The sequence below is a fragment of the Mercenaria mercenaria genome, unplaced genomic scaffold (assembly GCF_021730395.1).
Source record: "Mercenaria mercenaria strain notata unplaced genomic scaffold, MADL_Memer_1 contig_3701, whole genome shotgun sequence".
NCBI lineage: Eukaryota > Metazoa > Mollusca > Bivalvia > Venerida > Veneridae > Mercenaria > Mercenaria mercenaria.
Window position 1 is genome coordinate 55 of NW_026461866.1, and position 72,089 is coordinate 72,143.

The following is a 72,089-nucleotide window of genomic DNA, read 5'->3' on the forward strand; positions in this document are numbered from 1 at the left end:
AGAAATTACAATGTAATAGGGGTCAGGTTAGAACGTTTTATCAGTATGTATACATGTTATTAATGGCGTTTGTAGTTTTTTTTAAATCAAATATTTATAAACTGGAAAAAGAGCAGGATTTGGTGCACCCTTTACCGATTTAAATTTTCTAGTGGGGCTGACCACCCCAAGGCGGCACCTGTCTGTTTTGTTTATGTTTGCTGTGTCTATATGCTTTTGTGGAAACGTTCATGATGTTCATGTGTATACACTCTTTAAACGACATTTGTAGCTCTTCCGTTAATACATTCTGTTTTTAAGGCGACCTGTTGATAGCAATCATGTGTGGAATCTTAGCGATATTTGGAAGCGTAGGGAATATTGCATTGCAATCCAACAATATGCACAAAATTACTCACAGAGGCCCTGACGCGTTTAGAATCGACCATATCAACCATTTTCCAAACAGCTGTTTGGCCTTCCATAGACTTGCTATTGTAGATTATCTCTGTGGTATGCAACCTATTAGGACTTTTCAGCACCCAGACATTTACCTCATCTACAACGGAGATATCTGTAACTTCAAAGAGGTGAAGCTTTTTCTGTTTTTTTGTTTTTGTTTTGGTAGTTTCAAGTCAGTCTAATAGCAAATGTCTATGTCTTTAATGCTGGATTAAGTAGTATCTGTCTGGACACATGCAAGCACATATATAGCACCACCAACCCCTTCGCAAGTCAGCTAGTAGAATTCCTAACATAAATAATTTTGAGTCCTATCAATTTTCAAGCTCTCACTCCAACTACGTGCTAGTTGTTAAATGCGAAAACCCTTAAAGAAACATAATGACTAAAGTGCAAAATACAAACAAGAAATACATATATATTTTTGTCCATAAGAATACAGTTAGATTTATTTATATATGTGTACTATATGGATACAGTATACACTTACTGACTGTATCCATTCTAAATCACATTTCAACTTTCTTGAAATAGAGAGATTATTGCACTTATGCATTTGATGTCCAGATGAATTGTTTTGTACTTGTAGAGACTTGGGATTTTCCTTACCTGTCCCCGTCTTGATTTCGTATAAAATAGATTAGACTTTTTGATTTACTTCCCTTTATTCTTAAACTTTTCATATTTTTTTAAAGCTTTTGTAATGCTAGGTTCATGTTATTTATTTCCTATATTTAATATTATCTTTTAATAATTTTTGACGATTGATGTAAAAGTGAGCCAAACTATTTGTTAAGTTCATCTATTTTATTTTGTAAATATAGTTGTAGTATATATGCGTGATATGCAGTTTTTCGATGTAACCCTACACTCATGTGTCCCGCAGTGACTTGCAGCTATATAAGTACAATATATATCTTCCGGGGGGAAAAACAGAGAAGGGAACATGTTCCTTAATTGTCAAAAAACATTATATATTTACCTCTACAGAAACAAGATTTTCATGTGCACAGTTCTTTTTTATCTGAAAACTGTGTGGAAGTCGAAACAGCAGGATTTTGGGGAAGATAGATCTAGATTCTAGTTTGGTGAACACCATTGACTTCTACTGTTGTTTTAGCAGGGTCGGTCGTTTGTAGAAACTGTTTTAACAAGGTAGCGGAATTTAAAGGCAACAGCCCATGAATTAATGAAGTGGGGTTGCAGCCCCAATGTAAGTCGTTTCGCAGAAATGTGTAGAATTATACAACCCGTGCTCCAAGAATTTTGAAAGTTGGTGTATATGTGATATCGTGTTGAATTTTGAAAATCAATTAGATTTTTTTTTCTATTTATACGATACTTTCAAGCCAGCTAGATAGAAATAATTTTAAAATTTTATCTTCTAGCTTCTAGTTAAGAATAAGAGAAGGGACCCATGATCTTTATTTGTCAAAACATTATTCTTTTATCTGAAAATTGTGTTTTTGTTTTGTGGAAATCGACACACAAGGGCTAAAGGGCTATTCTTGATAAGTAGCCTTTATCATTTAATACATAACGATTTGTCAAGAAAACATTCACTCAAATATATACAAGTGACTGGTGAGCATGTAAAGTATTAAATAATTGGTAGTATTGATTACGTCAAGAATGAATATTTCCCACTTACATGCCGTTTAATTTACCGATTAAGCCACATAATTTAGCAATTGTACAAAAAACTTGAAACCTGGCAAACATTGATAGACTTGGGAGTTGAGCAAGAACTTTTTGAGACCTGATTACTTGGAGAATGAACTTGGAGTTAAACTTTTGAGGTGTTGAATTCTTGGAGTTGTTGCTGCAGTAAGTGCATTCTGGTACTGTACGTTGTGCATTGTCTGTAGTTGTCTGATTCTACGATATTATTTTCAAATCCTTCTAATTTACACTTGATAATCCTTTTGATTTGCGAATTTATCACCACAATTAAGCAATTCTTGGAAATTGCTTCAATTACAATTGTAGAAAAAAAAACTTGCCACATAGCAAACATAAATACACCGTGCCGGGAGCGCTTTTATGTACACTATGATTTTGTAGTTACTGTTGAAAAAATTTATGAAATAAACATGGCTTGGAACACATCGTCTGCTACTGATTAAGTCATACCTAAGCGAGTCCATCATCTGTGCCATTTTCTAGGGTGCGTTGACATAACCTCCATTGGTCTCATTGTTCGGGATGCACAGACCTTGACCTACTCTCTATTGTTCTCGTTGAAATATAATCTTCATGTCGTCTGCTCAGATTTCAGACCGATTTCGGGGAGATATTTTACTACTTTATTACATGTTAAAGACCCACCACAACCTAGTGACCTACTTTTTCCTCCCGCATGAACTTCGTGCAAATCATTCCGATATTACTAGTATAATACAGCTATTCTACAAGGTGACAGGTGGACAATTTAGGCCCTCCTTGAATAAATGTGTGCAAACATATTCTGACAGTTATTTTATTTTCAATATGGTTTTAAAAACATAGAATAATAACTTTCTTATACTTTAGAAACAAAGAATGGCCTAAACTCACTTTAATCTTTCAAGAAATGTTCATACTTTTTCATTACTTTCACAAGAGTGCCAGACTGTCACAAAATACGCCCGTCGGATGAAAACTGTTCGGCTTAGAGAGCGGACCAGGCTAAATTCGCAGATTTTTAGTAATTCAAGGGCCATAATCAAAGAGTGCCTGGGGCGATTTGGCTGGTTATCGAACTAGGCCGAGATATTATGCCCACAAACATTGTTAAGATTGGAGGAGATCGGATGAAAACTGTTCGACTTAGAGGGCGGACATGCTTTGGACGCCGACCGCCCGCCCGCCACGGGTGTTCACATAATACGCCCCGCTCTTTCAGATAATAACATATTTAGACATTAAACACACTGTCTTGGCCTTATATATGTCACTGTCAATTTGTAACGAGATACTTGTTATTTCTCTTTTTTTTCATGGAAAGCATGCATAATTACCATCATGGAAATACAAAAGAAACAGTTATTTTGTGGCGTGCCTTTAAACCTGGCTCTTTGTTTAGAAAAAAGATCTGAAGAGATGCACATGACTACTTATGGGGTTGACATAATGCAGTGAAACCATGGTCACGTGATTGATACACGTGATGAAACGCTAATATTGCATAGGTAGACATCAGGAAATATCTACTTTCACTTTCATTTTACCAAACAGCTTCGACTCACTTTTTGAAGCATATAATGTAGCTTAAAATCATCAGCAGACATTCCTCTTTACAATCAAGTGTCAATAAATTATATTTGGCATAAAAATGGCCTTTACTAGCCTGGAAAATTGCAAATATTGATAATGATTACATTCGAGTATATCATTGAGGCATATTCGGCAAATAATTACCTTCATGCCTTTAATACCAGCTCCTGTGACATTGTAGGCTACATATACACTTCTTACCAGAACAACATGTCTTTCTTTAGATTATAATTTGTGAACAGCATATTGAAAGGTTTCAACCTTTCTGTGATTTCAGCGCTTTGATTGTCTTATCGTTTAATTACGTTAATTCCCGGATTAACGGTAATCAGTTTGCGCATGCGCATATAATTCGTAAAATGGACTATTGAGCAATATCCCAAGATTGGGTACAACAACGTCACTACATTGCACGCGCATTGGTTATCGCAAAATTAACAAAGGCAAAGAAAATCTCTTATATAAGTGAACCCCTAAATGCCAGACATTTTAAACCTTAATCCCCAATAAACAGGATCCTGTTTGGTCCGGTCTGATAAGGGTCCATATAACCCCTGTAGACTCGACATGTAGTCATAAATTTTATTGATATATTCAGATTATTAGTTATTTCCTGTGTTTTGCATTTTATGGATGTCCTGACCAATTAATAAAAACTCTTACATCAATTCAATTCTCACTCTTTTAGAAAGCTCTCACCTTAATATAATAAAAAATAAAATAATTATATAAAACTGAATAAGAGAAATGACAAGTATTTTTTTTATTCAATTATTATGATATTTTTATAAGTAACAAAATAAAACCAGGAAAAATTAAAGCAATTTGAACGATGGCAATTGAAAATTCAGCAATAATGAGATATTACTGTACAAAAAACTGTGAAAAAAGCTTGATTTATTAAAAAAAGCGCTGTTGTATCTTATCACATTGTTAAGCTCTAATTTAGTCAGGCTTTATAAACTCGTTATAAAGGTGAGAATTGGTTTGCTATAAAGGTCTGAAATATCATCTGCAATTTATGTACTACACAGTAGCTATACAGTAGCTTATTATGATAAACAGAAGCTAGTCTATCAATGGTCCAGTCTTATTTATTGGCCCTTACAGTCTTCATCGTAACATTAAAAATAAATCAAGTTCAGTGTAGTTTATGGTATTTTATATGTTTTAGTTTAATAAAGTTCCAATATTTTAGCACAACTGAAATTTATCTGGTTCACCAGAGTATGTTGGAACACCAAGCACAAATTCAAACGATAAAGTCCATGTGCAACACCACAAATAAAAACAGTAAAGTTAATCTTTATGGTGGAACACCTTCTACTTTGTTATCCAAGAGTAAAGTGCAAATACATGCTATTTGAAATCTGGGACAACTGAAACGTATTAGACCTTATTGGTTATGTGAAATGACATGTGACATTTTTACACATATTGCTAAGTAATTATTTAGTTATTGTAACACAATATTTGGCAGGTACTTAATGATTAAACAGAAGAACAGGAAAACAACACAAAGCATTTTTTACAAGTTGACGGCTTGGCTTCCTGGCTTAACAATCTTTATGAGACTTTGAGAGAGCTTAATATAATCTGACGCTTTTTTTTAGTGAAAGATGGCAATAAATTTTTTCCATTTATTGAAATATACCCAAGAATTTACTAAACTAATTATTAAATAACTTTAACTTTAAAAGACAAACATTTTGATACTAAACCTGTCAGTATGCTGTAAATATAAATATTATTTGAAATTTTATAACAAATGCACAGTGTATAAAAATTTTACAAACATTTGCTGCATAATACAAAACTTGTTAGGCATTGGTATTTTGAAATATAACAAAACCCAGCTAGATTTATTTCCATTGGATTAAGTGTAATTTGAAAAACGACACTAAAGGCCCTGGCTAAACAAAATAAGTACTTTCTGTTTCTAGAGAAGGGTAATGCAAACTTTTGTTGTTTTGTTTCTTTAAAAATGCACCATATAAACAGACTGATTTCGGGCAAGTAAAAATGTTTCCGGGCAAGCTGTTTTCTTAAGTAACTTGCCCAAAAGGGCAAGTGCTGAGAAAAAATTAAGGCGAAGACTGCCCTTACCGCCAATACGCAGACCTTATCATTCCCATAGGCCACATCCCTGGATAGCTGGCATACCAGAATCAGTGTCTTTAAAGGGCTGGAATTTGGGAATTTTGAAGGTACATTTTTTTAAACAAGGGGAGATTGATGCAAAAAAAAAAATAAAAAAAAAATAAAGATCATTTGTTTAGATTAATATGTCTTAACTCTCAAGTTCAAGTGAGTTATCACTTTTCGAACACAATAAAGGGATATATAAAATTATGTCAAAATTGTCTAAAAACACAAACGTTCCTTGTTTTCAGCTGCTTTCTTGACACATCTCGCTCGAAACCATGTATTATAGTTTGTACTGCAAAGGTTACGCCTATATATCAGGTATGGGGCCGTACCCTTATGTTAAACTATTTTTGATTGTTTTTTACTGGCCCGAGAAAGGTTGACAAAACTCCAGGTTTCAACAGGCAAAAGCAGTCTTTTCCAAGTGTTTGCCTTGTTCAGATACTTAATTAAATAAAAATAAAGTAGTTTATACTGAAACTTGGAGTATTTTATAAACACTGTGCATTAACTGATGCAGCGGATAAAATAAAAAGTGGATAGGTTGCATCTGCTTTAAAGTGAGTGGAAAGCAACAACAATGAACTATCTAAAGCATATATGGACATTAAAGCCAATATTTGTACCAGTGCTGGCTTTTCTTTTACCTATAAGTTTGGTTATTAATTATTCTCCGGATTTCGAAAGTGTAAGTACACGCATTTCTTAATCTTTATGACAGTCATAATATTGCGCAGATATTGTCACGATTGCATGATAACATCCAATACCAAAAGGCGGTTAACTGTGCACTGTACCATCGAGACGATTCGGAAGTGACTCCCAAGTATCGGCCTAACTTTCGTAGCGACAAATGCGTATGTAATTTTTATCATTTTCATCATACTATCAACATCACCATCATCATTTATGATCTCCTTGATCAAGTGATTATGGCCGCTGGCTTCAAATCACTTGTGCATTACCGATCATGATCCGTTCGGGCCTCACTCGGGGCATTGAATTCTTCATGTGAGGAAGCCATCCACGTCGGTGTTTCTACCAAGGTGTCCGTCCGCGTTGAAATAATTTTCCTTCAGTGCTGTACGCACTGTATTTGTCTGTCATCCGTTTTACTGTAAAATTAAGATAACGTTTTCTCATGAACCCTTGTATGGTTCCTCAACAACTTATACTGAAAGATTTCTTGCACAGGAGTATCTATCAGGTTGTCCTGCTTTTTCACAGTTTAAAGCCACCATATTTTCCATGACAAGCGAATGAATTGTTACTATCTTGCCTCGAACATTTTAAAGCCATAAACATCATATATCTTTATTAACAAAAGGTAACTTAAAAAAAGATACACGGCCGCATTAATCAATGCGCATTAAGATTTTGAAAACTATGAAAATAAATATCTGATGTCATATAATAAAATGCTTATTGAATTGCTTGTCAGTCTATAGTCAAAACTATTGTTCCTTGGGCCTTCCAACGTCAGGCAATATTTTGACTATTGAATGGCAATCCATTCAGTAGGTGTGTATACTAGTATATCGTAAAAACTAAGGTACAGCTTTTACATGTGTACTATATAGAAAATTACAGTTAAAAATCTCAGTAAAAACAACGTTTAAAATTTGAAAAAAGGTGGTTTTTTTTTTTATTATAAATCAAGTCATTTACCATGTTATTTTTGTAAACTACATTTTCTTTTTAATCTGCCTTTTTTCTGTTAAAAAGGATGTCGTAGATACATTTTTTTTCAGTACTTCGATTTCTTCTTGCCTGGTATACATAGGTTTCGAAAAATTATTTGGACGGCCTTATGTTATTTTTTCAAGCCGACGGATAAACTATTGCTTTATTATTTTAATAATAATAATAAGAAGAAGAATAGTTTATTTCACAAATTAAGGACTATAAATTAATCAACTTGATGAAAACCTGGTGAAAACAACCCATGCATTTAAATAACAAACCATCTGATAACTCGCATAACTATTGCATTCTTGAATTCTAATCAGTCATATGTCTACAGATTATGTCTACAGATTAAATTTAGATAGGTGTGATACACAACGTCGTTGATTCGTCGGCGGTCAATAGTTTTTGCTGTATGACCGGGCTACAGTTTGGTTACTGGTCGATAGTCCTCAAATTTCATTGTGGGCAGGCCAAGAAACAATTCTTTCGGATATTATGCAGACGATTTGAAACAATTTAGCCGTGACGGAAACTTTATAGAAATTTTGAGCTAAAAAGACAGACAAATTGAACCTCACCGAAATAGTTTTGGCTACAGGCCGTTGAGCCATTCAATAAGTGCAATGACCTTGACTTCGTTTAACGACGGTCAGTCCTATCATTAGGCCGCAGTATTTATCGAGTGCAGACCGCTAGAGTATCTACTAATAATTCATGATAACATGTTCACTCAAACAAAATAACAAGACAGAGTGCTTTTAAGTGATAACTGATTTTGTTTTCGCACCATTTCCTTACTTGGTGTTTCTATATCTTACAAACTGTTCATCTATATCAGTGTGTTATCGTTAGCTGTTTAAATTCTAAATTGCATTTTTTTCTTTTACAAGGAATCAAAATGTGCCTACGTAATTACTGTCATGGCAATACTCTGGCTCACAGAGGCTATTCCAATCCCAGTAACAGCCCTGATCCCCATCTTCCTGTTTCCGCTGTTGGGAGTGGTGGCCGCCGCAGATGTTAGTAACTCATATATAAAGGTAAAATGTCGATTTAAACTTCTACAATGCTATATATAAGATATTTGTAAATAAGAAAAAACAAAACACGTGCAACTCTAAAAATACAATTCTTCGAAATATGAACAATTTTTAATCATATCATGTTAAGTTATACGAGAGTGTAGCTCATTAAGAAATATCAGATACCTTAGTATGGAACACCGCCGCTGTCTTTTGTCGGGACATTTTATCATATTAACAGTGTCTTATTTTATTAAGAGACTAAGCTATCGTGTCAAGGTGTGGTAATGACTTGCCAAAACTGTCTTATTACGTTAAATAGAAAGGCTATCTTCTAATGGTGTGGTCTTTAAAAGTTAACATCACGCTCTGACATGATGACAAGGAATGTCCAAATATAAGACAGCTGTGGTGTTCCATACCTAAATCTTTACATTACTCGGTATGTGTTATATCAAAGCAAGTAAATAAAGACTGAAGACATGGTCTAAGATTAATTCTAACATGGCTCGATTCGATTTCCAGTTGAAAAGAAGAAAATCAAGCTCTGTATCCTGTGATAAACAACGGTTGACGCGCGGACCGGTAAGAGAGCATAATGACGTCAATTATGACGTCATATTGCCGCCTGACATCCGATATATTACTCATCGCGTAAATGAAGTCCAGCATAATATTTATTAAACTATATCAATGAGCATGTCAAAATGAAAACAGTCAATGCCTTCTTGTGATTTATCGTCTAATTAACCACGATTCATCGTTCAGATGCTTCAGTATTTAACCACTCGGGCTAATGCCCTCGTGGTTCAATTCCTACGCATCTGAACTCTGAATCGTGGTAAATCAGACGATAAACCACTCGAAGGCTTTAGAGAAAAAGTGCGGTATTGAAATACACACGCTGTTGGGCACACAACACCAAGCCCCTTTGTTTACTTCTAGTTAATAGAAACACTATTCATATACACAATTCATTCACGATACCAGTTCAAAATACGAAACAAACATGATATTTCTTTTGATGTAAATGTCTCTAGCAAATAATTATGGTAATATTGGCATTGACTGCAGGATACAACTATGTTGTTCCTAGGGGGACTCATTGTTGCCGTGGCACTGAAAGAAAGTTGTCTGCATATAAGAATATCTCTGTGTGTAATGGTGATAGTTGGTGCCCAACCAATATTGCATGTATATACACTTGTACAATGTCAAATATCATATCAATAGATAACTGTATCTCAACAGGACCAAGATGTACACTTTGTAATTCGTTCGCTGGTCTGTTAGATATTTCATTGAACTTAGACTCTGTTTGGAACCACAACTAATATTTATTTCTGTTCCGTTGGTTCTCATTTCTTTAACCTTTAATTTTACAGTCTTTGGAATTTCATGAAAACAACATATGAAAACACAATACTTTTTAGTATGTTTCTTTGAATAATTGAACTAAATAAGGAACAGAATTAAACAATCAAGTATTCAAAATGACAATTCTGTAGAGATTATTGTTCAATTATGATTTCAGTTTAATGGCGGGACTTATGGCAACCACGTGGTTCCTGTCCATGTGGATAAGTAACACAGCAGCGACATCTATGATGATTCCAATTATTGAAGCTGTCTTGCAAAACATGGAAGATGTTCGGAAAAGTGCTGTAGGTACTGTGAATGTACTAATTATTTTTACTTCAAGGTACATACTAAGGTATCTAATCAACAAATAGCGCAATTCACTTCAGACTTCTCATTCAGGAACTTACTTACCTTTATTTCATATCTTACTTTTATTGTACACCAAAAATAAGAATGCTTAAAGATGTAACAGTATGTATGAGGTCATATCTCTAAACAACTGACGTAAAAGCTTATATACTTCACACAAGTCTTTGACATCATCAATTGCATGCCTAAAATCCTTTAAATGTTGAGAGAGTAATGAAGCTAAATTCATATTTTGAAGTAAAGATATGAAATTATGTATTTCAGGGGAGCTTATTGTAGAAAATGAGAGATACGAGGCCAGTTCGAATGTAGCATCTAACGAAATGCACTCAACATACGGTAGCAGCGAAACTGATTTCGCAAATGATATACAATTAAAGGAGACCCTAGTTACACTCGATCCATGTCCCAAAAGTGATATAAATAAACACAAATATAATGGCATTGTAGAGAGCAGTATAGGTTGCGATTTAATGGATCCGAAGAGGTATGTATACTTTATTTTATGGTTTAACCAGAAAGGTAATTCAAATAACAACATAGTTGGAAAGAATTTATTAAATATTACTAGACTACTTAGCTTTTAGAAATTACCATCACAACTCTGTGAGAACGATTAATTTCGCAATGTTTACTTCATATTTAAAGTGACATATCAAAATATAACATATCATTTTCCGTGAAGATAAAATCCCCTTAAATATATCACAAATCATAGTTGTTGAATTTGTACAGGCTTAATATTTAAAAAAAAAATTCTACATATTAAATAACTGTTTTTAGCCTGTTCATAACAGTGCCTTTGTCCTCAGTAATGCACTGTTTCCAAACAGTTCTGTATGAAAAACTCACTGATTTTAGAAAATTCAACCCAGTGAAAGCATTTTTGTCAAGAAACATCATACATTGCTTTAAGCCGGTAGACTCTAGACAGTGCATGAATTATGTTAAGTCCGTTTTGAACTGTGAATGCATTGTATTAAAACTTGTATTATTTACTTTTCAGCGAGTTCTATACAGTGACGGAAGAAGATAAAGGAACAGATGAAAGCGAACCGGGGCACGCGCCAGTGTCTGAAAGCGCAGAACTCCGTCGTATTGCGAAGGCATTTGCTCTGAGTGTCGCGTACGGAGCAAACATTGGAGGGATTGCAACACTGACCGGCACTCCACCAAACTTGGTACTTAAACAGGAGGCCGATAAGTATGCAACTTTATTAGTAAACTGTCAGGATGAAAGATATGTGCGTGTACATTGTATCTCATTTTACAAGCTATAATGGCCATAGATTTTTTGATGAAGAAGTGCATTTGCTTGAATAATCCAATTTGCACAATATTTCCTATTAAATAGTATCATGTTTAACATATAATAAGACATTTCCTTGGAAACGTTCACACAAACATATTGATTATAATAAACTGTTTTGCAAGCCTGTTGTATTATAGGACAAAAGGGTATGTGTAGATGGCATTTAGCCAGTATTCAGATATGCAACTGAAACTCATTTGTGCTCAAATTTAATTTCTTAATCAAAATACGACATATATAAATAATCCACCGACAATTTTTGACAGTGACGTCATTTTGTCAACAAACTATAAATAACCACGGTATACCACCAAATGGATGTATACATAACAGAACAGAACATATAATAGATAGAAATATGTCCTTATCATATGAGAAACTCTTAGTAAGGTATGGTTAGTTTTTTTTTTAATTATAAGTATTTTTTTTTATTATGAAGTATACAAAATGTTAATGCAACATATGGCTGTCTCACCGTCAGTCCATTCTGTTTTAGAATAGATATTGCTTTCTCGTTATTCTCCAAAGGCTCGTTACAGTTAAAAACGTATTCATAGCCATTTTATCCATTTTATGTGGAGTGAACTTTTTCTACACAATTTATTCTGTACGCTTAATTCGTGAAGCACTAGAAAATCAAGATAACTATATAGTTGAGTAAGAAAATAGCGTGCGCGAAAAAAGTTCCGCCGACCAGATTCAAACTCGGTACCTTTCGGTTACTACGACAGCGCCGTTATCCTCTGGGCTACGTATCCATGCAGGGTATAGGTAAAGAAACATAATGATAATCCAGTACAATATAAAGTAAACACAATATGACGTCACTGTCAGGTATTCCTGGTGGGATACTATAACCAGGTATTACATTAAATCTTTAGTAAAATATGTTCTAGTGTTTTTTGATATACGCCCGGTACATAAAATGTACTTTGCAAAAACGTTAACGCGCCATTTGTTATTTTGCCGATACCTTAAATTAAAAAAAAAAATAAAATCAGAATACCCGTAGAATATTATGTATTTGATGACATCTCAAAATTTCAATTAATTTAAAAGCAAACAATATATAACATCATATACATTTTGCTCATTTTATGACTTTAGCCTGTTTTTTGAAAAGTGACAAAATACAATAAAACATTTATAATTTACATAACGATAGATTTTATGAGGGAAAAATGTCAACATAAACCAAATAAGGTCGCTGGCGTACCCTATCGATGTTTATATGAGATCTAAAAAAAAATCAAAAATCTGTACCTCTATATTTCTATAAATGTTATTTATAAACTGAACTTTTAATGTATGTTGTGGCTTTAAAAAATAGAATGTGGTATAATAATAGTCAAAAATTTTACTTGATATAAACATGTTTGTTTACTTCATTTCAAGAAGTACATTAAACATTTTTTAAAGAAAATAGCAAGTATTGTTCAGTATATACATATTTTATAGGTATTTTATAGGAAATATCTACATAACTAATATTACCTGGGACCTCCCTGGCCGAGTTGTTAAGGTCTGACATCGATACTTGTCCCTTACCGTTGTTAGATCGAAACTTTACCAGGGTGTAGAATTCTTTCATGTGAGGAAGACATTTAGCTGTACGGAAGGTGGATGGGTCTGCCCTGATGCCCGTCCATGCCTCAGATAATGCTCAAAGGGGCACATTGGGTCTTCCTCCGTTCCGAAAAGCTGACTTTGAGCCACAAAAAAAACTACAGAAAAACTATTATTTCCTATGCATTTAATGTCCGTTAATGTTTGCAGGTTATATAAATTCTACGATGGTAAAGAGTCCGAAATATCATTTGCTAAATGGATGGGTTTCGGATTCCCTCTATCATTTTTCACTGCGTTCTTTGGATGGATGTGGCTTGTTGTTGTTTTCATACGTTGTGGGTAAGATTTAGTCTTCTTTTTTGTTTCTTTTTTTATAAATAATGTACGTATTTGTAACGTTTCGGTAAACTCAATAATATATCAACTTAAATAAAACTGGTTTTAAAACTCTAGATTGTATATATAGCCGCTAACTTTTGCGTTTGTTTTATTTAAAGTATGATGTGAAGTTCAGCTGGATACACGCCCCTTATATCGGCAAATTTCTGACTGGCATGCTATATCTTTTTATCACAGGTGTTGTAAGAAAACAGACGTTGAACAGAGGAGGGCTATAAATAGTACAATACGAACACATTTTAAACAGCTTGGCAGGCTAACGTACGTAAATTTACCAGTCAATTTCAAACGTTTAAGGCACTGACCTCCAGATTTTGGCTAATAATGATTTTTCTTTGAAAATGTTTGGTCGTTTTATGGGCCAATGCGTTTCACTCAACCCGGGACATGCCGGTCACGTGAGCGGCAAGATGATAATTTTCGCCGGTTTATTAATAAACGAACGCTTACGTGAGCTGCAAATAAAAAAAGACTTTCCAATTTATTTGATTTTCTATTGAGGCCTTATCAAAAACGTTAGCAAAATATTTCTTGTAGTATGTTTCTACCTTTTCTGTTATAAAACCAATTTTTCAGATGTTTAACCGATTTTATATCACGAATATATATGATTTGCCGCACTGCCTATCTCGCTAGACCGGCGCACATCGGCGTACGTCTGATAGACCCGGGAAGTGCAGGAAAACCAAACGAACGCCTAGCCGGTTGCCCGAGCCAAAACGGCGTACGCCGCAAATGTGAAACAAATTGGCCCTATGAAATCTAGAATGCGCGTTAAATATAAATATTTATAATCGAGGCAATTTATCCCGAGCGGAGCGTTACAAACGCTGTTGGATTTCCATCGTAAAAATTAGTAAAAACAACTAAATCTCATATGTCTCCGCAACATATTCTGTCACTAATTAATTTTCAAAGCATTCTTAAGAAATACAGCATTAATTTTCTGATACCTAATTTTTTGTTTTCGAACGATCTGAAGGCTAGTGCCTTTAGGCAAATATACATTTTTAAAGGTAAATTTCATTCTTGTTATTATCAGGTGTAATATTTTCGCCACCCTATTTAGTTTCAATTTTACCGTGCAATAACGTAACAGTTATAGTGTTATTGTATAGAAGCTGACAAAATGAAGAAACCGAAACAATATTGTATGCTGACAAAGTGAAAAAACTAGTTTTGTCAGCTGACAAAATGAAGAAACCAATACATTAGTATTGTGTTTGTTATATGGGCATGTATGCTCAACAGTGATACAATTTACCTTAAAAGATAGCTTGATAGGAAATGTGTTTCCATAGTTACGGATTTGTTAAAGTTTCTGTAACTAGCATTTTTGTACTATTTCAGGATGCGGGAAATACAGGTTTTAACTGTTTTTATTTGCCTCGTTTGTCTGTGGTTATTTAGAGCACCTCCTAATATTACTGGGTGGGGAAACGCAGGTGCTTTAAAGAAAGGGTGAGTCATTTCTTATAATACCCAGAAAATATCTACTAGAAGTATATACATGTGAATTTATGGATTAAATTATTGAACTGGAATACCGGAATTAACATATAACAATTTTGAATACAGCCGTGAATGCAGGACCAAAACGTCGGGTAACGCCTCCCTCTCCGCCTCTGCCAGTTATTAGCAAATATCTTGTAGCATCTTAAAGCGATCCGGGCTGAGATAGAGAGCAAAGAAAATGTTTTGTTACAATTTTAGCATGTTTTAAAAGTGCACTTTTATCAGCATTGCTCTTTATATTACAAGACTGGAATCTCTTGACCCCAAATGACTGTGAGTTAACGTATATTCTGCATTCTAACAAGATCTGATTTGTTTTCCTAAATAAAGAAAGCTGGAAGTGTTATAATGATATGTGGTAAAATAACAGTTTTTAAGTCAAAGCAAATATGTCATAGCGTCAAAGGGCGAAAAAACAACAACATCCCCCCCCCCCCCCCAAAAAAAAAGCAAAACTTTAGATTGATGTATTAGAATTGAAAAATATATCTAAAACCGTGATCTTTTCGTTGATTAAATCTTTGTATTTCGGATGCATATTGTTATATTCGCACTTGTGACATAATTTCTACGTGTCTAAAGTCCTATATTTTTCTGAAACATCAGTATTAGCTTACGAGGATTACACATGCAGTGTATATAATTTTTACGAAATTAACCACTGACCATTACATCAGTGGAAATGATTGAATAGTTTTACAGTAATACAGAAGAGTCTGTAAAACATGTGGCCGAGAATTCACTTGATGTTTTGCTTTCTTGACTTACCATTAACAAGTAAACGTTTGGCTATGTTTTATCTTGTACATGTAAACTCATGTAAATATTGGTCTGATTTTTTTTTCAGATTTGTCTCAGATTCTACACCATGTATTTTGCTCAGCGTTCTTTTATTTCTACTTCCGGCAGAAAAGCCAAAGGTTTTCTGGCTAGCAAAAGACGGTACATATATATTCTTTATCATAAAATGTACAAAACACAAGGTCAAGATTCCAAATAAGGAAAACCACATTCAAACAAAAACACGGCTGCCCGTGAAGTTTCACGATTTAACATTGAAATTGAAATATCAGTTACTCTATCTTTTCACCATTATCGCTCCATCAGCCGATTTCATTATACAATTATAGACTTACTGTATGGTTTTGTTGACCGATCTGTCTGAAAGTAATGTTGACCGTATTGTGTTCTTTTTTTATGTTATCTATCTTTAAAGTTTAACTTTAAATAAACACTGCCTACCTTCGAAACGAGGGATCGTGAGCGGGAGCCTGCTCCACCAACAAAAATCACTAACAGTTGGATAAGAATCCCGTGAAAGGATGCTTTACACGTGTATCTTGAACTATCATTCTAACTAAAATTGCTAATAGTCTTCTGGAGGAATCGCCGAAATGTGATAAAAATTGGTCTAAATACAAACAAACACACTTATTTTTACAGACAGACCATCGTATGTGCCTCTGATAGACTGGAAATCGGTGAGCCAGAAGCTTCCGTGGGGTGTAATAGTTCTGCTTGGTGGTGGGTTTGCCATTGCAGATGCAAGTAAGGTAAACAAGTTCACAGAGATCATTGTCATATATTTGTTAGTTTAGCATAAGAGATCGCAAGTATACTGATCTAACAAATTAGAAAATGTTTTGTTTTTTTCAAATCACCCGCTACAGTACGGAGAATCTTTTAACCCTGCATAATACTGTGTCAGAGAAATTTTCAACTATACTTTCTGAACTTGTTGATTTCGAAAAAAAACAAACACTTTTTGCACACATTTTAACTAAAACTCAAACGTTTATTTAATAAATAATAAAAGACGGTTCAAAACAATTTATTACTTAATGCATTTATAGAGTTCTGGACTGTCAAGATTGGTCGGAAATAAAGCTGAAAGTTTTTGGGCAGTATGGACAGTTGGGTATGAAACATGTGATATGTTTTATCGTCGCTGGAGCCACTGAAGTTACAAGTAACACTGCCACAGCCACACTGCTCATGCCAGTACTCTCAGAACTGGTAATTGCTATTTTCTAGAAATTTATAAAATCGTATTGACACAGGTTGAGAAGAATCAGCATTCAAACTTGGACTCAAACCCGGGGCCTTGGAATACCGTTTTTATATCCTTCCAGTTGAGCTAAATTCTATAACACGACAAATTACAGCCGTTCTCGAATTCCCAAGGAACTTTGAGAATAAGGTATACGTCATGAGCTTGTAACATATGCAGTCACGTTCTTAGGTTCGGTGACAAATGACATATAAGCAACCCGACATTGACTTAAAGCCGATGCCTCGAAATACCGTACAGATGGCCTACCAGCTTTTCTGCATTCCCACACTTTATGCCGATGTCCTATGATGTGATAAATAATTTTAAAATTATCATAGGTGTTTTCCTTAAAGCATTACACATTCATGTGATACAACGGGATTTTGTATGTACTTCAAAACATGCCCTGATTCTATGTATTACCTTCGTTGTCATTTTTACAGTCTGTGTTATTCCTAACTAAGTTTCACCATCAGACTAAAGAAAATGCAAATAATTGTGTAGGCATATCAGTAGTCATAGAAATTAAACCAGACAGTTACATTATTTAGTCATTATTCTCTTATTAAATCCTACTTACCCTCATAACAATTCGAGCCGAGGTGAATGTCTTTAATGAGACATTACTATGTTTTTATTGTGCTCCATTTTGCTGTTACATGACAAAAAAATCAAGAGGGCAGTCGGGTTTGATCGTTGTGTTTTACTGACACTTAGACTGTCCAAGCATTAATGCTTTCATGTAACATCACGTGTTTATTATTGTTACATTCTTATAGTTTCAAGCATTTTGTAACTAGACTCTGATTTGTATGCTTTATAGTTTGTGTCCGTGTGACGACCCGAGGATATTTATTTGTCATTTCATGCTGGTATATCATTTTAAGCACAGTTGCATTAAACATGTACAATTTATTTCTTCAATATGTGGGAAAGTCTTTCACTTCAGGCAATTCAAACGAGCATTCATCCATTGTACTTGATGATGTCAGCCACCGTTGCGGGTTCCCTTTGCGTTCATTTCCGGTTGCAACACACCTAACGCCATCGTTTTCTCTTCAGGGTACCTCCTATACCCGATTTGGTAAGTTAAAAATCCAGAATATTATTATTGCTGTAAAAAGATAAACCAGTTTCTTTTTGCTTTGTCGGCATATTACTGAGTAATATAGAGACCTGTAATGATACATGTTCTTCGCGATATTATGTCAGACACGGTTGACTATCTAGGTTTAATTAACCAACCACTGTTCAGCACATGTTAGAATTCTGCTTCCAAGGGGCTAGGGGCCGTGAGGGATATTGAAAATTCCATATTCTTTCATCAACAGACTCGGTCAAACCGAGGTTGCTATGATGTTGCTTGGATGCGTTCTAATTCTACCACGGGATCTCTTCATAGATTTTATTAGCTATCATAACAATAGACTTTAAGTGCCATGTGACAGATTCAAGGGAACCAAAGAAACTTGTTATAAAACATTGTTCCTTTACAGTAAATTAAGTTACTGGAATAAATCAGACGCTTACTATTGCTTATTTTAGTCGTTTAGAAAGGTCTTTGTAAGTTTGAACGAGATGTTTAAATGAGCATCATTACGTGCGAAAACAATCTAAATCCACGTGCAGGTAAAGTTAGTGGCGTCGTATGAAATGTATACTATTAGAGAGAAAAAAAGATCTATGGTGAATATTACAAAATATTGCTTCTGGTGTTCAATATTGAAAGCCAATTCAATCTGACACTGAAACGAACACATCTCATATTTGTGCTATCTCTCTTATAGAAATGTACGTATATATATTAGCACATGATTTCTACAGCGTTTATCCCGTCATCTACAATTATCACTTTGTTTCCGTCATTGTTGTTAAATCGACTATTGGTTGTGACCAGATAATGTCAAAAATACCTTTACATAAGTTTTACGTGGATCAGCATCATTTGTGTTACCTTTTATGTTTGTTACTACATATACATGAGGGAAAAGTGGCGGTGTAAAGATGGGCAGGTTCCTAAATATATCCATATGTATATATGTCCATCAATGATAATGTTGCAATAAGACGGCGTTAAAAGTATTTTGACACCAATAGTCACTATATCTACCGCAGACAAATATATATTGTAGATTTATAGTCAGTAATGTCCACCATACAGCGTTTCCTAAAACAGCAAGTCGATCAAGCAATGAAATAAATCTTTATCGCACACATTACAGACAAAATCATTATTCATAGTGTTTTAACAGCTTGACATTTCTTATAATTGTGTCTTTATTGATATCATACAAGTAATCTATCATTTAACACGCACCTTTTGGACACTTATATTAAATGTTCTATTGTTTACTACAGGCACTGGCTGGGCTTCCAATGAACATTATTGCTGTACTGTGTCTCACATTGGGAATTAATACGTGGGGATCCTCAATTTTCCAGCTGGATACCTTTCCAGAGACGTTCAACAAGAATATTACAATGACTAACAGTTAAAGTAGAACATGCTGTCTCCTAGAAAATATGCAAATGCACCGCACTCCATTGAGCAAACAAAATGCGGCACATATATAACAGGGTATCTTATTTATGAATAAGCTACAGTTACAATGTTCAAGTGTTTACGTGGACACCTCCCATTTTAAACACTCATAATATACTCATATCTCATGTAAATACTCAACTACGCCTTCAGAATTCCTGATTTAAAAATACATACTCTAATAGATACGTAAATTCATCCATACATTTCTAACGTCGTCCATAAACAGGCTCATTCAAATCCAAGCCTGCAACTGTTTCGTTTTTGTCATGTTGGGCGGCTTTTTCTATCTTACGCAAAGTTTCTTTTTGTGTAACAGCATTTAGACAAATTTCAGGGAGAAAATTTATGTCGATTGTAATACTGAGATCAAAATGATTATGCCTTTAGATATCGACGCTGTGGCTTTTAAGGACACGTCACGGCTGAGATAGTTTAGCATTATTACAATACACAGTCGGTATTGAAATTGTGTTTCCAATACATGTGCTCATTAGATAAATCCTCAATATCTATGTGAAAATAAGGGATGTGTTTTGTATGATTGCAACACTGTGAGTTGCTCCAATTACTGACAAATGACTGAAACAATAGGAATTTGTACAAGAGACGGATAGACAAAACGACAGTGAGGTAACGATATATTCTTTTATTGTTTTAATGTATGAGTTGTAAGCTACAATAAAGAATACCCATTTTATGAAAATCAAACTGGAAGTTAGAAATAACAGAAAAAAATTAATTAGGTCATGAGTCATCATATACCTGTCAAAATTTGTCATTAGTTTTCACGAGCTGTCGAGATAATTTTTATCTCTCTATTCTGCAAATGCATTGTTTTTGAAAGTATCTTGGACGGATATTGTAGTGTGTAACTTACTTTACATTCCACATTAATATTTGTGCTTGAAATTGCTTTGTTGAGCTCACCGACGTCACATATGAATGTCTATTGTTTTAGTTTATTGTCTGTTATAAAGGTACCAAATCTCAATGTTAAGATATAAGAATTGTTCCTTTCTGGTAGACAAAGGAAACTATTTGGTTGAATCATAATATAACAGTTTTTGGAAAGAACTGAATATTCTTTGGTTTTTTGTTATTCACCGGAAATTCAAAAAGTGACATCACCTTAAAACACATGATTTTGATCAACTAATATGTTTATCTCCAAATGGTAAAAAATCGAGATGTCACTTTATTATCGGTGTTTTGGTAAATAAGTTCACAGAAAGAACTGCTTCAGTGATACAAACAAAATTATTCAGAAGAAGCATAGTTGCTGTATGTCTCGGTTTACACACTTGCGTATCATGTTTATCCATTGTGGTCTCCCTTCGACCAAAACCTTAAAAATAGATGCATTATTTATATCTGACATGTATCACATAAATGCCTACCTGAGGAAAACCTTGTCATTAATTGCCATCCAATTTTTATAAAAATATCGAAATTGAAAAGTATTCTTTTAATTTAAAGGACAAATTGATTTCTCAGCTTTTTGTTTCAATGTTGAAAATTTATTAACATATGTCTATATTATTTGTTTTGACACCAAATGTTGTACATAAAGAGATAGCATTCACTAGATAGGATTAAGCAGAACTTCATAATTATTGGAAAAAGGTATAATAACAAGAGGACCATGAAGGCCCTGTATCGCTCACCTGACCTATTGACCTAAAGATCATAAAGATTAACATTCTGACTAAGTTTCATGAAGATACAGTCATAAATGTGGCCTGTAGAATGTTATCAAGCTTTTCCTTTGATTTGACCTAGTGACGTAGTTTTTCACCCCACCTGACCCAGATTTGAATTTGACCTAAAGATCATAAAGATTAACATTCTGACCAAGTTTCATTAAGATATGGTCATAGATGTGGCCTCTGGGGTGTTAACTAGCTTTTCCTTTGATTTGACCTGGTGACCTAGTTTCTGACCCCACATGACCCAGACTTAAACTTGACCTAAAGATCATCAAGATTAACATTGTGACTAAGTTTCATAAAGATATAGTCATAATTATGGCCTCTAGAGTGTTAACAAGCTTTTCCTTTGATTTGACCTAGTGATCTAGTTTTTACCCCACCTGACCCAGGTTTGAATTTAAAGTATAGATCATCAAGATTAACATTCTGACCAAGTTTCATTAAGATATGATCATAAATATGGCCTCTGGAGTGTTAACAATCTTTTCCTTTGATATAACCTGGTGACCTAGTTTTTGACCCTACATAACTCAGATTTAAACTGGATCTTAAGATCATCAAGATTAACATTCTGACGAACTTTCATGAAGATTCGGCAAAAATTGTGACCTCTAGAGTGTTAACAATCTTTCCCTTTGATTTGACCTGGTGACCTAGTTTTGACCCCAGGTGACCTCATAGTGAACTCGTCCAAGATTTTATTAAAGGTAACATTCTGACCAAGTTTCAAGAAGATTGGGCCAAAATTGTGACCTCTAGAGTGTTAACAAGCTTCTCCTTTGATTTGACCTGGTGACCTAGTTTTTGACCCGAGATGACTTAATATCAAAGATTTTATTGAGGGTAACATTCTGACCAAGTTTCATTAAGATTGGGCCAAAATTGTGACCTCTAGAGTGTTAACAAGCTTTCCCTTTGATTTGACCTGGTGACCTAGTTTTTGAACCGAGATACCCAATATCGAACTCGTCCAAGATTTTATTGAGAGTAACATTCTGACCAAGTTTCATTAAGATTAGGCCAAAATTGTGACCTCTAGAGTGTTAACAAGCTTTTTCTTTGATTTGACCTGGTGACCTAGTTTTGTTCCCAGGTGACCCAATAGTGAACTCCTCCAAAATTTTATCAAAGGTAACATTCTGACCAAGTTTCAAGAAGATTGGGCCAAAATTGTGACCTCTAGAGTGTTAACAAGCTTTTCCTTTGATTTGACCTGGTGACCTAGTTTTTGATCCCAGATGACTTAATATCAAACTCTTGTAAGATTTTATTGAGGGCAACATTCTGACCAAGTTTCATTAAGATTGGGCCAAAATTGTGACCTCTAGAATGTTAACAAGCTTTCCCTTTGATTTGACCTGGTGACCTACTTTTTGAACCGAGATAACCCAATATCGAACTCGTCCAAGATTTTATTGAGAGTAATATTCTGACCAAGTTTCATTAAGATTAGGCCAAAATTGTGACCTCTAGAGTGTTAACAGTCAAATTGTTGACGACGATGACGCCGACGCAGACGCCGACGACGGACGACGGACACAGGGCGATCACAAACGCTCACCTTTGAGCACTTCGTGCTCAGGTGAGCTAAAAGTCATAGTGAAAGGTAACAGTAACATTATGATTACTTCTTGATGTGATTAGAAGTATTACGTACTATTTTTTTTTAGTTTTAATAAAAACACTTTTAAATATGTCGATGTTGTTGAGTTTTGTTTCTGATTTGCGCCTCACCTGTCTTCTAGACCTCTGATCATATATTTCTAACAATGGTATCAGGTTGTTGGGAATTTTATACAATTCACTGATCATACTTTTACTTTTGGCATCATTCATTTATAATGCATGTGCAAAAATAAAAACGAAATATTATTATGAAGAACTAACAAATGGAAAGAAATGTAAATTTGACACCGTTCGTAAATTTACGAACGAGTAACAACTTCGTAAATTTACGAAGTAGCTTAAACTAATTAAAATTTCTATTTTTGCAAACATTTGAGCAACTTAAGAAGCTCGACTTCGTAAATTTACGAACAAGCTGAAAGGGTGAAATAAATTAACAAATTGTAAGAAATGTAAATTTGACACAGTTCGTAAATTTACGAGCAAGTAACAACTTCGTAAATTTACGAAGTAGCTAAAATAAACTGATTAAAATTTCTATATTTCTGCCATGAGATAGCTAGGTAGCTATCGCGATAACTCAAAATATTATCTTGATAAAGCGAAGCATTCTGAAAAGATTATCTCAATAGTGGAAGGTTTCCTGGAAATATTAAAATTGCTATGTAAAGCGCCTTTGAACGTGTTTATCATGAAAGGGCGCTATATAAATCTGGAATTATGATAATAATGATAGTTAATATTATTATTTATCAATTTCAGTTAGTTCATAAATTTACGAAATCTTGAAATCTTTTGTAAATACAATTTATTATAATTATGTTCGAAAATTTACGAAGTAGAGCCTTTCATGGTTTTCATCTGTTTGAAAAAAAATTCAGTTTCTATCATTTTGAGCTACTTCGTAAATTTACGAAGTTGTTACTTGTCCGTAAATTTACGAACTGTCAAATTTTCATTTCTTACAAATTGTTAATTTTTCTCTTTTTCAGATTGTTCGTAAATTTACGAAGTCGAGCTTTTGAACTTTCTCAAATGTTTGCAAGAATAGAATTTTAATCAGTCTAAGCTACTTCGTAAATTTACGCAGTTGTTACTTATTCGTAAATTTAAGAACTGTGTCAAATTTACATTTCCTACAAATTGTTCATATTTCACTTTTCCTGATTGTTCGTAAATTTACAAAGTTGAGCTGTTGAACTTTCTCAGATTTTTGCAAAAATATCATTTTTAATCAGTTTAAGCTACTTCGTAAATTTACGAAGTTGTTACTTGTGCGTAAATTTACGAACAGTGTCAAAGGGGGGGTCCCAGTTAGGTGTCTGAGCAAAATGTTTTTTGATTTTATTTATACTTTGTGGTAATTTACCTACATGTATTAAGTTTCATTAACAAGTGTTACTGTTACCAGTTCTGACTTACTTTTATAGATATTCACATTTAAAGTGGGTGGGGTAATCTGATATGTGACCAGCCAGGAACACAATTTCTGTTATTTTTTAAAAAATGGTTCAAACTTTTTACCTGAAACTTTCATGATAAAATAACTAAGCAATGGCCATTCACACAACATGTTGCATTTTAAATTGTACTGAATATTTTTTTCAGCACAGAGCCACAAAGTGGTCTAATCAAATTTACTGATTTTCAATGGACGAACTTTACCAAAAAGCTAAAACATTTTTCATTAGTTGATATATTAAGGTGTTATTTTCAGCAGATATTGTAAACTAAATAAACATAAAAATGACAGTATATCAGTATACTCTGATTAATATTGGAAGAGTGGTACACTCTCAAACTGGGTAAAAGTGGGTGGGGTAAATAAATATTCGAAGCAACATTACAAAAATTGTGCAGTTGTTACGAAATGGCCTCAGATTGTCTATTACTATCTTAATTGTGCCTCCATGAGTGGTGGGGGCATTTAGATTTGCTCTTGTCAGTGCGTCCGTCCGTCCGTGCGTGCGTGTGTCCGTCGGAAGATCGTGACGCGCCTAACTCAAAAAGTATTTGATATAAATTGATGAAACCTTGCAAGAGTCTTTATCATGATATGGACTTGCGCACCTTCTATTTTTCGTCTGGCTCCGCCCCCTAATTTTAGAGTTACTGCCCCTGAAATTGTAAAAAATGCACATTTTCACCTTGTGACACGCCTAGCTCAAAAAGTATTTGATATAGATTGATGAAATGTTGCATGAGTCTTTATAATGATATGAACTTGCACACCTTCTATTTTGTCGTCTGGCTCCGCCCCCTATTTCTAGAGTTATGGCCCCTGAAATAGTAAAAATTGCACATTTTCACCTTGTGACACGCCTAGCTCAAAAAGTACTTGATATAGATTCATGAAACCTTGCATAAGCCTTAATCATGATATGAACTTGCGCATCTCCTATTTCTTATCTGGGTCCGCGCCCTATTTCTAGATTTATGGCCCCTGAAATAGTCAAAAATGCACATTTTCACCTTGTGACACGCCTAGCTCAGAAAGTATTTGATATAAATTGATGAGTGTTTATCATGATATGAACTTGCACACCTACTATTTTTTATCTGGGTCTGCCCCCTATTTCCAGAGTTATGGCCCCTGAAATAGTAAAAAAAATGCACATTTTTACCTAATTATGTGCCTTAGTCAGAAGTATTCTCGGTGCCTTACTCAGAAGTATTTAAATGTAAATTCATGAAATCTTGCTTGAGTATCATAATGTGACCTTTGCACATATGGCATTCTTCTTGAGAATTTTAGCATTCATTACAGAGTTATGGCCCTTGAAATAGCCAAAATAGTGGATTTTTTGTTTGTGATGCTCATAGCTCAAAAAGTATATGGTATAGAATAATGAATCCTTTTCATATTTTTTAGGGCTATACCCCTTTAAGACTGAAAACATTTGAATTATTTCCCCTTATTTGTGACAAATGTACCAGTTGGGGGTGGGGTGGGGGCGGGGGGCACACCCTGTGTCCTACAGACACATTCTAGTTTTATTAAATACATTGCTTGGTTGATAAATTTTAACACAAATTTTCTCTTTAATAAGACTTTATACATGTGTGCCATGGAAAAAATGAATGCAGAAAATTTAATGTTAATTTGAACAATAGCTTTCCTCAAAATATACTGCCTCAGGCAAAACCTTTTGTTAAATACTTTGAGCTTTCAGGGTCAGTTTGGTTTGTCTACATTTTATGTTCAAGGTCCATGCTTTTTCCATGACACACATGTATAAAGTGGGAATTTTTTTGTTAAAATTTATCAATCAATGCTGTATTTAATAAAATTTAGATAGTAATAGACAATCTGAGGCCATTTCTTAACAACTGCACAATTTTTGTAGTGTTGCTTTGAATATTTATTTACCCCACCCACTTTTTTCCAGTTTGAGAGTGTACCACTCTTCCAATATTAATCAGAGTGTACTGATATACTGTCATTTTTATGTTTATTTAGTTTACAATATCTGCTGAAAATAACGCCTTAATATATCAACTAATGAAAAAAGTTTTAGCTTTTTGGTAAAGTTCGTCCATTGAAAATCAGTAAATTTGATTAGACCACTTTGTGGCTCTGTGATGAAAAAAATATTCAGTACAATTTAAAATGCAACATGTTGTGTGAATGGCCATTGCTTAGTTATTTTATCATGAAAGTTTCAGGTAAAAAGTTTGAACCAGTTTTAAAAAAATAACAGAAATTGTGTTCCTGGCTGGTCACATGTCAGATTACCCCACCCACTTTAAATGTGAATATCTATAAAAGTAAGTCAGAACTGGTAACAGTAACACTTGTTATTGAAACTTAATACATGTAGGTATATTACCACAAAGTATAAATAAAATCAAAAAACATTTTGCGCAGACACCTAACTGGGACCCCCCCCCCCCTTTACATTTCTTTCCATTTGTTAGTTTTTCAGTTTTCGTCTTGTTCGTAAATTTACGAAGTGTATCAGATTTATGTTTCCTATCATTTGTTAATTTTTCAGTTTGTTCGTAAATTTACGAAAATTGTATTAAAAAATCTTAATAAATGCGTAAATTTACGCACTAAATATTATGTCGTTTTATTTCCTGTATTATATTTTTACGCAGTTTTTGAACTGAAAGGATGAACAAAGAGCGTAAAAATGGGGGTTTCAAGTGAAATTAGGGAATCTGAATACAGATTCCCTTTTTTTATAAAACATTAATTTTTTTTCGATACGCCCCTTTACAACATTTTGTGTTTAGTCCGACGGCTTATAGCAGAACTCTAGATAATACTGTGATAGATTCAGAACGTTGCAATCGGAATAAAATTAACACACTAAAAGCGCGAATATAAAAGAAAAAGAAAACGAATTTGATTCATTTATGCCAAATAAACACATTTTTATATATGCTGTCTAGTTTTAGTGTTCTAGTTTTGGTGTTGACTAATTCCAACATCAACTTTTTGGTGTGGAATGAATAGTTGATAAGGAAATGAAAGACAGACAGAAAAGTTATCAAAATATCATGTCAGATTCATGAGATACTGCATCTGGAATTCTGAAGTAACTAACGTATAATACATGTTGTGGCCATTACTGTGTACCATATGCTGTATTGTTTTACTGCATAAATGTTTGCTTTTCATATAAGAAAAGAAAAATATATTTTAAGATTTCTAGCAAGTACTGGTAGGCTACGTAGAGTATATAACTATCTTTGTCAAAAAGCATCGGAGTGTCAAAATTCAGAACATGGTGTCAAAATTAAGAACATTGAATTTCTAACCAAGTTTATACATAAATATATCTTATCAAATGCTGAGTGTATTTGGCAGGACCTTCAGAAACTGTACTAACATCTATGAGGAACGCATTAAGGCAAAATAAATTTGCCAAAGGTAAATTCCACAAAATATAACAGCTATTTCTATCTTTGTTTTTTCCACCATTTTTGAAAGTTTTCAGCTCAAATTTAACTCACTGACATTTTGCTCGTTGAACTTCCTCTGTGAGTCAGTGTCATGTAAATATTTACCCCGAACAGATAAGGAAGGATCAGAAATATTCTTTCATTTCCATTAACTTCGCTACGCATTCTTCCCTAGTTGTAGCTCTGTTAATTAGGCATTTTCAACTTCTTTCTTTTCTTTGATATCATTTTGTATACGTTTACGATCATGACTATGGCGTACATTGGTCTTCTTGACTTCTGATTCGTTCCTGTAACTCAAATATTGTTTTGTTGAATCATATGAAATTGATCTTGTCACGACTGGGTCTGAAGTGGACGGACTGTCTACGCTTGAAATAAAGGAAACAGATTTCTTTCTGCCCTGGGTCTTCTGATTATTCTTCATCAAAACATTACTGACACATGATATTGACATTTTCTTATCTGCTCTGACCATTGGCTTACATACCACATTTTCATTTAAATTGCTGTCTAAGCTCAAACGTTGTTTGTTCATGAAACTCTGGGCGAACCTTCTGCATAGATTCAATTGCCATATCGGGAATAGTTTTAATTGTCACGACTGAAGGTTTCTTTTCTAACATTTCTGTCGGTTCTTCCTCTACAATAGAAGAAGTTCCACCATTCCTTAACTCTGTAAATCATTTGGCAGTTCTTGCAGTTGTGTAAAGCCTATTCCATCGTTTCCATGGACTGTCATTTCCTAAACTTGATGCGTAAGATTTTCTTTCTGTCCTACCAGTGGGGCTTCCATCGAAATCTGAAACATTTGAAGTATCGGAACTAGATTTTCTACTTTTATCGGAAAATTTGGACACTCTTCTTAGATCCCTATACGTATGGTAAATTTCATCGCATGAGGAGTCATCAGCAGCTGTAAATCGTAGACAGTTTGATAATCGATAAATCTCTATATTGTGTAGTTCAATTCTCAACCTTTCTTCTGAAGTCTTTCTTTGATGAAGATAATCAATGTCATTCACATTTCCTTGGAATTCAAGTCCAATCATTTGTCATTTCGGATTAAAACCGACGCCCGTGGATGAAGATAACTTTGTCGTTTAACGCTTAATGTCTTTTTGCTACTTGATTGTAAATCCGTTGCTTGGCCTTTATTTAAATTCTCATTTGACGTTTTTGCTTGGGATTTGCATTCTTCAATTAGGACCGGCAACTTTCCAGTCTCTATGTTAGTGTCTGAGTCCTCGGTCATACTAGCAGAAAAGGCAACTGAACCAATAGCGTAAATCTGTCTTGTAGATCGAGCTTGTGATAACCTACGGATTGTAGATGTAATACACCCTCTCCGGATGTCTGAACTGTAAGCACTACAAGTTTCCAATACAGGTAGAACATTTCGTTCAGTTCCACGTAAAGTGAGACAAACTTGACTATTGTTTATACCGGGTATTCCCCAAATTGTTAGCATGGTGGAAAGAAGAATTGTTGAGGATAACGTTATCAGTTTTGACGGGTCATGTTTTTTTTTGTTTGACATCGAGCCTTTCATCGTTCTTGCAGTCTGTTTGACTATATAACAAATTCCATAATATAACACAGCTCTAATATAAAAATTGGAATGACTATATAAACTGCCAAATGACACATTTCATAAGCTATTTTGGACTCCCCAGTAAGAAGCTCAATGTCATGATATCTATCATAATAGCATCATAACCGTAAACGGATGCATCTGAACTTCTAGTGTTGATCATCAGTGAGAGATTAGCTGCGGCAAACATTCCTTCAGGAACAAAGCATATCATGAGTATATTTATAGCATTCCTGTTTATCAAAATGACATTTGCATGTCCACGATATTCACACGCTTGTACCGCACATACGCTATCACAAGGAAGGCAAGGCATGTAGAAAAGTAGCAAATGTCATCGGATATAGCTGAAACGTTTGAAAACAATCAACAGAGAAATTGCAGTATGGTACGCAGGTTAAGGTTAGTGCAGTTACAGACAAAAAGTAATTCTAATAGGAAAATCAATGTCATATTTTGGTACCTGACGTAAAAAGTACAGAAAGGTTCGTTTATGAAACCGTTTTGTGGCTGCAATAGTACGCTTGTGTAGAAAAATGTTCAAATGAAAATTACTAGATAAATTAGAAATGATTGTAGTATCAAATTTTCAGATGAATTTCAAATAATTTCTTTCGTTGGTCAGATAAACAGTGATGTAAACTAACGCAACCTATGTCTGTGAAATAAAGCTTACTTTTTGCTCCTGTGCAAACTTTTCGAAGAACATTTCACAAATTCTGTACAAACTTACACAAGTAAAGCAAGCAGGCATAATAATGTCTTACATGCATGGAGAATATCGATCGCATTTAACTAAACTGTTCAACAAAATATTGCATAGAAGTAAAGCGATAAAAAAACTAGGATTTATATTAGTCTAGTCCGATTTTGCAGATATAAGCTTATTTAAAAAGGTACAAACATTTTGTTATTATTTGGTCCAACATGCTGAATCCAAAAAAATATGTTGGCCATATGGCAAATGCCTCTGAAATGGTTAAAAATTAGGGCAAAAATGACCACTATTTTTAACAAAAAAATTCATTGATATTACTTTATAATACAAATGTTTATCTTTAGATATGCTTGAACAAATTATTTCATATTATTAGTATAATTGAGTAAATATTTATCAATAAAATATATCACAAGTTAAAAATGTGTACTTTACGGGGTTCAAAAACGGGAATTTGAAGACAATTAAAAATCAAAGCATTGAAATGTCTGATGGTTGCGGGTTTTTGGTAGATTTATTTTCTGTTTAAATGCCAGTCTATGAATATACATAAATGAGAAACAAATACAAATTTAATGTGCCTCATATCTGAGATGAACTCTGCCTGACCCAGCTTGTGATGTAACAATGGGCTGGAATACCTTATCATTGATAGATCTTATATCATCTAAATGGTCAGTGCGAGTGGATACAGGTTAAATAAGAACTGCTTGTTCATTGATAATTCATCCGCATTGTTCATGAATGGGACTATTTTGTGTAGCACATGAACATCCTTTGGATGTGATTCGGAATAAAATAAAGATGCTATGATTGTCAGAAATTCACTTTAACTTTGGTAGCGGGATAAACCCGCAACCAAAAATAATATCAAACGTCATTTATAGAATAGATAAATGAGACGATGTATTAGACTGAATACTAATGTCAAAAAGAAAATGATATTATTGACGAAAAGGTTATGCAGTCTTAAAATAGTCATTTTTAAGGCAAAAACAATGGGGAAAGTAAAAATTGATTAAGATGACACAGAATACCATGTATAACCTTTTTCATCCTGGTAAGATCATTTTATTAAATAATCAACTTTTTAAAGATAATGAAAATATTACTTCATAACCTATGTATGTACATATGTAGAAATAACGCATGTATTTTCGCGTTATAACATCTGCAGAATCCCAAGGGTTCAGTTGGTGCCCGAGCCGGTACACAAAATGGAACTAAATGTGCTAACGCTATTCTGGCATAAAATGCTTAAATTATTATAATAAATGGATACATTGTACCTCATCGTCATTAAATTTCCATGAGAAGCGCGGGAATGTCTGAGTTTGCTTATCGCCATTTGAATTAAGCCACAAGCACGCATATATAAAAAGATGTTTTAACAGCACTTGTGCGCGAGAATCTCTCTGTTAACACACGTTTCCTCTTCTGTTAAAACACCCCCTAAAAGTGACAAGAACAGCAGTTTTATGCTATAACAGTAATTCTATCATGGTTTTTTAAAAGAAATCTCAAAATGTGGTGTGTATGACACAATGAAAACAACAGAGTTACCTTTGCATGATCTTGAGAGGTGATCGTGTATATCTGTTAAACAAGTTTTGATTCCATACTTCGTATTTATTTGAAAGTAGATATGATGTGAAACCAAAAATATTTAGCCGTACAAAAAACGAAACAATTAAGGAAATGATATAAAAAGTATGAAACACGGGCCACTGCCAAATCAGGGTCTAGTTTCCGAAATAAATAAATAACTGAGTTTTTAAGGCATATATCTCATTACTTGAGTTATAAATATAAACGTTGTAAAGATGCCTGTGGATTGAAAAAATCGATGTGATAGCAATGGGTCAGGAATTGAAATCCATAGCTCGAAGTACTACACATAAGTAGAAGACCACCAGTTCGTCTTACGCGCTTATTCGATTCGAAACATAAGGGATTAGGGTAAGGCTTAGATTTATCAATTTTGACTGATGAGTTTTTTGTTACTTTCAGAGAAAAATATAATCCAGACCTTTCCCAGATTCAAGATGAACAAATTGTGCCTTGAAAAAGTGCAATATAATGTCGCCAGTGTAAGATAGGAGTCATGTCATCCATCGAAAAAGATATTATGTCTGTGGGTTATAGTCGTGATTTATAATTAAACTTCCAAGTTCTAATCTTTGCAGGAGGTAATCTAGTTTTCCAACTTTGAAATATAAACACGACTAAGCTGTTTCTTCTGTCGAGTTTAACGTTGCACCGACACAAGTGTAGGTTTGGTGGCGGATAAAGATATTATTTCACCTACGAGTGGGCACCTGGGTAGAACTTTCGACGACCTTTCGCAAGCTAGGTCGATAGCTTCTTTACATATAGCATCTACACCTCAAGCGAGATTTCGAATCGTACTCACTGAGTTTTAATTGTCAAATTACTGGAAGAAAAATTATAGCAATTGTCAGACTGGATTCCCAGGCTACACATGGACATAAATAGTGCACTAAAACTCTGAAACTTGTCTAAATCTGCACACAGGTTCGTAGATATAAAATTGTTAAAGATTAAATGCGATTTTATCGAAATCAACGAATGAGCTTCAAATGAAACTTCAGAGTTCGTCCTTACATAATGTGTTCTGTAAATTAAAGTTCTATAAGGCTTTAAATTATGTTAAAACAGATGAAACAGCTGTCCAAATAGATGTTATGTATAATTACACGGCTAAAATAGCGCTACTCTTAATACTGCAGTTAAGAGTCATAAAGAGAGGTAATCAAAACAACAGATTCAGTAAAATTCTGGTATGTTCATAAATATTCAAACCTTTGACAAATATTGGAGAAAACAATTATCGGAAGTAGGATTTAACAAGAAATTACGATATTTTAAGTTCAAAACGGAAACTGTAGCAGCCATTCTAAAGGAAAACATTGAGCCTTTTAATGTAAAATAAGCTGAAGAAAAAAGTAGTTCATCTGTAGACAAGAGACTACCATTTTCTTCTTGAAGACCGGTTCCAAGCAAGCAGTAAATTTATCTTTTTTTGCAAATTAAGTACATTAGTAATGTTTAGTTCCATTTGGTTGGTAGGTTGTATAGTTAATGGTCATCGATCTGGAAACGTACCGGCAAGATCGGATTTTAACATTAATTCATTCATCAAATTCAACCTAAATATTATGCAATTAATTAGTATATTCGTTCCAACCTAAACTACGGTGAATGTAGTGAACAATCTCCAAACAAAATACGACACAATTGATCAAAGTATCAATACCGGTATGTAATATATGCTTTTATTTCCGTGACTAATGTTTGCTTCGTTAACACAATAACATCCGTTTGCTTTACAAAATACATTGCATATGCATACGTCACTGATATCTTTAAATTTTGCAACGGAATAAAGTTTTCTAAAATTGTCAAGATATGATATGGTCCAAGATTTTCAAAGATATACATTTAAAACATAAGTATATTTGGTCTTACTTCTCACACTCTTCAAGTATGTGATAGCAACTACTGAATTCTAAATTGTAAAGATTATGAATCACTTTGAGAATGCAAACAGTCAAATACATTTGCCAGTTCATAAAGTCTATTTATAAAACGCTTTTTGTGGGAACTATCTAAATAATCAGACTAGGAAACAGATATAGCATATAATTCAATTAAAATACGAATTTGCAAATGTCTTGGAAAATGTTTGCAATTCATCGACATATCCTGTTGTCCCAAGTGTTTTAGAGTATGTGTCTGTCTTCAAATCAATCGCATATTTCAAGTATGTAAATACTATCACATCTTCTATGACATGCTATAATAAGGGAATTTCTTTTGTTGTCGTAGTAGAGCGAACCAGGATATGTTATCCCCATTTCTTGCGTTAGCAGCTCCCCTTTACAATTTCCATCATCACTAAACATCACAATGTTGTGTGAGTAAGATCCAGGCAGAAACACAGTGCCATCACTAGATACACACACACCTTGTGTGAAGTTCAGCCTTCCATCCCGCAGGTCACTTTTCACTTTTCCATCTCTTCCTAAACACACAGCTCCATCACTTCCATCTGCTACAATAACATTCTCTCCACTGGCAGCGATATGCTGGGGAGAAGATTTAAATATTCTCTGACCATTCACGTTATTTTTGATGGATTTCAGAAGTGTACCTGATCTACTGTACACGTTGATACCACTTTCGGTAGATACCCACAAATCTCCAGCAATATACGCCATTCCCCAGTAACATCCACCTTCTATCGATATATCTCCCAGTATCGTTAACGCACTATCAACCGATATAAACTGAACCTTTTTGTTGTCCATTTTCACAGCAACTTCATTCTGGGTAGTACAGCAGATGTCCCTAGGACGGTCATTGAGAACACAATGACACTTTACTTTATAATTCGCGTCAAGCCATTTTACTTTTTTGTTTAAGTAGTCAGTGAGTATGACTGTACCGTCTTGAAGTTGGCATATATCAAATATATAGCAATCAGTACTGTCATTTGGCATTCTGACTTTAATCTCTTTCTTTGATTTCATTTTATATTGTTTTTGAGTAGGCAGCTTCTGATTTTTATTCATTGTCTCCAGCCGTCCTAATTCAGTGGCATTCATTATAGAGGTTTTCAAATCTGCATTTTCAGTAAAACAAGCAACCCTTGCACCCTCTGATTCACTTTCTTCGAACAATTTCTTAGCATCTTTTACAGTCCTTTGTATCAGTTTCATTTGAACAAACTGTTGTCTAGCATCCATATTACTTACACTTTGCAGCATACTTGTTGACTTGTCGACTTCTGCTATTTTATTGGCCGTCAAGGTAATTTCCGATTCCATTTCGCTATTTATTTCAGAATACATTTTGGTCAAACTCTCAACTGCTTCTCTTTTTAATTTCCCGATATGTTCTATTATGTTTCTTTCGATATCCTTAATATTGCGTAGTATTTCGTTTCTTTGCTCTTCAAAGGAACCGACATTTTTCTGTTTCTTCTTGTTTGCAGCTATTAACTGATCGCGAACAGCTTTAGCTTCATCTTGTAAACCTTGTATTTCAATTTGTTGCACAAAAGGTTTCGTTACGTCTTCTATGTTTTTAACACTCTCACAAGCCCTGAAAATAGATACATTAGAAATATAGTAACATATAGCCGTTGCAATGGCACTGGTTGTTCTGTAAATGAATAAGACTGTTCAGCAATCAATAATTATAAAAATAGAAAATAAGTGTTGCCCTCTACTATTCCATGTCTTTAATCGTTTTACTTGCTTTCCAATGTTTGATATAACAAACATGATATTTCTATTTAAATTAATTTGAAAATGGAAAAATGTACAATGAAATTTGTCACTCTATTAAAGGAAAGTAATCTTGGTAAAACTAAAAGCAAATATGGCAGTATTTCAGACTAAGGCATTTTTGACATTTGACCGCTTGATAGGTCCGCGCCTTCATTTTTATTGCATTTTTTTAACATTTCAGGAAGTGTTTCCATCAATTCGATTATTTTTGTTTATGATACAAAGTAAAACTGAAGTCAGGGCAATAGCGAAATACTTTAGGAATTAGAAGAGATTTAGCTGTACCGTATATCATATTTCAAAATTCTTAATTCGTCTTATTTCAACTTCTAAATTGTTTGTACGTGCCGTATTTCGTCCACGTAGACAGCAAGAATTAAGGAATCACTCCCGGCTTTAATAGTAACAGCATCCTTTGTGCTTTGTGTTCTTAAACGCGCGTTGAAAGCATATTTTTACACATTACATATTCTAATTTCCATCGGCTGTCTGTAACTTATAGTCACCTAAAGGACATGATAAATAAAAATCAAAAGAAATTTGAGCATTATGTTTGATGCGAGAAAAATATTATTAATAAATTAAAAATGTTTAAAATCAGTTCAAAAATTGAAATCCCAAATTGTAGTGGTAGTGTATAACTTCTATAGCGCAATAATGCTACCTAAATTTCAAGCAAAGACCCGTCATGTGATTTCAGCAAAATTGCAAAATAATTCAGGAAATATGCCCCACAGCGGAAAAATACTGAGAACTATCTGACTCCATAATTATGCGACTACCACTTTTTATACGCGAATGAGAAAGGGAACGAGGAAAGGGAGAAAGATTAGCACTGTTTATATATGGACTACCTGTGATAGACCTGCGGAGGCTTACATTTGATTTAGTAGTGATCAGCTTTAGTAAGAGGTTTATATAATGCTCGTTTGTACCTTCCGGTCATTAGAGCGGACGCAGTGGTCCGGTGGTAACAATGTCTGACTACGGAACCAGGGGTCATGAGTTCAAACCCCCGCTCCTCCAACTAAAAGTACTAACATTGTACTAAGAGTCCCTTGTATGTATGCTTTACACCTGGCACGCTAAAGAACTAGGAAAGTTTCTGGTATTGGAGCGTCTTCTGTATCTTGCACTATCCTCCCATTAACATTACTAACAGTCTTCCGGTATGCGTTACCGGTAACGACTATAGATATACATATATACAAAATAAACTTCCGGTCATTATCAAACTAATGCAGTGTGCCATTATGGTTGTCCTTAATGACCTTTTTATTATATAGTCACGCTTTATTTTCATATTTCATATTTTCATTATATTGTGCCGTCTTTCATGCAATCGAAGTTTAAAACTGTATCACAAAGCTCATACAATATATCTATATTGCTGCACACATTCAAATTCTGTGACTTCAACCGCATGGCTGCGTTAATAATACATGTATAAGGTAGTGATGTGCCGAAGATCTGCATCACACATACAATTGGAATAGGGTCCCATAAAACAGAACTTAACCGACTTTCACCATGGAGACAGCATGAAATATATTTAAATCTCACTCTCGACTTTACCGTACACAGACAATTTACTGTACATATTGAAATGAAAATACTACCCTGAGATATCTCTTACTGTCTAGTAAAGATGTATCGTCAACATTGTATTGCATTAGAACTAAATATCGTGAAATATAATCTTTATCAATACTTACTATAAATATATACACGAATTCTTCTGAATTCTCTATTAAAATAAAGTGATATAAAACAAGTTAGAAGTGAGAAGTCCCTCCCAGACTTTTACCCGGTATGCTTTTCTGTTTAAATAATTTTTGGAAAACTGGTGCTTATTTGGACACACTGGTTATTCGGGTACCTACTCGTGTGAGCGATACCGCCCTCGTGTGATTTATGTACACGTTGGTGAACAAGAAATGCACACCTTTAACAGGTTATTATTCCGTATTTAACTAAAGATTTGAAAAGCTTTAGTATTGAATGTGTAAGATCATACCTTAGCTATATCCATGTCAAATATCTATCTAATATAATCTGAATAACTGTGAAAAAAATACGTTTTTGCTGCGAAAATGTCAATATTTTAAGCCGATGGTATATATTTTTACGATTGATGGTATTATTTCGGATTATATGAGGAAATTTTTGTTAGGAAAATGAAAAGCAGTCATTCTATGTGTTAGCCGTTACTTTCATATCACAAAAAGTGGAATCACAGTAAAATTAGATCGATTTTTTCGAAGATAGTGTGTAGAAAAAAAGATACCTCTGACGATGTACCATGGTACCATCCTCGTTGTTTCTGTCAATCGAGCGGATACCGTCCTCGTTATTGAAATGAGCATTACATTGAAGCAGACCTATTTTCTAATTTAGCGATAACATGCAATGGCCTGCCAAGATAAAGATAAAACTTTGGTCTTTTGTGCCCTCCAACTACTGGAAGCAGCCTATCCGGAGAAAAACTTCTCACATCGCTTCAAATTCGCTATCAACTTAGTATCAAGATCCATCTACAAAGACACATTCTTATGTGTATTTTCAATTGAATATTGCTTCCGTACATTTTGTCTTGTTATTTAAGTTGTTACGGGGTATAAAATGTTCATAGCAAAAACAAAATTAAATTTGTTCAGAAAGTCTATGATTTTTGTCAAATATTTTATTGCGATCGACCCATGTTTCCATGTTTTCTTTGTCGAAAATTCGTATGGAACAAGTGCTTTAATCACACATTTTACTGCAAGAATACATCATGCACAGGGCCGGATCCAGAAATTTTTGACTGGGGTGGGGGGGGGGGGGGCACCAGTCTTCAACGAGGTGCAACACTGCAAGCTATTGGAGGGGTTGCCCATGTTAGACGTTAGGCAGGGTTTCTTGGGTCAATTACTGGTGTACAATTATTAATGGTAAACAAAAAAAGATAAACTGTATACTTTACAGGTTCATGTAGAGACTCCATCAGAAAATGTAAATTATTGTTCTTGGATTTTATATGTAAAAGAACTTTTAGAACAACTTGGATTTACTGAATACTGGTTGAATTTTCACCAGTGTATTTCCGCAATATTGTACAACAGAGGTTGAAGGCCATCTTCGAATGAAAAAAACTTTGCAAATTTCCAGAAAATGTTTGTGTTACAGAATATTTATAACAACCTTTGAGTTTGAAAATTATTTTAAAGTTTTAGCAACAAATCTCGCAATATCCATGTGTCATTTCCGATATAGGACCAGTTTGTTACAAGTTGAAAGAGGGATATTTTTTAACATTGAGCTCAATAACAGAACTTGTTATCTGTGTAATAATACATCTTTAGGAGATGAATTTCATTACATTATAGAATGTCCGTACTTAAATTTAGACAGAGTAAAATATATACCAAATGACTTTCAACAGTCAAATGTAATGTCATTTCAACGTCAAATTTTTTCGGAGGAATAGGTTTTTGTCACTGGCAGTTATTTGCTGGCCAGTTAAAACATTGTTTTCAAACCTGGTTAATTTTAAATGTACACCGTCTTTTATCTTTTAGCTTACAAAATATTTGTATCAGATCTATTATGACCGTAAAACTACTGTTTTATTTTATGTAGGCCCTTTAAGTGTTTGTTTTGTTAAATTTGTTGTTATTATAATACTGATGACCGTATGGGTCCAGCTATAAATAAAATATTCAAATCTTGAATCTCACAGATTTCCTCCCTTGACGTACATTTAACGTTTACAACCGCTGTGAGGAGTGTGTGAACAAACATTAACAAGAGCTGTCCGTAAGACAGCGCGTTCGACTTTTCTCAGTGCTTGACTCTGAAATAGAGCTTTGCCAGTAAAAAAAATTCCAAGTTAAAAAGGGGCAACTCTGTCAAAATTCAAATCAGAGTTATGGGAATTGTGTCTTCTGATGTAGACTTTGATAGTAAATAACTATTTTGAGTTTCAAGTCAAAAGCTTTAATAAAGTAACAGAGATATTTAAAGAAAAATTCTAAGTTAAAAAGGGACATTATTCTGTCAAAATTCAAATCAGAGTTATGGGGATTGTTTCTCCTGGTGTAGACTTTGATGGTAAATAAGTATTTTAAGTTTCAAATCAAAAGCTTTGAAAGTAACAGAGATATTTGACTTTATCAAAAACTTTTACCAAAAATTCTAAGTTAAAAAGGGGCATAACTCTGTCAAAATTCAAAATCAGAGTTATGGGGATTGTTTCTCCTGGTGTAGACTTTGATAGTAAGTAAGTGTTTTAAGTTTCAAGTCAATAGCTTTGATAGTAACAGAGATATTTGACTCTATCAAAAACTTTAACCGACGCCGACGCCGACGCCGGGGCGAGTGCAATAGCTCTACTTTTTCTTCGAAAAGTCGAGCTAAAAAGAGATTTGATCTGATTACCAGACTTCCATATCTTCTTCTTTTTCCTCAGTTAGTCACCTGTAAGACACTTATACAGTAGTGTATATTGTATGCATTTGTAAATAAGTCGCATAATTAGCACGAACTTAATGGAGGGTGCACCTATAATTACAAGATACGATAAAAGGCAGATTTATGAAGCCGCAGCCTCTCCCTATACGAATACATGCCCGGGGAGAGGGTCCGATTTCCCTTTCAGGAAGAAAAAGAAGGTCTTAACATAAGCACTTTTGCACGGTGCGTCGACAAGTTTGGTCGCTTTCATAATGGGACTGAAGGAGAAAAACTTTAGTAGGCAAGATGATAGAATGTGTAGAATGGAGGGTGGGTGTGAGGGAAGATTTGATATTGGTGAAATACTGCTAACTCACTTCTTTACATTTTTAAAGTTAACATTCTAATCAAATAAATCTAGTAAAGGTCGGGTTTCACATTTCCAGTTCTTATTTCTAGATCCTCGAAGAGATTACCTTTAATTACGTTCATTAAAGTGTACCGTATTGCGGAAGTAATCGCTGCGGGGAGTTTTATAAATGTTCATGTCATGTCGTAAAAACATATAAATATCTAGGAGTGCTGTTCGCATCATCGGGTAGTTTCTTACAATGCCAAAAGAATATTGTTTCACAAGCAAATAAGGCAATGTTTGCACTTTTTTCAAGAATAAATAATCTAGATCTTCCCGTGGATCTTCAGTTAAAGCTGTTTGATCACACCATCTTACCAATACTAACTTACGGATGCGAAGTGTGGGGCTATAGTAATCTAGACATGATAGAAAATGTCCACTGTACTTTTTTACGTAAAATAGGAAAATGTAGGAGCAGTACCCCTAGGTATATGCTGTATGCAGAATTTGGGCGATACCCAATTGAAATTATAATTAAAGCTAGAATGATAAAGTTTTGGAATAAAATAATCTTATCCAAGCATTCTAAAATTGTTTATATTTGTTATCAGAACATGATACAGTCTGTACACGCTTTTATATGGTCATCTTGTATTAAGAGCATTCTAGACAATACTGGCTATTCCTGTTACTGGCTTAATCAGGCGACATTAAATTGTAAAGGTATCGATATTTTGGTTAAAAGGGTTCTAACAGACCAATTTAACCAGCAGTGGTCAACTTCCCTAACTGGATCATCAAAAGGTACAGGCTATAGCCTATTTAAAGATAACCTTCAGATGGAAAGCTATTTGTTGTCGTTGCCTTGCTCGCTCCGACTAAGTCTCCTGCATTTCAGAACAGGAAACCATCGACTTCCGGTTGAAACCGGGCGCTGGCGACAATCTCACGTTGCACATGAGGAGAGAAAGTGCCCACGGTGCCCACTTAACGATATTGGGGATGAAATGCATTACCTCTTAATTTGTCCTTTCTTTACAGCTCTTAGGAATAAATATATTCCTCATAGATTTTCCCATAGACCAAATATCCTGAAATACAAAGAACTGATGACGTGCAAAAATGAAACAATTATTCATAATTTATGCTTATTTGTTAAACATGTATTGCGAGAATTTAAGTAATTTCCTATCTGTATACACACCTTTCTTAAACAGTGTTTACTATGTACCAAATGATTAAATAAGATTTAACAAACCAGTGTAAGTCCATGCATTACGAATTCTTGTTCGTTTGTATTTCAGTCAAGAAAGAAAATAAAGTACCTTCGTGTAAGTCCACGCATTCCGAAATCTTAATCCATTTTGATATCAGCATAAGGAAAATGTACTTTCGGACTTATTTTGTTATTACAATTTAAGATAAACTCTCGATAGTAGCCTCCATTCATAAACTGTACACGTGGATTCCGTGATCTTCGCGCGCCCTGCGAACTCGTCCAATCAAAACAGAGTATATGCAAACCTAGCTACTTCTATATTACACAACAAAAATAACGTGCCATATAATCTGAAAGCAATGTTTGTTTTTTGTTGTTTTATTTTTCAACTTCTATTTTTGCTTTTGTCTCTTATTTCTACTTGTTATTTAAATCTGACATTATGTTATTGATATTTTTCATCGTATAGTATCAATTTTTTTTATTCAAAGTGTCTTCTTGATTTGATCACTTCCCCTTCAGAAATTACCACTCCCGTATGAACTTTATCAGTTATGTGTATTTATTTGTTCACATGTATTTACACCATGTAAACTGTGACTCTGAATAAAAGTATTGACTTGACTTGACTTGACTTGACATAACGAGGACGGTACCCATGTGCAAACGCGTAGGTATCATTGTTTATTTTCATCCATCGTCAGAGGTACCATCAAAAACAGCGACAGGCGGCATATAATTGAAATTTTATCAACAAAAATAACTTGCAGGTACACGATCCATTCGTTTTGTAGTTGAGTATGCATAGTTTTACCCAGGAGAGTGGCAAATTCAGTTATTTCAACTTCGAACAAAGAAAAATACGTCTCAAAACGTCAAATTACATTAATTTCGTTATATTTCTTCAAATTTTGTAGTCATATCAATATTATTGAGGACTGATATTTTCACCAGTGCGAATTAATGCATTTCCTCGGACGATTCTGTCTTTGAAATGTTCAACATGCTTAAATATGTGTCATACGTTGGCATTGTTTTTATATACCCTATACAACCTACATGTATATAAATCACACGAGGGCGGTACCGCTCACTCGAGTAAGTACCCGAATAACCAGTGTGTTGGAGGCGTGTCCATTTAAGAGGATAATGTGATCGAGACTTGGGTGAAGTAAATTTCTTTAAAATAATTGTCGCAATACTGTCATAAATCAAAATTTTGACAGATATGTGAAAAATCGAAAGCCAGAGCAGAGTTAAATCACTAAGTGTATTTGCTTCTAAGACTATAAGTGCAGATAATTAGTTATTAAGGATATTTCCCGTATGGAAAAATAAGGTTGAATCCGCCCTAATACTAGGCGTATTAAGGGCGTATTTCTGCTAAAAATGGACATTTATAGGCGAACTATAGGCGAACAAACATCTCTTCGGATTTAAACAAATCAATATCTGTTAATTACTAACATTTTCGAAGTATAATACATTTCCATAGCATTTACAAGGTAACAAACAATTCAAATAAAATTTAAAGACTAAGTGTGTATTTAGTTGTTATTATTTTAGTAACATAATTATTTCCATAATTACATCATCACAATATTGTGGAATTGGCACCAAACTGAAATGATAATTTCAATTTCAGTTGCAAGTTCACATCAATAATCGGTAAATGTTCATAAAATGTCCATTCTATTTTAGTGAATGTTACTTTTCTTAATTTTTTCAAGAAATGTTCATGACAGCCAGTATTTTTTTCAAGATATGCACCAATTTTCTTCAATACTTTTGCCACTGAGCCACAGGTAATATATTTGTAAAATTTAAGTTTTCTTATAATCAATAAATTGTATTTGTGGCAAAGCTAATGAATCTAGTGAAATGTGAAATTAGTTTCGTGCTCAAGATAAATACGAAGCGTATGTTTTTTACGCTTTACATAAGGCGGATTTTATTCCGGTCAAGCTTTTCTGGTTTTTTTTTCCGCCTAAGCAAAGAATATTATAATTATAGGTTATTAGCTTTGTATCGATAAATATGCACGAGTTCTTCAGCGGAAGAATTGCGCGACTTTAGGAGCGCAATATTCTTCCGCTGAAGAACGAGTGCATATTTCCCGATGCAAAGATAATAATCTTTTTATTACATACGCATCTACACGTATAAATATTATGTGTATATCATATATATCTTCAATAGCCTGAATAGAATTGACAATACTGAACTAAATAGAAAAAAATAGTGCAACAACACACACTGAATTACGTCACGCACCCGATATGAAATTCAGGCGTCAGTGTATGGAAATATATTGACGTTTCCGGTACCAGTGTAACATACGGGAAATAGAAATGAGTATGTAATTAGACGAAAATATTCCTGCTTTAACATTTTTTACGCCAATTTTGGCGGTTTCCGTTTGACTAACAGGCAATTCTTGAATATTTCGAGTCCTATTCTCCCCTAAGGTCTCCCTATTGCACCTCTGGGCGGTTTCCGCCTGAAGTATGGGCGTACTTTTTCGTACAGGTTAGCACATAACGTTAAATTATTTGTTGCGTCATGAAAAGAACTTCTTCAATAGTAACAGTGCAGTAAAACAAACCTGTGCTCCGTGGCTATACACTTTAGACAATAGACCATGTCGTGTGTTCCGCAGTACATCTCAATGTCTCGATCCGGATGGTACCGACATTTCGTTACTATGGCAGATACTGATGCGATTTTGGCATCATCTGTATCCAAAAGCTTGTGAGATTTCAAAGCTGCTATCCTTCTATGATATCTAGCACACGCTGTACAAAGATATTGATTGCATTCTACGCAAAATTTGACAGCTTCTTCTCTGATATTATCTTCCCCGCACGGCGCACACACAATTTCGAAATCAGCATCTGAACCGTCTCTGACTGATGTGAAGCCACGTCCTTCAGCCATTTTGTTAAATTCTGTAAATATAATTAGAAACATATTTAGCATGATCGCTGCTGCTATTAAATTTGTTAAAGGTATGTCGTGTTCGTTTCAGCATTAGAATTAACAAAACAGAATTAATGTTCTATAAGGAAAGTTAAAGGCGAAGTTTTGTGGGAAATAGTGTGTTGAGACTGAGCATTCGTCCCTCCTGGCATTATAGGTCTAAACACGTCTACTAGTTGGTACGGGATAGCTTACTCCAGAATGATTCAAGTTATCTTCACTTATTGGAAGTAAAATAACATTATATTGTCAAAACTAAGTTAAATAGTGAAATATAATATGTGAAGTGTGAACTAAAATGTTTGAAATGTGAAGTCCCTACCGGTACTTCGTAGTAATACAATATTTACCACCGCGTACAACTTGTACAGTTCGTTAAATTGGGTCAACCATGTTGTTGTACTTATAAAATAGACGGGCCCGGATTATAGGTTGGTCAGGGCTTCGGATATGTATTGTATTTTGCCATCGTAATATTTCTATAAAATGCTTCTTCCCCTTCCGTTTGGATCCGTCCGTGTTTACAAACACGTTTGCTTATTTTTTGGACTGTATATCAGCAGGTCATAATAAACAGCTAAACTAGTACCCATTTTATCACTCCATAATCTTGATGCGATAGCTTGTTAAATTCTCCGTGTGTAAAGTAATAAACAGTTTAACAAAGTTTAGATAAAGCTATAAGAAGATAAATCTGATGTAAATGTCACCAGTGTACTATTAATCAAAAGTAAACAAAAGAAAAACTGCATAGTATTTGCTCTCTTTTTCAATCCACTGTCGCGGAACATAATCAAAGGTTAAACAATTAAGAAAAACCTTAGACCTGTCTAAACTTGTGCGGAGGCGTATCTAGGATTTCGGGGTGTGAGTGGGGAGTGAGGTTTCTAGCGGGGGTGGGGGAATTATTTGGCAAATTTAACATAGATAGTGCTATCTATCTGATGTATAATTGACATAGTCGGAACATGAATATTCGACACAATGTAAACATTTTCAACAAAAAAGCAATAATACAAAGTTGACAACTTTTTAAATTTGACTCTCTGCCCGGTCTTCACTTTTTCACCACCACGTCGGTGATAATAAATATTACTGATATAGATCTACATGTAAATGTGTGGGAGCCGAAATTTGGCTAACATGTCTGATCTATCAAAATGTATGCTCGGCGAATTTGACGGTTGGATGTAATATTAATTTACAGTTAAAATAAATATTTTGCAGGTGTCACTAAATTAAAATCAAAATGATTAATAAATGCCGAAACAAAAACTTACCTGATGTCTTTACAGTTACAATTAATAATGAATTGAAATCTTATTTCTAGTTTCGTTTTCGTTATAGAACACAGTTTAATCCAACTAGTTTACAACCCGTTTTTATCCGTCCACCGGCCTTTGTATATGCACGTAATAGATACCGACCGAATTGGAGATGTGCATCGCCATACTATCCTGAGCCCGTGCAATGCGTGAATACCGAGCCGAGAAGCAAGGGCTTAGTTTAGTATTTCAATGCATGCCGACAGTAAGGCTCGGTATCTGATTTACCGCAAAGTCGAGTGCACAACACATGTATATCATACAGATGGGCCGTTGGAGATTGTGGCATGCAGGAATAAAACAGGTTTGAATTTTATCATTTGCAACAATCAATTTGATAAATAACATAATCAGTTGTAATTGCTACAATGTTACCAATGTTGTACACTTTTGTTACCTAGCTGTAGAGCGCCAAAACAAAGCAAACCAACCAAACAAGGATGATAAAACAAACAAATAAAGGAACACAGTAGGGCATCCTCAAGAGACGACCAGTGGCAAAATAACAGAAGCCCAAACCGGTGTCTGGTGGGCACCTTACCTTACTCATGGTACAAAGGAGAGGGGGTGTAATAGTTGGAGAATGGAGAGTTAAGGAAAATAACACCACCAAAACGTAAGACAATATACATAGCAAATAATATGAAATGGAAAAAAAGAAAGTTGAAAATAGGGGTACTACCTAAAGGATCTCGTTACAGTACCAGATGCTAGAAAAAACTTTATCTTGAAGCAAATTCACATTATTTGATCTCAAGGACCTTAATCAATGAGGGATCTGGCTCTAAACCAAATACTGTCTCCTAGTTCCTCTCAATTGTTTTGCAAAATTATATTTATGGAGAAACAGTTCCTTTGATATTTACTGATGTATGATCTTCGATCCTCAACAGGATGATTCCTTGCTCATTTGTACAGAAAAGAAAAACAGTTTGTAGAACTTTAACCAAAACTACGAATATCTGGAAAAAAGGAGAAATATCTACTGATAGTAACAACACCATTGACAAAGCGTTAAAGTTTCGCAGACTTCAAGATATGTCTGTAAATAACTATGGATGTAATTAAAAATTAGCTACAATTATTTATCTTTTCCTGTCAGTCGGTTCACCTGTGATATTATATTTTTAACGAGAGGTTGGTATTAATCAGTTTATAACAGATCTGATCTGTTATAATAATTGATTATTAAATCCATTTTTTACCAGATAGTAGGCAGATACACGTTAGTGGTGTTTTGCTTTTCAGTGTTTTAAGATCATTTTGTTTTCCTTATGGTAGTTTTTAGGCCATTAAAAATCCAACATTAATGCCAGCTTCTAGGTTTTTATTATACGTAGTGTTTATTAACTTATCTTATATATAACTATGTGTTATGTGTAAATTGATATTGTAATATTTTGCGATGGTCTCTGTTATAGTTCAAATTTGAACGGTCATATACTAATTTTATTTATGTATTGAAATGTAAATGAGATGTAAATGAAGATATACATGTAAAACGTAAATGAAGATGAAATGAGCCGTGCCATGGGAAAACCAACATAGTGGGTTTGCGACCAGCATGGATCCAGGCCAGCCTGCGCATCCGCGCAGTCTGGTCAGGCTCCATGCTGTTCGCTTTTAAAGCCTATTGGAATTGGAGAAACTGTTAGCGAACAGCATGGAGCCTGATGCGCAGTCTGGTCTGGATCCATGCTGGTCGCAAACCCACTATGTTGGTTTTCCCATGGCACGGCTCAAATATGTACGATTGCTGACTTGAAAACAGAATTAATATATTAAAAGGAAGCAGCCTATTTAACATGTGGCCTATTGCTTAAATATAATTTTGTAATACTGATACAAACTTAAATCTATAATCCCCACTAGTTGTTATTTGCTTAATTTGCAAATAAAAAATGAAATCAAAACTAATGTTAAGCTTGACTAAAAACGAACTATCGGTTTTTGTGTAAACTGACAATGAATTAAGCAGATGTAGCTGACATTCTTCATACTAACTTTTCTTTATTTTGAACGTTTTTACATTTTCAAAATAGTATAAGGATCATAACATAAATAATATATATGCAGATTTTAGTTTTTTTTTCTTTTCAAATAGGCAGTCTGAACAAATGTGAGCAAATGCTTCACACTGGCTTCTGACACAAGAAATGAAAGCAATTTGTTATACGTAGGGTGCTATAAACGTTTATATTTTGAAAGAAACACCTTGTTTGTTTTATTTTCAATACGGATATCGCCAAGGTTTTCGTCGGAAAATTTAAGGTATTGGATAAGATGTGCTAGGAAGACCTAGAATAGTCACGGAAATTATTTATCGTTTTGAATGATGTATTTAGAAAAAATAGCCTGACATTCCATAGAAAAACCACAATGTGTTTCATCTTTCCACAGTATTTTGCTTGAAGGTACACTGAAAACATGATATCTGAACATAACGGTAGATCATTCTTATGGTTAATGCTAAAAATTCCCCTCAACACTCACAACAAAATAATAATTTGCAGGCGTTTATATGAACATTCAAAAACGTGTAAGCTGTAATTTAGTTTTTTTTCTACCATGTACGGATAAATTCGGAAATGTGGATTGTGACATAACAAAAAGAAAAGGACTATGTATGAGGATGCGATTATTCACTCAACTTTTGTAAATTATAACTATTATTTTTGTGACGGACATACATGTACTGTTAAAAAGGTAGTTAAAAGTAAAACAAGCACTACCGAATTATTATGGTTGATTTGTTTTCAATTAACGGTAGTACTGTAGTTAATATTTTACTTTCAAAATTAATGCAAGCAGTAGATAACCGCTTCGTTCAATATAGAGAACTTGGGAATGTATGACTAGTACGCCCTCCCTCGTCACGAAATCCAGGAATTTACTACAGTACAGCCTCTCAGAACTATCATCATTGGTTTTATAAATCTGATTTTTATGCAGACAGGGATCAAAGTCTTGCATAATACTTAAAACTGGAAATCTAAACAATATTTTTCAAGAGAAATTATGTCTCAAGGAAGGTGTCGTTTAGGGAGTAAGACTACGTCGACGCATGCAAAACAAATGTATAATATTATTTTAAACCCTTTGTAATTACTTCCATATTGATTAGGCATTTATACATAAACTGGATTTTCTGTCGGGTTTAACATCGTACCGACACAATTGTACGTCATCTGGCGAGTTTCAAACTTTGGACGGTACTAGGTGCAACTCCGGACAGGGCATTATTTCAGGCACCTGAGTAGAACCACTGTCCTTTCGTAAGCCAGCTCGATGGCTTCCTAACATGAAAGATTTCTACAACTCAAGCGAGGTTTCGAAGCCAGGGTGGTCAGGCAAGTGAGTCGAATTCAGCTATCTTAACCGTTATATGGACTAGCCTGCGAGGTCGTTGATAAAGAATGATTCGTCAATAAACCCATACTAACATATATGCATTAACAATCCCGCTTAATTTGCCATGATAATTAATTAAACAAAGTTCCGTGGAGGTGTGCATATTTAGCTGAGACTCTGAGGTTAAATTACTAAAAGTTAATTGTGGGTTTTCTCTACGGCGATCGTTTTAACATAATGTTTCTGTGAATTAAGTGTAAAATAACCTGAAGAAAAAAGTAGTTCATCTGTAAACTTCTACTTGAAGATCGGTTCCACTCAAGCAGTACAGTGATCTTGTTGGCAATAAGATAGAGAAAAGTGGAAACTTCACAGGTCGCTCAACACGACAAAAACGAAAATGTTGCAGGCTCGGTTTGATTGAGCCTGTTCATGGACGGTAGTAGAAATGCATGCTACCGTACACGCCCTCTAGCCCCGGGTTGAGCAGAACTCAACATTTACATATGCTAAAAGTACAAAAAGCAATTTAGAGACATCCGCAGATGTATTCAAACGGCGGTGAACATGGAACCTTCAGTGATACACGTGTTGAGGCGTGTAATTCCATGAAGAGCGGCGTTTGGTCCCCAGATAAAGTGAAGGGTTTGCCCCAAACGAGAAAACAATGGGTAGAACTAAACAAACTGGAATTTAGGAAGGGGATCTGAGGTTATGGAGCCTGCGTATCACAGGAACTGTCAAAAGACAAAATTAAAAAGCAGGCACCATATCCAAGGGGTGATTATACAATACCCAAGGCTATGAAAGCGGGAGTATTGGAACCACCCAGACCGAAATGGTCATGTTGAGAAACTAAACAGTACCAATAACACGACATAAAAGTCTGAGAAGATCGAAATATAACAGCCCTGATTGAATGTACGGGGAGACATTTTACGGCCGCCACACGGCACAAACAACGCTGCTGTGATAATAAAATGTCATGTTTAGTTCCATTTTGATTGGTAGGTTGTATAGTTAATGGTGATCTATCTGGAGACATACTAGCAAGATTGGATTTGAACATCAATTCATTCATCAATTCAACCTAAATATTGTGAAATGAATTAGCGTTTTCGTTCCAACTTCAACTTTAGTGAATGTAATGAAAAATCTGCACTTGAAATACGACATATTTAATTAAAGTATAAATGCCGATATGCGATATATTCTTTTATTTCTGTGACAAATTCATTAACACATTAATTCCAGTTTGGTTTATAAAAACCATTGTATGTACATAGGCCAATGACTACTTTTGAATAATGTAGTGCATCAATAACTTGCAACTTTAAAGAACGAATATAGTTTTGCAATGGGATAAAGTTTTCTAAAATTGTCAAGATTTGTTATGACCCATGATTCTCAAAATTATACATTTAAAACATAAATTAATTTGGTCTAACTTCTCACAACTCTTCAAGTATGTGATAACAAGTACTGCATTCTTAATTGTTAAGATTAAAAATAACTTTGAGAATGCAAACCGTCAAAGACATTTGCCAGTTCACAAAGGCATTCTTTTTTAAAATTATTATTTATAAAACGATTTTTGTGGAAACTATCTAAATAATCAGACTAGGAAACACATATAGTATATAATTCAATTAAAATACGAATTTGCAAGGTCTTGAAAAATGTATGCTATTGATCGACATATCCTGTTGTCCTAAGGTTTTTAGAGTCTGTCTGTATTTCTTCAAATCAATCGCACATTTCAAGTATGTAAATACTATCACAACTTCTATGGCGTGTTAGAATTAAACAATTTCTTTTGTTATCGTAGTAGAGCGAACCAGGATTTGTAAGCCCAATTTCTTGCGTTAGCAGCTCTCCTTGACATTTTCCATCACCACTAAAAATCACAATATTGTGGGATCTAAATCCAGACAGAAACACGGTGCCATCACTAGATACACAAACACCTTGGGTGTAGTTCAAACTTCCATCCCGCAATTCACTTTTCACTGTTCCATCTCTTCCTAAACACACAGCCCCATCACTTCCATCTGTTACAATAACATTCTCTCTACTGGCAGCTATATGCTGAGGCAAATCTTTAAATATTCTCTGACCATTCACGATATTGTTGATAGACTTTAGAAGTGTACCTGATCTACTGTACACGTTGATACCACTTCCGGTAGATAACCACAAATCTCCAGCAATATACGCCATTCCCCAGTAACCTCCATCTTCTATCGATATATCTCTCAGTACCGATAACGAACTATCAACCGATAAAAACTGAACCTTATTGTTGTTCATTTTCACAGCAACTTCATTCTGGGTAGTACAGCAGATGTCTCTAGGCTGGTTATTTAGATCACAGTGGCACTTTACGTTATAATTCGTGTCAAGCCATTTTACTTTTTTGTTGTCGAAGTCGGTGAGTATGATCGTACCATCATGAAGCTGGCATGTATCAGATATATAACATCTCTTAACATCATTTTGCATTCTGACATGAATCTCTCTTTTCGATTTCAATTTGTATTGTTTTGGAGTAGGCAGCTTCTGAATTTTATTCATTGTCTCCAAACGTCCTAAATCTGTGGCAGTCATTATAACGGTGTTCAAATCTGCATTTTCAATGAAACGAACCACCCTAGTACCCTGTGACTCACTTTTTTCAAACAATTTCTTAGCATCTTTGACAGTTCTTTGTATCAGTTTCGTTTGAACAAACTGTTGTCTAGCATCCATATTGCTTAGACTTTGCAACATACTTGTTGACTTGTCGACTTCTGTTATTGTATTGGCCATCAAGGTGATTTCCGATTCCATTTCGCTATTTATTTCAGAATACCTTTTGTTCAAACTCTCAACTGCTTCTCTTTTTAATTTGCCGATATGTTCTATAATGTTTCTTTCGATATCCTGAATATTGCGTAGTATTTCGCTTCTTTGCTCTTCAAGAGAACCGACATTTATCTGTTTATTCTTGTTTGCAGCTTTTAACTGATCGGAAACAGCTTTACTTTCATCTTGTAACTCGTGTATTTCATTTTGTTGGACAAAAGGTGTCGTTACGTCTTCTATGTTTTTAACACTCTCACAAGCCCTGGAACAATAGATGTATAAGACATATAGTAACACACAGACTTTGAAATGGCACTGGTAGCACTGAAAAGCAGTTGCAAAACTGTTCAGCAATCAATATCAATACTTATTTAATATCATAAACTTGTCCGAAAATAAGAGTTTCCCTCTATTATCATATTTCATAAACCTTGTTAGTTGCTTTCACATTTCACATTTATTTGATTTAATAAAACATGATTGTTTTATTTCAGTTTACTTGAAAATGGGAAAATGTACAGTTCGTTAAAGGGAAATAATTCTGGCGAAACTGAAAGCAAAAAATGGCAGCATTTTAGACTAAGGTAAAATTCAAGTGATCCAACGAATTCTATGCAATATGTATCATGTCGATATATCAGAAAGCAGGCAAAACTTCTTATTTCTTAATTTTAACTTCTCATTTTTCACTTCTTACTCCGATGTTTGTACGTGTCACATTTCATCCACTCCGACAGCAAGACGTAAGGAATCCCTCCTAAGCTTTCTTAGTAACAGTCGTGCTTTTTGCTGTTAAACGCGCGTTTAAAACATATTTATGCACATTACATAGCTGGTCTTCATTATTCAATATAAAATTGAGAAACTTCCATCGCCGGTCTGTAACTTACAGTTTCCTAAACAACACTGTCAATGCTAAATGATAATCAAAAGAAAATAGGCATCATATTTGATGCAAGGAAAATAGTTTTAATAAAGGAACACTCAAAAATTAAACACCAAATTTTAGTGGTGGTGTAAAACTTCTACAGTGCAATTATTTCATGATGAAAATGCTACCTAAATGTCAAACATATACCCGAAAATAAGAATGCAATGTAATTAAAGGAAAATGCTCCACAGCACAAAAATATCGAGAACTATCTGACCCCATAATTATGCGACTACCATTTTCCACATTCGTTGTCTGTTAAGCTAAAGGCACTCCGATCGATGATTGGACGAAATATTGACACGTGCAAACTTTGAAGGAAGAAAGAACTAGGAAGTAAGAAATTAGAAGTAAAAGGTAAGAACTAATAAGTAAGAACGTAGAAATAAGAAGTTAGAAGTAAAAGGTGAGAATAAGGAAGTAAGAAAAAGGGTATCACTAGATTTAATACTATACAGACAGGGACAGGAAACTTGCCTTTCCATATTAATAAAAGGTTAATATATGGCTCGTGTGTACCTTCTGGCTATTATCAAACTACTGCAGTGTGCCATTATGGCCGAAAGACACACTCTATGCATTTGATGAACTTTTTATCATAAAGCCACGCTTAATTTATATATTTAATATTGATATTTCATATTTTCATCACAAACCTCATAACACATAATGAGGTAGACGTAAAGACCGCGGGGCCTTTTTGATTATGGCGCGCGTTTGATACTGTTACATTATCGGCCGTAATTACTGTTTAAAAGGACTAACCAACACATTTTAGGCGAAAAATAATTTCTCTCAAAAGTAAAAAAGCGAGTAATCTGAAACTGACTAGTGGTACAAAGTTATTGACATAAGATTTTTGCAAGATATTCGCAAAAAATCAGCAAAAATAGTGTGCAGAAGGTTGCAACGCTTTTGAATATATGAAGAAAGTTTACATACTTCTTGCAGTTTTACCAATAGTTAACTTTTATTTTCACCCACTTTATCATCTTTCGGTGTCATATATAAATTCTGTGTCAAACTTGGTGGAAATGAACATGCTAAAAAAATTCACACAAACTGTGGGCGAGTAGCTTTAAATGGCATTTTGTTTCTATTTATAGCAAAGTATGTAATAATTGTTAATAAAATAGTACGCGATGGATTAATAATCTGTCAGATTTTTCATCCAGAATTCACAGTACGACTGTGTCAATAACATGAATTTACATGTTCATGTATAATGTAGTAATGCGCCGAGGATCTGCATCAATCCTACAACTGGAATACGGTCCCACATAACCGACTTTCACCGAACCGACAACTATAGAGACCGCATGAAATATATTCTAAGCCCCTTCTCGACTTTTACAACAGACAGGCAACTTTCTGCACATATTGAAATATAAGATTATTTCACTGGTTGTATGTGTAGATCGGAATATCCGGCTCGAGGGTAACAGTTTAGGCGGTAACGAGGTCTCTACCGAGTTACCGCGTAGACAGTTACCCGAGAACCGGATATTCACATCCGCCCCTACAGCCAGTGATAGAATCTTTTTCTTGCATACCATATCCAACAAACAATAGTGAAAATAAAATCAAACGAATGACTTTCTTTATAGTATTTTTCTTACAGTAGTGTATTAATTCAAAGAGCGCGAGATCAACGTCCGCAAACAGGAAATACGACATGTCGTTTCAAAGACAAATGACGGTGTTTAGTTCCGGTTTTGTTTTATCATTTGCAGCGCAACGTTATGTTGTTTTTATAAAAACGTTTTTCGAATCAAGAAGTATACTTTAAGGAATACAGAGAAACTATAAAGGTATTTGATTTTTTTTCTCGTTTTATGCATTAAAATATAAATATAAATTACTACATAAATCTTGGATATAGATGTAGTTCTTTTCTTCGTCATTTAAAGCACGAGAGTCATCTTACACCCCAGGGTGTTCCAGCACCGTTGAAATCACCGGAAACCCCAGTCTGGTATGTAAGAATGAAATTATTTCCCTGAGATATCTCTTACTGTCTAGTCAAGAAGTATCGTCAACATTGTATTGCATTACAGCTCTATAGTTATTACTACATACCGTAAAATTTAATCGTAATCAATATATACTCTAAATAAATACATTAAAATCTATTAAAATCAAATAAGAAGTTAGAAGTAAGAAGACCTTACACGATATTTCTTCCTGTTTAAACATTTATGGAAATTTGGTGCTCATTTGGAGGCGTGCTCACTGAAGAGGGTAATGTCATCCAGTTTAAGGTGACAATGTTTGCAATATTTCCATAAAATAAAATGTAGACAGACATGCGAAAAATTAAATACCAAAGGGGTGTTAAATCAGTAAGTATATTGTACCTCTAAGAATACATAAAGTGCAGATATGTCTAGTCATAAAAGGTATTTAGCACATAACGTTACATTATTTGTGACATTATGAAAACAGCTTTGTTTTTATAGTCTCTGAATGCAGTAAAACATACCTATGCTCCGTGGCTATACATTTTGCACAATAGACCATGTCATGTGTTCCACAGTACATCTCAATGTCTCGATCTGCATGGTATCGACATTTCGTTACCATGGCAACTTCTAACGTGTTTTTACCATCATCGGTATCCAGAAGCTTGTGGAATTTCGAAGCCGCTATTCTTCTGTGATACCTGGTACATGTTGTACATAGATACTGGTTGCATTCTGCACAAAATTTGACAGCTTCTTCTCTGATATTATCTTCCCCACACGGCGTACAGATAATTTCGAAATCAGCATCTGAACCGTCTCTGACTGAATTGAAACCACGTCCTTCAACCATTTTGTTATATCCTGAATATATAATCAAACACTTTTTTTCCGGATCGGCCTAGTTGTAAAGTGTGTTAAAGTTAAGTCATATTCGTTTGGCGTTAAACAAAAAAATTGTTCAAAAATGAAGGTTAAATGCAAAGTTTTGTGGGAAAATGTGTGTTGGCAAAACAAGATGGAGGCTAGTGTTATAGGTCTAAATCTTCCTCCAGACTGATTCAAGTTATCCAGTCATGTTGTTTACAACTGACTTGGATAAACCTGAATAAACTATCTCGCAAAACAATATTTAAATAAAAGTGTGTCAGTTGGACACTCCGGTCACTGTACATGGTTTCATGACTCTAGGTGAAATATTTTTAAGATGTTTGCAACACAAACCTTTAAGTACTTTATATGTATTTTTCACTAAGTGAAAGACCATAACTATGAGTAAAATCCCTATGAGAACACCAAGTGGACAACTTCACATGCTACAAAACAATCATCTAATGTTTTATGACTCTATGTTAAGTACATTTTAGATGCATGAGGCACAAACTTTTATTTCTTGACTAAGTCAATGGCCACAACTCTGATCTTGCAACGTAAAATAAATTCAGATGCGCAAATTTACATGCTAGATAATATTTCTACATGGCTTCAAGACTCTATGTGAAACATTTTTTAAGATATATGCAACACATACTTTTAAGCACTTTATGGTTTTTTTCGCGAAGTCAGTGACCATACCCCAAGTCTGATTGAGTGAAATCTAAAACAGAACATCAGGTGCGTAACTTCATATGCTATATAACAATCTCCTAGTGTTTTATGACTCTAAGTCAAATACTTCGAGATACATGCGAAACAAACTTGTATCCCGTGTAGTCATATTTTTTACTAAATCAAGGGCCATAACTTTGGTCTTGCTGGGTGATATCTCTAACAAAACCTGAGGTGCACAACTTCACATGCTGAATACTATTCCTCTAATGTTTCTTAATATTGGGTCAAATACTTTTTGAGATACATGCGACACAAACGTAGGCCCTTTCTGCATATTTTGACTGAGTAAAGGGCCATAACTCTGGTATGGCTGTGTGAGATCCAAATTAAAACCTCTAGTGCACATCTTCCTGTGCTTAATAACAATCCTATAAGGCTTTATGACTCTGGGTCAAATAATTTTTGAGATATGAGTGACACGAATATGGACGGACGAACTGATTGACGGACGGATGAACATACGGACGGACTAAGTCCCCCTCATTTTCTTTTTGGGGGAGATGGGGGGCAAAAGTTTAAGTTAAACTGATGGTTATTTTCAAAATGCATAATGTATTTTTATTATGGCTTAAGTTGTCATGAAACGTCATTTTTATTGAAATACAAGTTCTGCAGTGCAGTCTTTTATTTATGAATTGTCCTCAAAAGACATGTATATTGAAGTTAGATTACTACTAGCGTAATAATACAATAATACGGAACGTCAATGCAGTCGCGTATCAAGATAGGTAGCACTTATTACAAGGTTGAAAAATGATATTTTTAATAAAAATGCAGATGAAAAGGTTTGATAAATCTCGGACCTTTGGACATCGGCCAAAATTGATTCGGGATCCATAATTTGCTTACGTTGGACCTGCAACAGCATATTCAAAACGTTCACCAACAGCGCGTGCTCACGAGAATCTCCTTGTTTGTACACGTTTTTTTCCCCTGTTTGTGCATGCCCAAAATCGGCAAAAAACAAAATTTTTTGCAAGAATTTGTACAGGAATAAACAGTTTTACAAAATGTAGCACAGTGACCTCCATTAATGCAATCTATAAGTAGATTAATCTTATTAAAATATCACCGAGTATACGCACATAATTGTACCATTAACACAGCGTACACAAGATATCTACATAAGCTTCATGGCGTATGTTGTTGTTCTTTTCGTTTTTCGTTCTCTCTTTTTTGACATAGCTTGTTATTTTATCTCGTTTGCTATAGATATAAATTAATGTCTGTAAAGTCTATCTTTTTAACACTTTTGTTATTCTAGTCCAAAGAAAAATCCGCCATTCAGTTTAATCTAACATTAATTTGACACCAATTAAGGGACTGACCGATTTTCTAATGTTGGTAAAACGTGTGGTCTAATCATTTTGTATTATCACATCATTGCAAATATATTTTGGTGTTCTGTGGCATTATATGTCTGGACGTACTGTTCGTTTGCTGTTGTGTATCTGTATATTCATGTCTTGAATACACATTTACTATAATGTCTTGTGTGATAATTACAATAAAATATAATTAATCTAAACGTACATGTATATACGTCTATATGAAAATAACATTTCCCTGTTTTTCAATTCACTGTCGCGGAACATAATCAGTGGGTAAAACAATTAAAGACTTGTCTGGACTTGTGCAGGGGCGGGTCCAGTATTTTGATTCTAGGGAGGGGAGTTTCTAGGGAGTTCAGGGTCATGCTCCTTTGGAAATTATTTGGCAAGCTTACCATAGATGGTTCTATCTGTCTGATGTATTATTGACATAGTTTGAGCATGAATATTCAAGACAATGTCAACTTTAAAACTGATATATTTTCCCTAAAAAAGCAAAAAGACCCAGCTGACAGCTTTTTTAAAAGTGGACTGTTCCAGTACTTCAGTAATGATAAATGTTATTGATACAAATGTTTGCGACTGAAAGAGCCGAAGTGTTGACTAAAATGATTGAAGCATCAATTTATGTATGCTCGCCGGATATGCTGTGGTGGGGCCCGGACAAGATGTTGTTTGGGCCCGATCCACCCTTGGATCCGCACTTATTGTGTAATATTAATTTATAGTTAAAATACATGATTTTTGCAGGTTAAACTTAAGTAGTAAATGATTAATTAATGCTAAAACGAAAACTTACCTAATATCTTTATTATTACACTTAATAATAAATTTAGTTTAACTTCTTGTTTCGTTTTCGAAAGTACAAAGTTTAACCCAACTAGTTTAAGACCCCGTTCACAACCCGTTTATATCCCGTCCATCGGTCTATCTATATAGGCGACTCATATAAACGTGTTATAGTTAATTCTACAGTTGCAAAAAGGTGACATGTGAATGCTTTTTTATTTTGAAAATTCGACTTACTATTTCGAAATGTTTTTCTTAAGTCTTTACGAGTAGATTCTATACTAAATAATATGACATAGTGTTTCATTTTCCTTTGTAACCCGTTTACTTACAACGATTGATAGATCCATCTAAAATATATATCATTTACACCATACAGTATTCTTATAATATATATATATATATATATATATATATATATATATATATATATATGTTAGTTTATACAAAATTTATTTTAGTTCGATTGTGAAGGAAGTTCTAGAACTTATATTAGAGAGTTTGAGATTTCAACCTTCGCCTTCCCCTTCAACGTCTCTTGCGAAGTTAACGTAAGAAGTTGAAGTTCGATTAAAACTCCTTGAGATTTCAAACTTTAGGAATAAGGTCAGTAATTCGGTCGAAAATGTGCTTCCGTGGTGTAGTCGAAAGAAGTCCATAATAAATAGATCCTAATTTTCCCATTTTTTGCGCAAATTCGTGTAGAACGAGTGCTTTAATCACCGTTTTTCACTACTAGAAGACATTCTGCATGAAATGAGACGGTTTTCATGTTCATACACCCCACATGGCAAGTTTTGCAGATCGAAACCGGAAGTAGGTGTTTATTGCGCGACGACAGTAAATATGCGCCATTTTTAGGGTAGCAGACCACAACTGACTGGCATTTCACTAGGAACTACATAACCCCCTATTTTCTTTTCATTTTTTCGTTAATTTGTGATAGAACTTTCATGAAAAATAGGTGTAGGAAAAAGTGATGTCCTCTACAGATACGTAAAGACGACCTGAAGTTGTCGTTTTTTATATGAAACAAAGAAGGATTTGAATTACTGACCTTTAACCTTTAGAATGAACCTTACTTCTCTTAATCCGCCCATTCAATTTATCTGTAATTATGATCGTTTTTCTCGTGCATTTTGATACCAATTGTCCGAAAGTGCAGGACTTTTACAAGAGGTTTTAAAAATGAAAATTAAATAAAAACATTTCAATTAACATGATCATCGCATGGATATTAGTGCGATTACAAAAAAAAATCATTTTATATAAAATGATGTCAGTATACAATGCACGATTGTAAATTATACATGAGAGGAAATAAAAATGATAATCATAATTATCAACGTATTCTATTGCTGATTGTGTTCTTGAAAGATATTACGGTTAATATTTTTTAAACAAAAACATGAGACACTAACTACTACAAATGCATTTCTCGATGTACTTTGAAGTTGAGTTAAATATATGAGATAAAGCAAACACAAAAGGCTGTTGACTAGTATTTCATAGTTTTTCTTAGGCTTTTTTTTTACTTTGAATTGGTACTTTGTACATCGAATTCCTTAAGATATGTTGATAATATGAGCCAATAAACACAATTTATGAATACATTTAACAAGCGATTTGAAACAAATGTAAGATACATCTCGTGATATCATACTTTTTGGCATCATGACACTCAGTTTGACTCTGTATAATGCCAAACTCTCAGACAGCTCAATATAATCGTGCCAAGTCACCATGTGTCCAGCGAAACAGTCAAGAACTGCTAGGAGATAAAAATTGTCGCACAAAATAACATGTGGGCATATACACGTATTTGTTTGAATATACTACTTCATAAGTAAAGCATGTGCAGCAGATCAAGGAATTTTGATTAGAGGGACACCAACTTTAAAGAGGGGTCACCCATTCATGGGTGGTGGAGGTGGGGGGGGGGGGGGGTAGTCACACCGAGTTTCAAGACCGATTTTCTTTGTAAAATGTAAGAATCAAAGGGGGATTGACCCATAATGCCCCTCTGCCAGGCTCTGGGTCCCGTGCATGTAAAGAATGGAGTTATCCCATACGGCTAACAGGAAACTTCTCGCATCATGATATCATAGATCTGAAATTGTCTGATACTTCAGAAAAAAAATTCCGTCTTACTAGTACCATTTTATGTTTATAATTAAAACGCAATTGTCGTATTAAATGTCCGACAGAAACGGATTGATTTTATTTGGAAGTTAAAATAAAATGTTCCACCAAATGATAATCGCGTGTTACCATTCATTTTTTAAGTAAAATGACTGTCATGTCATGTGCCTCCACCCAGATTTCAGTCTTTGATACCGAGTATATGGACAGAGTAGATGTACAAAAACTGAAGTTTTGACTTTCGTGATATCACATCTTCAGACGTTCAAAACTTCACTTCTTACGACAAAAAGACCCATCTGGTAAAATAAATACCGCCTGAGGACACAAATATGCCGTAGAAGTTAAAGTTTGAACAAAATCTCAAAGTTTCTCAAAATCAGTTGATAACTTCATACTTCCAGGTTCAATTCAATGTATTTAGTTAAAACCATTAGCCAAACAAAACGTCATTATTCTTATACTTATTGATAGTGTTTCGCATCAAATTTAGTCCAATTATACATATGGATAATCGAATAACTTAATAAGCAGAAATACTGAAACTAAGCTTTTTATTTCACATAGTAAAAAAGCGAAGTCTTAGGCTTACTTGATATTACATGGAAAACTTTAGTAGCAACGTCTGATATAAATAAAATACACGCATATCGGTGACGTTGTACCCCAAATATATATGAGAGACGTTGAAGGGGAAGGCGGAGGTTGAAATCTCAAACTCTCTATTAATCACTCTCGACACCTCATTCCTGATGAAATCCATCGCCACGAGGGTATGAGAGAAGAGGCCAGTTTCCCTTTTTAATGCTGAGCGCCAAGCAAGGGTGCTACTGGTACCATTTTTCACGTCTTTGGTATGACGCGGCCGGCGATCGAACCCACGACCTCCGGCACTCGAAGCGGACGCTCTACCACTAGGCTATCGAGGCGGTTATATGTATATATATAATATATATGTTATAGTAGAGAGAATTTATACGAACTAAATTACCACCACAATATACCAGACCAATTACGGCAAAGCGCCTAGCAGTACAAACGAACACGCACATGCCACAGCAAGTCCACTAACCCAATAAGATTAGTTTCGAAGCTGCTTTATTTACGAGCCCGAATTGTACTACACGATTTGTGGTGGTGATTTAGTTCGTATAAATTCTCTCTACTATATAATAATTTATAATGCGAACTTGTATCCTAGCGGATCTCACGTATGGGAAAGTCAACTGTTCTGAATATAGTTATATCCCTTAATGTATAATATATATGTTATATATAGAATACGAAATCGCAACGGGCTAACTTAATGTAATCGTTGCTGTAAAATAATTGACATCTGAATCTTTCCAATATAATATATCCATGTAAAGTTTTGAGACACTTTGAAAAACGATATCAAGTTCAGCATTAACCTATTGTATATATTAATATACCCCCGTAATACTTCGAAATGAATCGCGAAGTAAATCTAACATATGATCTATTCATACAGAATAAGGTGCATTTCAATTGTTCTTAACATGTGATCATAATATAATCATGAATAATTTTTTTAATTAACTATTGAGGCTGGTCGAAAAAGTGTCTTCTTCATTACCTTAAATTTAACGGTAATTAATTAGTTTACGTAATCGGTGTTGTGGGAAAAAATGTGAGAACAAAATGAAAATTGTGTGTGTATGCACTTTGATACCTATAAACTAAAATTAATACAAGTTTTTGAGTATAATAATGATAAATCTTACCCACTTCATTTCAAATTATACAGGACATTGCAGTGTTTATTAGTTCAAAGCAGTGTTTATTCGTTCAAAGCAGTGTTTATTTGTAGCGTATGTGTCCCTTCGACAAAGTTCCACTGCCTGCGTAGTTGGGGTGCCTGAGGAACAGGAAATCCATCTTACAACTCTGTCCCATGAATCCTAGAATCGGAAAAATTTGAACAGTCAAAGTAGAGGGTCCTCAAAAGGAACATTTCTGTGAAGTTATTTTAAAATTGCACGAGCGGTTAAGGAGGTGTCCTTTGATATTCCTATATTTTAGTTCTGAGAGCCACGTTTTTAAAATCTTGGTAGAGTGCCAACAAAGGAACATTTGTGCAAAATTATTTTGAAAACAACAATCAGTTTCTGACAGGAATATTTTTCAATTTTCCCATATGTGCAAACAGGGAAATGTGACCACGCCCACTAGCGGCCATATATATATGATGGCTGATCGAAATTGACGTAGACTTTGTCTCTGGCGTATAGATGCTTTAAACAAGCAGTGTAAAAAAATGCGTCATCTTTCTTTCAACTCCTCCGCAACAATATTATCCGAAATAGTTTCTCACAAAATATTCAGTTGTACGAACCTGGCGCACGATGAATATATATCAAAGACATTACTCCCATTGTTTTGCATTAAAATGTATTTGTTATGTACTCTAAATTATTTTTATAAACAATATCTAAGTCATAATGTCATGGTCTGCTACAATACTGCAAACAGTACCTACCCATATGCCCTACAGCTCAGACAGGATTCACAGGGTATGTCTTTATCAAAGGTATCACTGATTGACATTAACGTCGATTTTCTGATTTTCTTTTTACCCCCTCAACCTTTGCATCATGTGTACCACTTGAAGACTAAGACAAGGGTGTAGGTGTGTTTCATTAATTTACAATATTTGAATGTTGTTTGCCAAAATCTCCACAGAACTTTTATGATAGCTGCGATAGTTTCTATCCAAACCGATGCCCACATTGTGCGTATTTTAAACCGTATTTTAACAACAATACTCACTTTAAACATGATCAAAATTCGCCATGTTTTCCTTGAATATCACCTTGGAATCTTATGGACTTTTGTGTAAGCTCTGGTACACTAGCGGCCTATCATTGAGAATATTACCAGGCGCATTCAAATCTCCGACCGATTGTACCGTTTATGCGTAGCCGTAGTAATTAAGACTTCCTATGTGATTCACTTATTAGTAAAATGCTATGATAAACTAATGACCAAATTATATATAGAGTACGAATTATAGTGAATGATATATTTGACATTTACACTGTGCACAATAGGCGGATTTTATCAGCAATGTCTACATTACTTTTAAAATACATCGTTAAAACTTAATGTGTCCCAATCAAGCTATAGAAACAAAATCGTCAGCCAGTTTGGCTATTTTTGCCACAATGAGCAGAAAATAAAGAAGCAATGAACAACTTTTAACTTTGAAAATTGTCTGCTCCTCTTTGAAATATTCAAAATCAAGAAATATTTTTCTTTCATGGCCTGTGTGTGTTAAACAGAAAACTGTACCAGGTGGGACCGTAAATGATATGTTTCTGTTACTCCGCCTAAGCAGAGTAATTTAATGATGCTGTGCTGTTTAGTCTTTTAGCCATTTGTTTTTTCGGGTCCTTCATAATGTTTCTCATGACGATCCGGCATCTGTAAAAACGCTGAGTACGTGCGAACATGAATATGGTTGTTTTGATAATAGATTTTAGCTTTGCGTGCTTTGTTGGCAAATAAAAAACGGTTTTGAGTAGTTATCTAATCACGAAGTCTAGCGCATCTGAACAAAGCACGCACAACTAAACTCTGTTTCCATTGTAACTCTTTCAATTTACATCAGGAAGGAATACTAACCTGCAATCCTTTTTTAGGCGGAATAGCCAAAAGTAGGTCATTTTACGAAACGTATTTTAATCCACAAGACAATACACGGTAAAATCCTTTTTTGTTTATATAAAACAAAATCTTAAAAGTGTTAGAAATAGATACTTATCAAATTTTCTAATGCCACTATTTGGTTCTGGTGTTGCATTGAAATTTATGTCGAATGCTGACATATGTCATTAAAAATTGGATACACTATTATCTACAATATCATAACAACGTGGTAATAGGTGGTAAATTCATTTAGATGTAACAGTTATAAGAAAACCCTAAAACTGAGCATATCCTTTTTACTACTGCTGGGCAATACACAGTGTCGTCCGCAAGATATAACATAAATTCTTGCGTCACTTATTGATACTCTATAAAAAGTTAACTGTATCTTTCAGGACCCGTAAAATTTCAATCCCATTATAATTGTTACGTTCTACTAAAATAATTAATTATCGTTTAACAGTGTGTCCATTTTTCTTTGAAACTTTTTTGACAATATGAACAATAACAACAGCAACAACAACAACAAAATTAATGCTAATGATAAAAATGGTAATGTTAACAACAACAACAAAGATTTGTTGTTGAATTTAAATGTTGCTAACATACGTGAACACTTTTTTATTTATGTATCGTACTTGCTAGGGACTCACTTGGCGGGTATGAACTTTATTCCTTCTGTCCTGTAGTTTTGGGAGTTGTTTAATGCGCATCATTAACAGGTTTAAACAATGACCCTCTTGTTTTGTGTGTGATCATCTTGGATTTCATTGGTCATATTCATGAGCTTATTTACCAAATGTCAGAGTTAAATTTTTCAAGAGCATATTTTACAAATCTTTATGATATCATGCAACGTTTCACAATATTCACATAATATGCCCAACTGAAGATTTCATGGAATTATTTAATGGCGGCCATCTTGAATTTTATTGGCCATAGTAATTTTTTTATTCATTGTCAGTTTTACGATTGTTTGAAGAGCATATTATACAAATATATATACTTCCATGCAACGTTTCAAAATTTTCATACAGTATGACTAAATGATGCACAATTTTCATGAAAAAAATTGTGGTAGCCATTTTGAATTTTGTAGGCCATACTGAATTTATTTATCCACTGTTAGTGTAAAATTGTTTGAGGAGTGTACTTTGCAAATATGTTCTACATGTACCATGCAACATTTCATCACATCATTTTCACACAATTCGTCCATTTGAAGAGTGATTTTCATGGAAAAATTAATATTATGGCGGCCATCTCGGATTAGGCCCCCATATTGGACTTTTTTCTGTAAGCATATAGAGCTAATCTCTAGCTAAAAATTACTTTCTTCTACAGGTTTTAAACATTTTTTTCGCCATATATACAATGCTAGAGCATTTTTTACAAAAATATGTATTTTGGCGACCATCTTGAATTTTGGCGGCCATTTTGAATATCTACAACCTGCTTCCCAGCCATAAATGAAGGAATACATCCATCTACAATCATGCCAAGTTTCTTACTTTTCACAGGAATTGCACAATTATTTTCGAATTTCCTGGACTATCCAGAGGGTCTGCTCTTACATTCTTAATTGTTGTTGATGTTGCTGGTCACATCAGTTTTGACTGTCCCACTTTGAGACAGGCACTAGATTATTAGTTGCATTTAAACACAACTGATTTTGTTCTTTTAGATAAACGACGAGGAGCTAAAAGAGTCGGCTAACATATTTACCCACAATACACAACGATCGAAGGAGCCTTTGTATTACAGACGAATATATGAGAAGTTCTACACAGGTCTTGGTAGATTGACCTCCTACTTCTGGATGCCAAACCTCCAACCCTTCAGCCAGAACACTTCAACGTTATAAGCAATAGGAAACAGATTACAAATAAAGTTATGTATTTATTTATAAAATATAGAAGATGAAAATGTGCACTTATTATTGTCGGATAAATTTTGATTTGTAACAAATCTCAGTTATGGTTTTATAGATAGTGCTGCATCTATATGATTAAGGTAGTAAACGCATAGCTTATCAATAAAATTGCAGACAAGTTCTAACTTGAAGTGGATGAATGAGAAGTTATATGTTTTTATCATTTTTCTTGTGATGAACGTTTACTGTAGTATATCAATTTTCTCTATTTAAGTTAAGGCAGTTCTGTATGAAATGTATTAAGCCAAATAATTCACTTTAACCCTTATCAAGCTGTACAAGATTGATTCTGTCTTTGCGACCAGTGTAGATCATGATCATGCACATCCGTGCAGTCTGATCAAGATCTGCACTATTCGCCATTCAGTCAGTATCTTTTTGGTAAGCATAACTTTTGACAAATACTGGTACTGTCCAACTTGAAAGACAGACAATTTCATTATAGAAATTTTATGCGTACATTAGAAACGTGCCTTTTTATTAATGACGGGCTATTAATCGAAAACATCAAACACAATCTTAAGGTGCAATGTAAAGTTAAGTGTTTTTGAAAGTGTAATATACAACGTTAAATGCTAAACAGCAATAAATAGCACGAAAATACGAATTATTGTTATAAAGGAATGTATTGATAAATTCTTAGAACATGTAAACATTTTAGATATCACATATTTTACGCCTGAAAGTTCCGGGTGAAAAATGATTTCAGCTGTATTTTGGAGACCTATAATTTTCAACTTTGTTTGTATTATATTTCACTTAAACGTCGCTTACAAACACAGCATGTCAAACGTTTTACTTTTACATAGTAGCGGCACAGTTTCGAAAATATTATGTGTATTATTATTGTTAAAATTATGTTGGTGTTAATCATAATAATATCAGTGTTGTGTGTAATAAATATTGATACATGTATCTTTCCTTCTTTTGTGTAATGTTTTATAACATTGTATTTCTATTTTCTTACTGTGTCAATGGTATGGTTATTAAAAGCATCACAGAGTATTTTGAAATATGGAACGCTCTGAAATAAGATGGAATAACATGACATATGTTTAAAATTAAAATACCCCTTTGAACAGTAACAAAATTGTTTATGCTTTGTTTGCTTTGGTAGCATTATGAACCAAGTCTAACACTTGGCTTGATGCTAGGTTTTATTTATATAAGGTTTCAAAAATGATTACAAAATTTCTGTTCATAAGAGTATGCGCATTAAACTGCAACAAAAGACCATGGAAATCAGCATTTAACTTCCGTTTGTTAAAAAATTATGATTAGAAAACCACAAGTTATTTTTACGCGATATTCGATTCAAAACATACGCAATTAGAGTAAGGCTCAGATCTATCCAATTCGACTGACCAGTTATCAAATTGTGGAAGGTGCGACTCCGGACAGGGCATTATTTTAGGCATGAGCGGACACCTAAGTAGTGCCACTAACCTTTCGTAAGCGAGCTCGATGACTTTCTAACATGAAAGAATTCTACAACTCAAGCAAGGTGTTGAAGCCAGGGTGGTGAGGCAAGGGAGTTTAACCGTTAAGTGGGTCATATTATGTCAATAAATACATACTTAAGATCTATGCATTAAAAATTAAAAAATCCCGTTTAATTTGCCTTAATCAATTTGTATTTATTGAGTTTAAATGGTCAAAATGCAGGAAGAAAGGATTTCCAGGCTATATACGGCCATAAAAAGTGCTGTAAAACTCTCAAAATTGTCCAAACATGCACATAGGTTCGGGGAGGTGTACAGTTTTTGCCGAGACTCTGACGTTATATTGCTAAAAATTAACTTAGGTTTTTCTCGAAATTAACGAAAGAGTTTCGATTGTTCTTACAGAACGTTTTCTGTAAATTAAATGTTAAATAACCTGAAGAAAAAAAGTAGTTCATCTGTAGACTTCTACTTGAAGATCATTTCCACTCATTGGACAAGCAGTACATTGATCTTGTTGGAAATAAGGTAATGTTTAGTTCAAATTTGATTGGTATGTTGTATAGTAAATGGTCATCGATCTGGAGACATACTGGCAAGATCGGATTTGAACATCAATTCATTCATCACATTCAACGTAAATATTGTGCAAAGAATTAGCATATTCGTTCCTACCACAACTATGTTTTATATAATGAATGATCTCTACTTGAAATACGACATAATTAAGTATCAATACCGGTATGTGATATATGCTTTTATTGCTGTGACTAATATTTGCTTCTGTTTGCTTTATAAACTCATTGCATATACATATTACGGATACTTATACTTTTGCAACGGAATAAAGATTTCTTAAATTTTCAAGACTTGCTATGATCCACCATTCTCAAAGTTATAAATTTAAAACATAAATGTATTTGGGCTAACTTCTCACACTCTTCAAGTATGTAATAAGAATAATTGCATTCTTAATTGTTAAGATTATCAATTACTTTGAGAATACAACCCGTCAAAGACATTTGCCAGTTCACAAAGACAATATAATTTTAAATTACTATTTTTTATAAAATGATTTTGTGAAAACCATCTGAATAACCTAAGAAATATAGATCTACAGTACAACCTCTTCTCCAGAGCGATAGAATATACTTCAATTTAAATACGAATTTGAAAGATCTTGAAAAATGTATGCAAGTGATCGACATATCCTGTTGTCCCACAGTTTTTTTTATAATTTATTTTTAATATAATCATCACATGATACATATAAATAAATATCTAGCTAAATGCTACAGAAGAACAATAACAAATTACTTTTATTAAGTTCTCAAAAATATCATTTGCTGTATATGATGAAGTTTTACAGTTTGCAACGAAATAAAAAATGGGAAATAATTTTCTGTAATAATAATAATAATAATAATAAAAAACTTGGAATAGATAAAAAAAGGTTGTTTTTTTTTTGTTTTGTTTTGTCGTTTTTTTGTTTTGTCTTCAAATTTTTGTTTGTTTTGTTTTGTCGTTTTTTGTTTGTTTTGTTTTGTCGTCTCCACTTTCTATTTACTTACACTATTCTAATTATAAATAAACTGTCAAAGGAATATGTATATATTTATAAAACATGCATATACATATTGTTTTTTTGCCTTTAAATATGATTTTCATCTGCTGTTATCTTAAAAATGGACCATTTTCTTTCATGATAGTTCATTTTATCACACATGAAAGCTATTTCTCTTTCTATACTGATTCTTATTTTCAAATAATGCATAAACGACTCAAAACATGGAACTCTTTTTCTGTTTTTCATTTGAAATATATAATACTTCAGTAAATAAATGATAAAGTTTAATACGCTATTTTTCACATTATTTTGCAAAAAACCAAAACTTACACTTACTATATCAAACTTTACTTCAACTTTCTTTTGTTTAAGAAATTGAGTTAAGTTGTTCCACAAAACTTGTACCTGGCAACATTCCCAGAATAAATACAGCTTTTATAGTATCTGTCTGTATTTCTTCAAATCAGTCGCACATTTCAAGTATGTAAATACTATCACATCTTGTACGGCGTGTTAGAATTAGGCTATTTCTTTTGTTGTCGTAGTAGAGCGAACCAGGATTCTTTAGCTCCATTTCTTGCGTAAGCAGCTCCCCTTTACTATTTCCGTCACCACTAAACATCAAAATATTGTGGGAGCTAAATCCAGACAGAAACACGGTGCCATCACTAGATACACATACACCTTGGGAGAAGCTCAGCCTTCCATCCCGCAGTTCACATTTCACTGTTCCATCTCTTCCTAAACACACAGCCCCATCACTTCCATCTGCTACAATAAACATTCTCCCCACTGACAGCCATATGCTGAGGACAATATTTAAATATTCTCTGACCATTTACGTTATTGCTGATAGACTTCAGAAGTGTACCTGATCTACTGTACACGTTGATACCTCTTCCTGTAGATACCCACAAATCTCCAGCAATATACACCATTCCCCAATAACCTCCACCTTCTATCGATATATCTCCTAGTACCAATAACGAATTATCAACCGAAATAAACTGAACTTTGCTGTTGTTCATTTTCACAGCAACTTCATTCTGGGTAGTACAGCAGATGTCCCCAGGATTGCTATTTAGATCACAATGACACTGTACTTTATAATTCATCGTCCAAGCAATTTTACTTTTTGTTGTAGTGGTCGTTTGAGTATGATAGTACCGTCATGAAGCTGGCATGTAATCAGAAATATAACATCTCTCACATCATTTGCATTCTGACATGAATCTCTTCTTTGATTTCAATGTGTATCGTTTTGGAGTAGGCAGCTTCTGATGTTTATTCATGTCTCCAACCGTCCTAAATCTGTAAGCAGTCATTATTACGGTTTTCAAATCTGCATTTTCAATAAAACGAGCAACCCTAGTACCCTGTGACTCACTTTCATCAAACACTTTCTTAGCATCTTTTACAGTCCTTTGTATCAATTTCATTTGAACAAACTGTTGTCTAGCATCCATATTGCTTACACTTTGCAATATACTTGTTGACTTGTCGACTTCTGTTATTGTATTGGCCGTCAAGTTGATTTCCGATTCCATTTCCCTATTTATTTCAGAATACCTTTTGTTCAAACTTTCAACTGTTTCTCTTTTTAATTTCCCGATATGTTTTATTATATTTCTTTCGATATTCTGAATATTCCGTAGTATTTCATTTCTTTGCTCTTCATAGGAACCGACATTTTTTTGTTTCTTCTTGTTTGCAGCTATTAACTGATCGCGAACAGCTTTAGTTTCATCTTGTAAACCTTGTATTTCATTTTGTTGAACAAAAAGTGTCGTTACGTCTTCTATGTTTTTAACACTCTCACAAACCCTGGAAAATAGATACATAAGAAATATAGTAACATATAGCCGTTGCAATGGCACTGGTTGTTCTGTAAATGAATAACAAGACTGTTCAGCAATCAATAATTATGAAAATAGAAAATAAGTGTTGCCCTCTACTATTCCATATCTTAAATCGTTTTACTTGCTTTCCCATGTTTGATATAACAAACATGATATTTCTATTTAAATTAATTTGAAAATGGAAAAATGTACAATGAAATTTGTCATTCTGTTAAAGGAAAGTAATCTTGGTAAAACTAAAAGCAAAACTGGCAGTATTTCAGATTAAGGCATTTTTGACATTTGACCGCTTGATAGGTCCGCGTCTCCATTTCTATTGCATTTTTTTAACATTTCAGGAAGTGTTTCCATCAATTCGATTATTTTTGTTTATGATACAAAATAAAACTGAAGTCATATAATTCGCTAATAGCGAATTAGCTGTACCGTATATCATACTTCAAAATTCTTAATTCGTCTTATTTCAACTTCTAACTTGTTTGTACGTGCCATATTTCGTCCACGTAGACAGCAAGAATTAAGGAATCACTCCCGGCTTTAATAGTAACAGCATCCTTTGTGCTTTAACGCGCGTTGAAAGCATATATTTACACATTACATATTCTAATTTCCATCGGCTGTCTGTAACTTATAGTTTCCTAAAGAACATTGTCAATGCTAAATAAAAATCAAAAGAAAAATGAGCATTATGTTTGATGCGAGAAAAATGTTATTAATAGATTAAAAACAAACATGTTTAAAATCAGTTCAGAAATTGAAATCCAAAATTGTAGTGGTATATAACTTCTATAGCGC

General features: G+C 34.2%; 2 protein-coding genes and 1 pseudogene across 2 annotated transcripts; 1 reads left to right on the plus strand and 2 right to left on the minus strand.

Moving 5' to 3' along the window:
• The first annotated feature begins 6,424 nt into the window (after positions 1–6,424).
• LOC128553315 (Na(+)/citrate cotransporter-like) lies at positions 6,425–19,657 on the plus strand (annotated as a pseudogene).
• A 13,510-nt stretch (positions 19,658–33,167) lies between these two features.
• LOC123533635 (uncharacterized) lies at positions 33,168–45,927 on the minus strand. The gene is made up of 3 exons (XM_053534448.1): positions 45,820–45,927; positions 44,166–44,508; positions 33,168–35,364 (listed from the first exon to the last, which is right to left on the minus strand). The coding sequence occupies exons 2-3, from the start codon at positions 44,495–44,497 to the stop codon at positions 34,005–34,007; spliced, it is 1,692 nt and encodes a 563-aa protein (XP_053390423.1). The 5' UTR covers positions 44,498–44,508; positions 45,820–45,927; the 3' UTR covers positions 33,168–34,004.
• Positions 45,928–50,423: 4,496 nt separating this feature from the next.
• Positions 50,424–55,811, minus strand: LOC123533636 (uncharacterized). The gene is made up of 2 exons (XM_045315366.2): positions 55,473–55,811; positions 50,424–52,321 (listed from the first exon to the last, which is right to left on the minus strand). Exons 1-2 carry the CDS (start codon positions 55,802–55,804, stop codon positions 50,962–50,964), a joined length of 1,692 nt encoding a protein of 563 aa, XP_045171301.2. The 5' UTR covers positions 55,805–55,811; the 3' UTR covers positions 50,424–50,961.
• Positions 55,812–72,089: the final 16,278 nt, after the last annotated feature.

What these genes read in the sequence shown, in the direction of transcription:
- LOC123533635 (XM_053534448.1), bottom strand. Translation starts at nt 44,497, where the DNA reads ATGGCTGAAGGACGTGGCTTCACATCAGTCAGAGACGGTTCAGATGCT. An exon ending in TGTATAGCCACGGAGCACAG is followed by an intron (nt 35,365 to 44,165) that starts GTTTGTTTTACT and finishes ATCTATTTTCAG; the next exon opens with GGCTTGTGAGAGTGTTAAAA.
- LOC123533636 (XM_045315366.2), bottom strand. Translation starts at nt 55,804, where the DNA reads ATGGTTGAAGGACGTGGTTTCAATTCAGTCAGAGACGGTTCAGATGCT. An exon ending in TGTATAGCCACGGAGCATAG is followed by an intron (nt 52,322 to 55,472) that starts GTATGTTTTACT and finishes CTATTGTTCCAG; the next exon opens with GGCTTGTGAGAGTGTTAAAA.